The sequence below is a fragment of the Phoenix dactylifera genome, chromosome 4 (assembly GCF_009389715.1).
Source record: "Phoenix dactylifera cultivar Barhee BC4 chromosome 4, palm_55x_up_171113_PBpolish2nd_filt_p, whole genome shotgun sequence".
NCBI classification, from domain to species: domain Eukaryota; kingdom Viridiplantae; phylum Streptophyta; class Magnoliopsida; order Arecales; family Arecaceae; genus Phoenix; species Phoenix dactylifera.
Window position 1 is genome coordinate 10641228 of NC_052395.1, and position 71157 is coordinate 10712384.

The 71157-nt window shown below is 38.8% G+C and overlaps 7 protein-coding genes across 13 annotated transcripts in view; 5 read left to right on the plus strand and 2 right to left on the minus strand.

The window, feature by feature from the left end:
* The window catches only part of LOC113460942 (uncharacterized protein At4g18490), a 13640-nt gene extending 9188 nt beyond the window's left edge, over positions 1 to 4452 (plus strand). For both annotated transcript variants that reach the window (XM_039125521.1, XM_039125522.1), the window contains exon 13: positions 3970 to 4452. In XM_039125521.1, coding sequence (XP_038981449.1) covers positions 3970 to 4098 — 129 coding nt within the window. In that variant the 3' untranslated portion in view covers positions 4099 to 4452. The remainder of the gene's footprint in view (positions 1 to 3969) is intronic.
* A 12964-nt stretch (positions 4453 to 17416) lies between these two features.
* Positions 17417 to 18312, plus strand: LOC108511822 (troponin I-like). 2 transcript variants are annotated; one of them, XM_039125186.1, is made up of 2 exons: positions 17417 to 17839; positions 17984 to 18312. In XM_039125186.1, coding segments are annotated over exons 1-2 (417 nt in total). In that variant the 5' UTR covers positions 17417 to 17423; the 3' UTR covers positions 17985 to 18312. The 2 variants fall into 2 exon arrangements, with proteins under 2 accessions (XP_038981114.1, XP_038981113.1); XM_039125185.1 differs by having other exon boundaries at positions 17417 to 17836.
* A 6723-nt stretch (positions 18313 to 25035) lies between these two features.
* Positions 25036 to 27773, plus strand: LOC103721699 (pentatricopeptide repeat-containing protein At3g58590). The gene has a single exon (XM_008812007.4). It carries the CDS (start codon positions 25333 to 25335, stop codon positions 27526 to 27528), a length of 2196 nt encoding a protein of 731 aa, XP_008810229.3. The 5' UTR covers positions 25036 to 25332; the 3' UTR covers positions 27529 to 27773.
* A 7151-nt stretch (positions 27774 to 34924) lies between these two features.
* On the minus strand, positions 34925 to 43430 carry LOC103721698 (3-deoxy-manno-octulosonate cytidylyltransferase, mitochondrial-like). Of its 2 annotated transcripts, XR_005511469.1 has the most exons (9): positions 43046 to 43430; positions 42332 to 42377; positions 41339 to 41425; positions 41133 to 41257; positions 38908 to 39047; positions 38753 to 38804; positions 38467 to 38577; positions 35509 to 35680; positions 34925 to 35424 (listed from the first exon to the last, which is right to left on the minus strand). XR_005511469.1 is itself a non-coding variant. In XM_039125523.1 (8 exons), the coding sequence occupies exons 1-8, from the start codon at positions 43283 to 43285 to the stop codon at positions 35588 to 35590; spliced, it is 894 nt and encodes a 297-aa protein (XP_038981451.1). In that variant the 5' UTR covers positions 43286 to 43430; the 3' UTR covers positions 35336 to 35587. The 2 variants fall into 2 exon arrangements, 1 of the variants encoding a protein (XP_038981451.1); XM_039125523.1 differs by having other exon boundaries at positions 35336 to 35680.
* A 3895-nt stretch (positions 43431 to 47325) lies between these two features.
* Positions 47326 to 50161, plus strand: LOC103721708 (pentatricopeptide repeat-containing protein At2g33760). Its single transcript, XM_008812018.4, has 2 exons — positions 47326 to 49745; positions 49858 to 50161. Exon 1 carries the CDS (start codon positions 47493 to 47495, stop codon positions 49248 to 49250), a length of 1758 nt encoding a protein of 585 aa, XP_008810240.1. The 5' UTR covers positions 47326 to 47492; the 3' UTR covers positions 49251 to 49745; positions 49858 to 50161.
* A 2639-nt stretch (positions 50162 to 52800) lies between these two features.
* On the plus strand, positions 52801 to 62969 carry LOC103721697 (trithorax group protein osa-like). Of its 3 annotated transcripts, none has more exons than XM_008812004.4 (4): positions 52806 to 53057; positions 53135 to 53547; positions 53797 to 54072; positions 61438 to 62969. In XM_008812004.4, exons 2-4 carry the CDS (start codon positions 53476 to 53478, stop codon positions 62566 to 62568), a joined length of 1479 nt encoding a protein of 492 aa, XP_008810226.2. In that variant the 5' UTR covers positions 52806 to 53057; positions 53135 to 53475; the 3' UTR covers positions 62569 to 62969. The 3 variants fall into 3 exon arrangements, with proteins under 3 accessions (XP_008810225.2, XP_008810226.2, XP_008810227.2); XM_008812005.4 differs by having other exon boundaries at positions 53208 to 53547; XM_008812003.4 differs by lacking the exon at positions 53135 to 53547 and having other exon boundaries at positions 52801 to 53057.
* A 2373-nt stretch (positions 62970 to 65342) lies between these two features.
* Positions 65343 to 71157, minus strand: part of LOC103721707 (terminal nucleotidyltransferase 4B-like) — a 19447-nt gene continuing 13632 nt past the window's right edge. For both annotated transcript variants that reach the window (XM_039125525.1, XM_039125524.1), the window contains exons 10-13: positions 68091 to 68188; positions 67932 to 67980; positions 67791 to 67835; positions 65343 to 66429 (exon numbers count right to left, since the gene is read on the minus strand). In XM_039125525.1, coding sequence (XP_038981453.1) covers positions 65950 to 66429; positions 67791 to 67835; positions 67932 to 67980; positions 68091 to 68188 — 672 coding nt within the window. In that variant the 3' untranslated portion in view covers positions 65343 to 65949. The remainder of the gene's footprint in view (positions 66430 to 67790; positions 67836 to 67931; positions 67981 to 68090; positions 68189 to 71157) is intronic.

A 71157-nucleotide genomic window follows, 5' to 3' on the forward strand; every position in this document is an offset into this window, starting at 1 on the left:
TGATCCAAAGTTACAGAATAGATTCTCAGTAAAATTGAATTCCTGAATAAAATGGCAAAGAGGGAGAATGTAGAGATCTATAAGTGGTCCAGATGAGTGTATCACCCTTGTTGGAGGAAAAAGAAAAAAAAAGGAAGGGAAAAGAGTGCATGCGAGGAGAAATCTATTTTGTATACTGTCTCTCACCCTGAAAAAAAGCTGGAGGTTTAGTTTTTTGGAGAGAGTAATGGCAAGAACTTTCATCAATCTAAGGGGTTTCTCTTGTGGTATTCAGATATGAGCATGACGAGTGCTTTATAGAATAACTAGGAAATATATAATTGGAGATCTCATCCGGAGTAGTGGTCTCATGATCTTTGCATGAACAGTTACGAGGAAGAAGGCCTATGCCAACGATGTTAGACCTCTAACCATGCAAGAGCACCATGGAGGCGTGGACCCCTCTGAATTTATGGTAGAATATAGGAAAGCCATGCAGGGAGTTACTGCACATAGACATCCTCTTTCATGACACAGCAAGTAAGGATTACAGAAAAATCAAGCACCGAAACATAAAACCTGATTTAATGTTTATTTTCTTTAACCACCAATCATCTTGTTGCTTCAATATTTTTTCCTCTCTCATAAAGACTGTATACTCACATTGCTTATGTTTCATAATTCAAGTTCTTATTTTTCAAGATTTTTGGCACAATACTTGAATTTTTAAGAATGTTTTCAATATATCTTAAAGTAGTTTTTGAGATCGCTAATTGTACTAGCAAAATCAAGGAGAGAGTATATCTAAGAGGGACTCAAGCACATGCCTTGCCTATTTAGCTTGGTTCTCAAAATATTTTGTTGCATCTTATTGTAACAAACCTTTGGTGAAATACCATGTTTATGCTTAATAAACAAGATTAGTGGAAAAGTATCGGTGAAATAATGAACATGAGTCTACCACTGCATTAGTAAGGTAGGTGTGGTGGAATCAAGGTTTTTAAAGACCGAGATCTTGGTCATCTTGGCAGGGGCTGATATCGAGATAAATCGAGATCTCGGTTTATCTTGGCCAAGATAATCTGTTTACTAGTGAAATTTGACTTGATTGTCTTTTAAACTGAGGTAGTGCGATATCTTGGGCAATAGATCTCATCATCTTGACTGAGATATCATGAGATTGGCCAAGGCTAGAATTTGACTATTTTTTTTTACTAATATTTATATATAGTGCATATAAAATATGGAATAGTAAATATCACATAACTTTAAAAATTGAAAATAAATTATTAATAAAAGACATTATATAATAATGTAGTACAGAAAATTATAATAACAACTTGTATCAAAATATTGAATATGCAATAAACTATGCAGATACTTAAATGCAGGGTAACTATCCTTGTAAAGTTTAATGGCAAATAAAGATGGCAAATAAAGATGGAAAATATATTAGACATTGAGATACACATATATTACATTATTGATTAATATAAAAATTTAAGTATTCAAACTTATTATAATTTTAAGATAAATTTAAGAATTAGTAGAAATATTATATTCCAAACAAAATCATTTTAGTTCCGGATTACTAGTTTACATCAAAAAATGTTAGAAAAAGTTGCATATTCATTTACTTGAGCATAAATGCCAAAACAAATAAAGAAAAAATATAAATATTATGAATTGTCATTTCATGTATTTGTGTTAGAAAAATTATTTTTATATATAAGTATAAAATATAAATAATTATAAATAATTATATGAGATATTTTATGTTACAAATTATTTTATATTAGAAAATTATTTTATATATAATTATATGACCTATTTTTCATCTTGGTCAAGATATTGAGGTATCAGATTATCTCTGTTATCTCAATTGAGATATCGATTAGAATTAATTAAGAAATAAATAATACTCTACAATATTGTCTAATATGAAGAAAAATATTGTTCGATAATATCGATATCTTTGTTTAACCTTGGCCTACGTTTTTGCTTAGTGGCAAAATTTCTCGCCCAATATATTCATATCATCTCAACTGATATATTGGATTTTATCATTTGTATCAAACTGAGATTTTTGGGAGCGATATTTTTGATATATCATATTGGAACGTGCCTTATACCAAGACAAACCGAGATGTCGGTGGAGATGAAAACTTTTGGTAAAACTAAAATGAAGTTTTTAATGAGTACATTCAGTAAAAGTTAGTGGTTGCACAAATAATAAGCAAAAGCAGAAATAACAGATTGTGATGTTATGGGCATGATCAAAAAGACTGAGTGAGGTGGAGGGTTCAAATTTCTGCAGACTTGTCATTTGAAAGGGATGAAGACCAATAAAAGACCCAGATGGTGTAGGAATATATCTGAAAACATTGTGTTTATAATCTTATTAGTTACTGAAGTTCGGAAGATAAGGACTGGAGAAGGTTTTATAAGGATGATCCCAGATAGATCTGATAAGACTCATTCACTGCTACGTCTAAATGCACCAGGCAGTAAGTTTTGGATGAAGGTCATAAGTCATATCCAGCATATAGCGGTTGGCATTGATACCATATTTTTAATTTTGGTTTTAGTGCTGGTCTATGTTAGCTTGATTAAGCCTTAGGTTGAACAGACACAGTCTATTAGTGGTGGGAGTCGGTTGGTTTACATAACAATATAATAGTAGTTTCCTTTTTTTTTTTGAAGTGGTGTTGGGCTAGGGGCTGAGGTGTCCCAATTAAGTGTTTTCGTGTGAGTTTTAGAGAGGACTGGACTAGTTAATAAGAGAGAGGGGAGGCATGATAGATAGATATACGTACATACTTATATGTATGTATGTATGTACATATGTATATATGTATGTATGTATGTAAAGAAAAATAGCTTGAGAGAGGTTCACGTGAAGCTGTTTTTTGTGGGAAGGTGTCCCTGTTAACTGAAAGAAAGAGAGAGCAGTCTTTTGTTTTATTATGGAAAGTTTTGGTGTCTTAAAAAATAGGGACCCGAGTTTGTTGTTTGTGGCCTTTATATTTTTTTCTCTAAATGAGAAAATAATTTTGTTCTCTCTCCAAATTTATTCTCTCTTCGGTAATTATTCTTCTTGCGAGTTTGTCTCTGTGTTTGGTGCTTGTTCAAGGTGATCCTGATCCAGCCAATTTTATTGCGCAAGTCATTGTGCCATTCTACATATTTGTCGGATGGTGTGTGGTTTTCTCCACATGGTATCAAAGCTAGGTGGGATTTTCTACATCTTCTACCCTCAGTGAACTTTGCTTTCTTTTTTCTTTCGTGTTCTTCTTAGCCACACGTACATCATGGACCATCTCATAATTCTACCTGTCTAATCATGAATTTGCTTGCTTAATCCTGGTTGAATTGGCCAGAATATTTGATTTGATGTAATAGCTAGTATCAATTTGGCCATGTCTAGTTGCAGTCTTCCATTATGTGATCTAATAAGTAGTATTATGTGTGCTTGACAACCAGCTGCCCAGCTGGCTTGCAACTCCACTGAAAGAGGTGATCACTGAAACATTATAAGGCCTTATTAGTCCATCATGTGATGAACTGAAGCTGGAAAAAAATGAAAGTTAATTGAGTCTTGCTGGTTCATTCAAAACTTCCTGGTGTTTGAGAAGATGCATAAAATCGATTATCCCAATCTAGTGCTGATTTTTTAGATTGCTTGGGTGAATCTTTCTAGTCATTGCACAATTGTCAGCCAATCTTACTAGTATGCCTGTTGAACACGAATCTCCGTTCTTCAGTATCTCCGTTCTATTTTCATTTGTATGGATTTTTTCTTGGAGGGAAGCTCTATCAGTTTGATTTCCACATAGCCATGCTATCAAAATATAAGAATTCTGTAACCAATATAAAACTCCTACATGTCAGAAATGTCAAGTCAATCAGATTTTTTCACCCAAATTTTTGCTTACTGATATCTGCCACTGGTTCTTGAAAGTATGGAAGTTCTGATGATAATCTTTTCAGATCTGCAACATGCTCAAAAAGAAGCATGAGGAAGCCAAGGAATTACTAGTTCTTGCAATTGTAAACAACAATGCACTGCTGATGCTGAACCATCCCAAATTTGAGGAGAAGATATCCTTCCATATCTAAAACCTATTTCCTTTTTTTCTTTTCTTTTCTTCTTTTTTTTTTCTTTTTAACCAGATATTAACCTTGTTTACCTTCACTATCGGTACATCCGTGCCCTTCAGAGGTTCGCTAAGAGCCTGCAGTCTAAGGAGTACTGAAAAAAAGGTGATATCCTATTACCACCTATATGAACCAGCAGCTGATCTGCTGTAAGCTCTTTGTACCATTCATGCTAGTACTTGAGCTTTGAAACAAAAATTATGATGGTGAATTGCTGAGTGGAAGGGTGTTTCTACAGCTTAATTTTCTGTGATCATGTGAATGGAACAGTTGATTGAAACTCGATTCATGCGATGAATGAATCTTTTTCCTACAGATTTCAAATGTTCATCTGATTAGTTTTTTGGAGAAGAATCTTGAGATGATGGTTTGATTAGGATAGACACCAATATTGAAGGTAAATTTATTGAAATACTTTTGAATGTGGAATATAATTAAATGTTTTATTCCAAAAAGGAAAAGAAAAAGAAAAGGACAGCTGTTCTATGCATCAGTGTGAATATTTATGTTGTTTTCTGTTCAAAATCTTTCAGAGAGTTTTTGATTTTCAACTGTGACATTCTTCCCTGCATAATATTTGCTTTAGGCCATTTGTTCCACTTTAGTCAAAACGGCCACGTATTGAAGCAGTGCCATTCACGAGTCGAAAGAGAAATAGGACGTCCGCATTTTTGTTATAAATTTCACGTTTACTGGGTCCATATTATTTCTATCGTTTCTCAATGCTACGACATCTAAGTAGCAGTTGGTTTGCTTTTAAGCTGGTTGAAGTAGAATTTTTCCAGTTGTATACTTATTAGCTTGAGCTGTATGCACTACGTCCCATGGTTATTGGACAATATATATATATATATATATATAGCCTGTCAATCTAGCACTGTTGTGCCACATACACCTTGCATCGCTCAAGCGTCCATGTACCATTTGAGCAATCTATTGCGACCTATTCCATTAGCGGGTGATTCGTGCATCTTCTTTGTCCTCATTGATGCCGCCAAGCCCCGGAGATCCACAACTTTATAAGGGATGTAGGACTATTAGCTGGCCTTAGCACTATTTAATTCAGGAGCATGGTTATCTTCCAATACTACCAATACCAACCATAAACGCAGCGAAGTTATTGTGATGCTGGAGACCTTCTTAGCTTAAAACCTTGCCATTAGTTAGCTTATTTTTTTTTTTTTGAGACATTCTGATCGTTAGTTAGGTTTAGGTCGTGTTGAACATAGATGGCATTTAGATGGTCTATACCACAAACACGTAGATATCATAGAGTGCAACATAAATAAAAGGCGTTGGTATTACCTGACTATTTGCTCGAGCTTGATGCTGGCTGTCCTCCATACTATTAGTTTCTCTTCCAAGGCGGCAGTTGCGTTGCTTTTGAGACGACGATGCCTTCAAGAGTCATTTTCCAAAATGGCACAATACTTATTTCTCCATTATTTCATTAAATATATACAAAGAGTCATTTTCCAAGAACGTAAATATTAAATCATAATCAAGCTGTCGAGGACACAGTGAGGTGATAAAAGTATAAAACCTTAGACCTATTATTTTGCCAATTACTTTATTCGAACCATGATAACACTGTACAATGTATGACGCCATGTCCGCCGCGCGCATTTGGCCGTCTCTTGCCCTCAAAAGCCGCCGATGCTTGCCCTGGATCGAATCGAATCCCACTCAATCGACTAGTAGGTAAGTGGGTTCGTCCTACTCCGCATTGGCTGAGCTTCGCACCACTGCGATCTTGAAAAGGCAGGGAAATACTGGATAGGCATGAGCAAGAAGAGCTAAGAAAGCACGGATCAGAGGCTATCATTTGAGTGGAAATGAATGAGCGGGCCATAACGTATCCATACTTGCGTGCCTCTACGGAAATGCTCACAAGAGTAGGCCATGATTTGGCCACCCTTATATATTTAGTCCATCCACCGTGGAGATGATATATGTATAGCCAAATACCAATGACTGTATCCACACTTTAGTCATTTCCTATAGACTACCGAGACAAAAAAAAGGGTTGAAAGGAATGAAGCGATGTGCGATGAGCGATGATAATTAAAGGTCCGAGGTATCCTTTTGGTGCTAGGAGTTTTAGATTAATGGAGGACCATATATACCGTATGTAGGGGCCAGCTTGGAAAGTGGCAAACCCAAACCGTTTGTGAGACCTTTTATTTCCTCCCTTCTTCTGATCACGAGAAGCCAACCCAAACGGCACATTTTGGACTCCACTTGTACTCAGGGCTTAAACTATAGGCTAAGGTCGGTGCTAACATGTATATAAGCTGGATCCGGACGCAAGACCCTTGCACACTTGGTAGTAATAGGCCTACCGGCTAAGGAGAAGAAATGGGGACTTTGAGGTTTTCTGTGTGTCTCATTTTGGTGATCACCTCCATATGGAGTTCCGAATCTCGAGTCCTAAGCCAAAAAGAGCTGACCAACGGGCTCGTGGAAACCAAGGCAGGGAAAACGATGGTGTTCGTGACAGGGCCTATGCGAGGGAAGACAACGCGGGTCGTGAACGAGTCGCAGCGGTCGAGCCCCGGAGGACCGGATCCTCAGCATCACTCTAGGGATCCTTCTAATTAGATTGGATGTTGGCTGAGGCTTTTCGGTATTACGTTTGAGTCCTATCAGATATCCATAATGGAGTAACCTCTTGCTTTGGTTTCACTGCCATCGCTTTGTATCGACTATCAACGATGCAAAGTATAAATAAACTATTTTGTTTCGCTAGCTTGTGTTATTAAAGGGTTTTGGGCCACCCAGCCCTTTGACGGTTGACAAAGTATAATATAATAGCAAGGTCTTAATTTGTGCTTTGGACTTATTATTGTAGAATTCAAAGTTAGTAACCTGGCGTATTTTGTTCTTGAAATAGTAAGCATCGCGACCTCAAATTCATCTCTTGGAAGTTCGTTGGATCTTCCCTTCAGATGCTCTCTTTTTCATTTTGCTTCATACAATTATCATACCATCTCAAACAAAATTAAAAATTCTCAGTTATGGTCTTGCAATACATATTAATAGAACTCCAAATCATACGTGTTTAAATCATCATTAGATTTTCTTGTTGGCCATTTCTATCAAAAGAATTGGCTAGACCTGATGCGGCAAGCTCAAAACTTTATAGGATGATGTCCTGAGCAGTCCAGTACTGTGTTTTAAATGGGTGGTTAGGTTGGAGGATAAATAATGTGGGGCGACTTGGTCGGGTAGTGAGTAGTTAAGATTTATCTACTGGTCTCCAGTATTTTTGGTAGATAAGCTTTTTTATTATAGGTCGGCATGAAATCGTACACGTTAAGTGGGCTACGATCACATAATATATGGTGAGTTATCCATAAAAAAAAATAGTAAAGAATATGGATTGGAACAATTTCAAGTTGAAAGATTATTGCCATGCTGGGGCTAAATTAGGAGCAGTTGCATTGCCCTCTCTCAATGTAAAAGATTTAGCTCCATTCAGGATTGCTTTTGGAGAAGCTAAAAACGCTTCTTGGAGCCCAAAAAGTACTTATGAGTGATATACAGATGTTTGATAAAAAAAAAAACTTGAAACAAGCTTTCTATTCTTTCCATATGCTTAAAAACCTGGCAAAAGCTCCAAATTGAAACTTCTCTTCATAAATGCTTTTTGAAATTCATTGAAAGCTGTCTGTGTGACTAAAATACTCTAAAATTTTATAGTTATTGCATTATTTTTAAAAAATAATATTTATAAAAAAATAAAATATATAAATTATAGATTAACCGTACTTTATACTATGTTATATTAATCATGAAAATAATATTATAATATAAAAATAACAATATCACATCCATATATTATAATAATACAATATTATGTAATAATAATTATAATATATTAAGTAATTATATTATATTATAATATAATATATACTTATACTATACAGTATAATATTATATTATAATATAATATATATGTTATGATATGCTATTACATTATACTAATATTATGACAGCTTAATATAATATATTATCATATAATTGTATTATATTATTATATTACAATATATTATGTTATACTAATATTATGATAATCTATATTATATCATATTATATTGTAACAATCAGACTTCGATAGTATAACAATATTATATTTCTAATTTTATACTGTTATTTTACAATTTTGTACTATCGTAATATTATAGTATTTAAAATAATATAATTTGTAAACTTTATACTTTATAATAACAACTCTCAATGTTACATAAAGTTAAAGAAATTGAAATTAAGCACCAATTTTTTTTATTATCATTTTCTTCACTTTCACAATTTGGTTGCCAAATAGATATTATAGTTTCGTGTGTAGTTACTGAATAGCAAAAGCTTTTTGTTAAAAGTTTTACCTCCAAAAATCTTTACTGACAAAAGTTCTGTTATCAGCAACAACATTTCCCAAAAGGCTTTATAACTCCCTTAGATAAACACTTTAGCTCACTTCCCACCGGGGGAGTCTAATTTTATTTTTTATTTAGACAAAGTGTTGGAAAAACACAATACATCCTCTTTAATAGAATGAAATCGGACAAAATCAAGTTCTGCCAAAATACACTTGGTGATCCAGCAAAAGTCATAATGCGAATGGCCACAATGTCACCCATTTCTTCTCGAGACCTCAAAATTTTTTTTTGTTTTTATCGAAAGGAGAAGAGATCTAAAAAAGTGACACATTGAAATTCCAAGGTTTACTTCAAAGGAAGAGAAGCTTTTTGCTGCCTTCTGCCGGTGCATAAAAGACGACCAATCTCTAGTTAGCTCAATAACCAATCGGAGGACAATTCTCTCAACATAGCCAGAGGGACCACTTTTTGGAGGAGGTTCGGCATTAGTCTGGTACCTCCCAGATGCATCGTATGGCTATTAGGACGTCTTGCATAGCTTATCAGGTATGGATGGCTAGGAACGCTTGGGTATTTGGCGAGCTCAGTCCGTACCTGCAGTTCGTGATCACTATAAGAAAATAAACTTTCAGCGACCACTTTCGGTGACTTAATGAATAGTGGTCGCTGCAAATAAGGCTATTTGCGACCAACATCCTTGTTAGTTACTGAATGATTGTCCTACACCGACTAAATGCATATTTGGTCGTGGAAAATCAAAACCAATTTGGCGGGGTGAAGGTAAAATGTTTGGCGACTAAAGTTTGGTCGCTGAAAATAAGGCCATCTGCGACCAACATTCTTGTTAGTTACTAAATAATTGTCCTACACCGACTAAATGCATATTTGGTCGCGGAAAACAATACCAAGTTGGCAGAAAGTTTGAGTTTTTTAGTGACCAAACTTTTGGTACTGGAAGGTTCCCGTAAAACCAAACGATGTTGTACTAGCCCCTGTAAGATGCTAATTTCTAAGTTCAAAAAAAAAAACTGCTTATTTTCAAACGGTGCCGTTTAACACCTTAATTCACTTAGGCATATCCTCGTCTCTTCGGCTGAATCTCAATCCCACAACTTTTCTTCATACTTAAATTCTTTTTTATTTTTATTATTATAATATAATTTTAAAAGCTCGAGCTCGGTGCTTGACTCCTTGTAAAATAAATATACGGATCGACAGGATACGTGGCATGCGGACGTGGGAACGGAAATCCGCTTAGAAATATATAGAATTCTTGGACATCCTACGGGCAGGATCGAAAATCCGCTTAGAAATAAATTTGCATGCATCCTTGTTAGTTACTGAATGATTGTCCTACACCAACTAAATGCATATTTGATCGCGGAAAATCAAAACCAAGTTGGCGCGAGTCCAGTATTTCGTGCGGGCTGGAGGTAAAATTTTTGGCAACTAAATTTTGGTCCCTAAAGGTTCACCTCCGGCGACTAAAAAAAATTTAGTCGAGAAAAGTATGCATGTGGGGACGTGTGAGAAACCAAACAAATCCTAATTTCCTATTCCTTTATTCGGCTTTAACTCCTTGCCTTCACCCGCACGTCGCCTTCGCCCGTTCGCCCGTTCGCTCATCTCTTCGGCATCGGCGTCCCAAGGTACGTGTGTGTTCTCTGAAATTTGATTTAGCAGAGGCCGGGAGGGAGAGGGAGAGGGAGAGGTGGCCGGGGGTCGTCGGGTTCGCCCGTTCGCTCATCTCTTCAGCATCGGCGTTCTAAGGTACATATGTGTCCTCTGGAATTTGATTTAGCAGAGGCCGGGAGGGAGAGAGAGAGGGAGAGGGAGAAGGAGAGGTGGCCGGGGTCGTCGGGGGTTGTCGGAAAATTTAGAGGCGAGGCGGGAGAAGAAGAAACCCAGGTTGGGTTCTCCTCCTTCGCCGCCTCCGTAGCCACCGCGGAGGGCTTCTCCTCCTTTGCCGCCGCCGCAGCCACCGCGGAGGGCTTCTAACTTTTAATACCTTAATTCACTTATTTTCAAAAAAACTGCTTATTTTCAAACGGTGCCGTTTAACACCTTAATTCACTTAGGCATATCCTCGTCTCTTTGGCTGAATCTCAATCCCACAACTTTTCTTCATACTTAAATTCTTTTTTATTTTTATTATTATAATATAATTTTAAAAGGTCGAGCTCGGTGCTTGACTCCTTGTAAAATAAATATACGGATCGACAGGATACGTGGCATGCGGATGTGGGAACGGAAATCCGCTTAGAAATATATAGAATTCTTGGACATCCTACGGGCAGGATCGAAAATCCGCTTAGAAATAAATTTGCATGCATCCTTGTTAGTTACTGAATGATTGTCCTACACCAACTAAATGCATATTTGATCGCGAAAAATCAAAACCAAGTTGGCGCGAGTCCAGTATTTCGTGCAGGCTGGAGGTAAAATTTTTGGCGACTAAATTTTGGTCCCTAAAGGTTCACCTCCGGCGACTAAAAAAAATTTAGTCGAGAAATTTATGCATGTGGGGACGTGTGAGAAACCAAACAAATCCTAATTTCCTATTCCTTTATTCGGCTTTAACTCCTTGCCTTCACCCGCACGTCGCCTTCGCCCGTTCGCCCGTTCGCTCATCTCTTCGGCATCGGCGTCCCAAGGTACGTATGTGTTCTCTGAAATTTGATTTAGCAGAGGCCGGGAGGGAGAGGGAGAGGTGGTCGGGGGTCGTCGAGTTCGCCCGTTCGCTCATCTCTTCAGCGTCGGTGTTCCAAGGTACATATGTGTCCTCTGGAATTTGATTTAGCAGAGGCCGGGAGGAAGAGAGAGAGGGAGAGGGAGAAGGAGAGGTGGCCGGGGTCGTCGGGGGTTGTCGGAAAATTTAGAGGCGAGGCGGGAGAAGAAGAAACCCAGGAGGGGTTCTCCTCCTTCGCCGCCTTCGTAGCCACTGCGGAGGGCTTCTCCTCCTTTGCCGCCGCCGCAGCCACCGCGGAGGGCTTCTTGTCAGGGCGGCAAGGAGAGAGAGCGAGGAGGCGAAGGGGAGAGAGCGAGGAGGCGAAGGGGATTTAGGGCGAGGGCCTTTTCTTGGGCCAGCAGGGAGAGAGAGCGAGGAAGGATTTGGGGACAGTAGTTTTGTTTTGGGTGGAGAGAAAGAGAGGGGAGGGATTTGGTTGGCTTGATACACGTCTGAAGCCGCTCTTATCTTTCATCCCTTCACTTTTTTGGTTTTGGTCTTGGTTTTCCTTCCCTCGCGTTACTCTTGATCCAGTTGGGCCATCGGGAAGAAAGATAGGGGGATTGGAGATGGACTTCTTAGAGGGTGGAGATTCTTTTAATTTTATCCTCTTTGTTTCTTCTCCTTTCTGTTTGGATTGAATGGTTGCCGTGCTGTGATGTAGCTTGGGTATCGAAAGGGAGATGGGAGATGGGAGATGGTAGGATGGGACTTCTTTTAAACTAATTATTTTTTCATGCTTCTATTCAAGGATTATATTAAACTGAAGAGGCTTCTTGTCTATCTTTGTTAGATTCATGCATCTTTGTTGAAATAGTATACTTGACAGCTATCTATTTTCATATCATTTTTTTAACTATTTTGTACTTATTAAAATTTATTATTATTATAATAATAAAAAAAAAGAAAAGGTCTCATTCACTGAATTTGTCTTAGGCCCCCAAATGTATTAGGCCGCCCCTGGTTTTCTGCTGCAACTTTTTTTTGCAGGATACAAAAATAAATCTATAAACTAATCAATCTAACTTGATGAAGTACTTTGTAGATCAGTCAAAATGGACAAGAGTTGGATGACAATAAAAAATAGAATGAAGAGTAAAGAGTATAAAGAAGGGTGAAGTCTTTTATTGAATTTGCGGTGGCAAATTTAGGCTCAGCAAATGATATTTGGTGTCCTTGTGTCGAGTGCATGAATGACAAAAAATAAAGCATTCAAGTTGTCAAGATTCATTTGATGTCGAAAGGAATCTCGCCTTCTTACAAGACTTGGGTGCAACATGGAGAATCTGTTCACATGCATCAATCTTGTGTTTCAAATGATGCTAACTATGACAATGGTAGAGGTGTTAAGGATAGAATGGCTGGGGATGGCACCGATGATAGGGACGAATTGTATAATATGCTGGAAGCTGTTTACGTGGGCGCTTTCATGAATCACGATATTGACGAATTGCCTAATAACTTGGGGAGGGAGGATGCACAGAATTTTGATAAGTTGTTCGATGATGCTCAACGACCCGTTTATCCTAGTTGCAAAACTTTTACAGTATTATCATTCGTTATTAAGATGCTTCATATTAAGGTGTACAACCAGTGGAGCAATTCCTCTTTTGACATGAACATGAAGGTATACAAGAAAATTCTACCGAAGTGTGATAAGTTTGTTCCATGGACCCTTTATGAAGTCAAGAAATTTTTACGAGATTTGGGTTTGGGATATGTGCTAATTCATGCATGCAAATATGATTGTACTCTTTTTTGGAAGGAGAATGCGAACCTGGAGAAATGCCCTATATGTGATGAGCCTAGATATAAGCTGAATGATAGTAACGGTAAGAAGATCCCTCATAAATTTTGCGGTACTTTCCCCTGATACCGAGATTGAAGCGCTTATTTTTGCCCCGAAAATAGCTGTAGATATGAGATGGCACAAGGAGAAGCAAGTGGATGACGAAACATCAAGACATCGGGCTGATGGGGAGGAATGGAAGAACTTTGATCGGCAACATCCTGAGTTTTCCAAGGATCCGCGGAATGTGAGGTTAGGGCTATCTACTGATGGTTTCAATCCTTTTGGAAATATGAGCACATCATACAGTATGTGGCCCGTTATCGTGATGCCTTATAATCTTCCACCATGGAAGTGTATGAAAGAGTAATTTTGTATGCTGTCATTGCTTATTCCCGGAAAAACGGCTCCTGGTAAAGAAATAGATGTTTACTTGAGGCCATTAATTGATGAGTTGAAAGAGCTTTGGAAGGATGGCGTGCAAACTTATGATGCCTCTAGTGGAAGTACATTTATAATGCGTGCTGCTCTCATGTGGACCATTAATGACTTTCCTGCATATGGTAACATGTCTGGATGGCCAACAAAAGGTTATTTGGCTTGTCCCATTTGTAACAAAGATGCTTCATCAGAACGTTTGAGGAGTAAGATTGGCTATATGGGTGCGAGACGTTTCTTGCCTGAGAACCACATATGGTGAAAGAGCAAGCTTTTTAATGGTAAAAGTAAGGACAGGTCAACGCCATGAGAGTTCACGGGAGAAGAGATCTTGGAGCAAATTAATTCAGGGACATACAAGCCGTTGGGCAAGCATCCAAGCATTAATAAGAAAAGAAAAAGGGGCAAAGATGATGACACGATTTGGGCCAAGAAAAGTATTTTGTTTGATCTCCCTTATTGGAAAACACTCAAGCTGCGTCACAACTTGGATGTCATGCACATAGAAAAAAACATTGTAGAAAATATTGTTGGGACATTACTGGGCGTAGATGGGAAATGCAAGGATACAGAAAAAGCATGCATGGATTTGGCAGATATGGGTATACAGAAGGAGTTACACCTAAAAAAGCGGACGAACGGATCTTATGAGAAGCCTCCAGCATTGTACACATTGTCCCCGCAAGAGAGACAAGTTTTGTGATTTTTTAAAATTGATTAAGTCTCCAGATGGCTATGCGGCAAACATCTCTAGCTGTGTAAGTACTCAAGGTGGTAAATTATCGGATCTGAAAAGTCATGACTATCATATTATTTTGCAACGCCTTCTTCCAGTTGGAATGCGTGGGTACCTCAACAAAGAACTTAATACTGCATTATTTCAGTTAGGCAATTTCTTTGAGCAATTGTGCTCCAAGGCATTAAAAATAGCTGATTTGAAAAAATTAGAGGACCAAATTGTTCTTATTCTTTGCAAGCTTGAGAAGATTTTCTCTCCTGCCTTCTTTGATGTCATGGTTCATCTAGCTATTCACTTGCCTTGCGAGGCTATTCTTGGAGGGCCAGTGCAATATCGATGGATGTATCCAATTGAAAGGTAATTGTTTGCTACCGTATAGTAGGAATAGTAATCATGTATATTATTGTACATGTAAGAAATTTTCTATTAGCTTTGAGCTATTATTTACCGTAGGTTACTCAAAGTTCTAAAAGGATTTGTTGCCAACCGAGCTCACCCCAGAAGGTTCTATCGCTGAGGCTTATATTTCTAAAGAGAGTACAACATTTTGCTCAATATACCTCGATGGAATCGAAACAGTGTTTAACAGAGAAGAAAGAAATGATGACGGTGGTGATCGTGGCACGGGGTTAGCAGTCTTCACTCAAAGTGCCCGACCATTTGGGTTAATTCGAAGGGGACCTGATGTGCCGTTTAATGAACTTGAGATGGCTGAATGGTTTGTCTTATACAATAGTTCTAAAGTGGATCAATATCAAAAGTACGTTTTTTTAACTTGCTTATTAAGGTTCAGCTATTGTATATTTAGTTGTTTTGGTCTTATATGTTACTTATATGTTACGGAATGTCGAATAGGGAACACAAGAACTACATACAAGGTGAGAGTGAAGTTGACATCACAAACAGATAACGTAAAGAATTTCCCAAGTGGTTCAAAGATCGCGTAAGCAAAATTAATTAACATGTAGGCACCTTGAGTTATCCTTGTATTTGAAAGTGAAGTAACATATTATGTCATTTTTTTGTTATAGATGACTCAACTTCGAAACCAGCGATCACCGGAAGCTACTGATGAATTATGGTCATTGGCCAACGGTCCTCGTCCAATAGTCAACATATATTCAAGGTGCTTTTGTAACGGTGTCCGATTCCATACCATCGAACGTGACAACCATCGTAAAAGCCAGAATAGTGGGTTAGTTGTTGAAGGGGACCACGAAGGGCAACCGATTGACTTCTACGGTTACTTGTGCAAAGTTTGGGTGGAGTGCCGTGGTATGGAATGGAGGAGCCTAGCGATGAAGAAGAAGAGATTGATAGAGACAGTGATACATATCTAGATTTAGAGCCATGATATATTTCTCTAATGATCTATCTATGGCAAAGTTGAACATATTTTTATGTTAATGAAAATCGTCCATTTTTATCTTACATGCTTCTGTTTTTATGGAGAGTGTGATGTACTTTTTACTCCATATTTCTTTATGGCTGAATATAATGTATCTGTCTGGTTTTTATTGTGAAAGATGCACAAAGTAGGTAAAAAATTTGTGAAGCCTGGGTGCTTGTCCCAGAAGCTGACAGGATATGAAAGGCAAAGGCAAAAAAGGATTGAAATGAACTCAATGAGATTAGAGGCTCTTGGCATACCGGGCATGTCCAAGGCATTGTTTTGTTCAAATCAGATTGGTAATGAAGGACCGAACAAGATTAGCAATGGCGATGACGATGAAGAGTTTCTGCCATCTGATAATGAAGGACTGAATTCTTCTGGAGATGCTGAACTTGTGCCTGTGATGGCTGCCCAACCTACTCTGCTCCCCACCTTTTTTACCCAGCAAACCCACGAGCTTTCAAGTCCACCTATTATTGCCAACAACGTGGGTGAGAAAACTCATCTTTCTGAATCTTGTTATTACTAAGATATTCTTGGTAAAATGATGGCATTTCAGTGGTTTTGTGTGTTTTTTTTGCGTTCTCTTTGTCTATCACTAGCAGGTTTGTCTTATGGCCTAAAGTATTTAAGTATTTTAGCAGGTTCATCATCAAAGCACGTGCGGGGTAAAACAGTTGGGAAAGAAATTGATAAGCTCATTGCCCAGAATGGCAGAGAAAAGCTCTATGTTCCAGTACTTGATAAGTGGAATGGTTTATGTGGTATTAATGCCCCCAAGGTAGCCAATCTGTTGGGGTGTATATTAGGAGAATGTGTCCAATTAAGGGCATACCGACGTGGCGGCATGTAGACAAGGCTACTCAATCTGCTACCATACAATCTGTCCTTGTAATTATTTATTGCACAATATTTTTTTAGGTACTTGTACTAGTTACATTGATCATACTACATAATGGTTTTACTTATGTTTTTAGGACAAGATCAAAATCTCGGATGATTATCATGGCAATCTAGTAGCTCAGCAAGTTGTCCACAGAAAATGCTACAATATTCACAGAAATTGGAGGCACAATATGAAATTGCATTACAAGCATCTTAAGAATGTCTTACATGTGGACCCTTATAGTCATCCATACGAACATGTGATTCAAGAGAATTGGCGCCACTTAATTGACGATGTGTGGAAAAGCAAAGAACACAAGGTAACTTACATATTTAGTACTTCAGAGTTTATAAGTAAAATATTTGATCATAATGTTTTCTTTAGATTTTTAATTTGTATTTTTTTGAAGGTGAGATCAAAAATGGCAAAAAGAATAGGAAAAAGCTTGAGTACAATCATTGTTCAGAATCTCGGTCATCTGTTGCAACAATGACTATACCGGTAATATGTTTTTGAGTATGTACTGTCTATATTTTTAGTAAACTGCCTGTGAAACAGTCTATGGGATAGTTTTGGCTATTGTAAAATAGACAATTTGCTGCAATTAGATTTTTTATTCTAGTTTACTGCAAGTATATTTTTGAAATCCTTTTATGCAAGTAGATCTGACAGTTATTCTAGTTTTCTTATTATGTAGTGGCTATATGCTAATTTAAATTACACTTTGCAGCTGGAGTTTAATGGTTCTGAAAACTTTGAACTTCCAGAATTCTATAAAAAAACTCATACCAAGAAGAACAAAGAGTGGATTGATCCTATTTGCGCCGTGAAATATGTAGGTATCTAAAATCTCAATAATCATTTAAATCAGTTTCTGCTTTTGCAAGGTTATATACATTTAATTCTATTGTTACCTTTGCATTGACAGTCAAAGATGTTGAGCTTGCGAGAAGAATCTTCTCAATCCGGTGTGCAATTAACATCAGAGGAGATGTCTAGGAAGGCACTTGGAAAAAGGAAGAGATACATTCTTGGATTTGGGGATGGGCTGAAGCCCTCTTCATCTTCTTCCACACCTAGTCGTGTGTCACAAGACCATGTTGAGGAGTTGCAGAAACTTAAAGCTGAGATGGAGGAGATGAAGATGGAGCGTGAGGAGCTGCGGAGGCAATTGGAGCAGGAGAGGAGAGAGCGTGAGGAGGAAAAGAAAGAGCGAGAGGAAGAACAGAAGCAAATTGCACATCTTACAAGTTTGGTGACAGAGTTCTTAAAGAAAAAGACTCAAACGCACAAGTCATCTATCTATCATGATAGGGCCATGTATTCAACTGGTGGTACAAATACTCGTTGGTATGTATTCTCATTTATATTACATAGGTTATTTAGAGATTTGGACCAAATTAAACAAAATGTCATTGTGAACTTATACTTGAATTTGAGTTTATTATTTTTCATATGTGGTTATTAATTGTGTATTCTTTTTGGCTTTCTCAGATACATGGTGGAGTTATGAGCATGTGAAATCTAGTTTCTGGTACATGGATAGCTTTTGTTCAGATGATCATGGTGGAGTTGTCTACAAGCAGAATCCAGTTTTTGGTATAAGAATATTTTTGTCTACATGATGGTTGTTTGGATGAATAGCAAGATCAGATATTTTGGAATTTTTAATTTACATTTTGATGTGTTTGGTGATGATTATCACCTTAACATATGGTATGGATGAAACATTTTGATGTATGGTTAATAAGTATGCTTGACTTTAGACTTATAGATGATGATATTTATAATGAATGATTATGGATTCTCCAACATTGTGTATACTTCTATTTGGATGAGCAAATGTATTGTACAATATGGATACTGGATAGGCTGTGTTGGTTGTACAGGATTTGGAACGAGCCCAAAAATAAATATTAAGCTTATAATTTGAATTGTTAATTAAATATAGGTTAATACTTTCTACCATCAAAAAATGTTTGTTGTAATGCATTCTAATACATTATGCGACCAAACTATTGGTGGGGGAAGATAGATATTCAGTGACCATTTGTTTGGTAGCGGAAGACAAACCTTCCACGACCAACTATTTGGTCGGCGTTGAAATTAGCGACAACAGATTTGGTCGCTGATAATTTTCTTCGGCAAGCAAACGTTGGTCGTTGTTGGTGTACCTTAGGTGACCACACAATATTGGTCGCCAAAACCTTTCAGTGACTAGGATTCGGCGACGAAGGGTATGTTAGTCGCGAAAAAATTTCGGCAACCAAATATGGTTATTCGACGACTAGAATCTTAGTCGCTGAATATGTATTTCTTGTAGTGGATGGAGCGGGCTCAGGTATAGACAACAGAGATTCTCCATGCAGATTTAGATCACAAACCTTGGACAGCTCGGAATACCTGAGGCCCCCACATTGCTTCGACAGCTCTTTATATAATTTTCTTTACCTGGGAGCCCCAACCTCCGAGTTTCCTCAAAGTCAATTTTAACGGCTCGGTCCTAAATGGAGGCAGGAGGAGAGGGGCCGAATTTGTTATCAAAGGCCTGAGTTCTAGTGTGGTGGTAGCGGGGGGGTGTCAGGTCTTCGACACCTCGGTTCCAGGGGCAGAGTTACGGGCGGCTTGGATGGAATTGCGTTATGTGCGGCATGTGCTTCAGGCGAACTCTATCCTCTTGGAGGATGATTCGACCACGGTGATCAGCTGGGTCCGAAAGAACCCGAACAATGATGGAGGAATTTTTCTCCTGCTCCGTGATATTTGGTTGATGGTGAGGGAGGGTATTACATTTCAGGCTATACATGTATATCGTGAAGCTAACAGAGCGGCGGACTGGGTGGCGGCATATGTAGCGAGCTACTCAGGAGGCACCTTATAGGTTGGGGAGGGTGAGATGCCTGGTACACTTCAAGACCTTTTGTTTGCCGATGCTATTAGATGTATTCGTATCCGTAATGTATGAATTGTTCGTTCACAAAAAAAACAAAAAACAAAAAAAAAAAAACAAGAAGAAGAACGAGACCAACATATAGTGATGCGCCATTGGTACCAAGTCACTCTATTTGTACTTAAAACTCTTTGATCCTGCCAGGAATATGAAGCTCTTGTGTGAAATCGTTGTCCAAATATTTTTGGTAAGAGGATAGTGAAGAGAAGATATATTTTTTCATCCTTCTCATTGCATAGAATAAAAGCATCATTTACTTTAAATCCTTCCCTAACGAGGTTCATTGTTGTGCTCAGCTTGTCCTTAAGAGCCAACCACATAAAAATCTTTGATTTCCCCTAGAGCCGCAGCCTTCCACAAGTTTTTTTGCCCATGGGGATCAAAATCCGCATGTTTCCCTTGGAAATGATCATTCAGGAATGTATGCATTTCCAAAGTATTTGACATTTGGTCCCTTCAACCAGATGTTATCCAGACAGTCATTCGGTTGAAGGTTTACTAAAAGGGCCGGTCACCAAAGAGAATTCTCAATCTGCTTCCATAGAGAGATCTTTGGATTCAAGTCTGCTATTACATTGAGAGTAGATGGTAACTCCTGGTTTCCCGCGGTGAAAAAAGAGACATCGTAACGTCCTCCAACCATGGATCCTTTGGAATCATATTTCTCTACTATCACCAGGTAAATCTGATCCTATTCTTGATCCCGTCAAGGAAACAAAAGGTTTTCTTTCAACTTGGTCAACTCGAGTCTCGAATTTAAAAAACTGGGACTTTGAGACTTTTTCGGGTAACTATCATGATCCATATATAAATTTTGGTATATATCACTGGTGGAAAGTAAAGTCCATTCACTTTACTTTCATTTCTTTTATTATGTCCTCTATTTATAACGGTGAGATCATTCTTATTTGAGTCGGATTTTATACTATCAAAAAGAGAAGTTGCAACATCTCTGATATTCTATAGAGATCACTTTCTTTATTCGAAGTTGCAAATAGTAGCATCAATATTTTTTATTTAAACTAAAAAAAAGACAGCTTATAAGAAATGTCGGAGAAGTGGAGAATGATCGGAGCTCCAAATAAAGTTCTAAGTTTTTAAACTTGGCTCATAGTACTATAATGCCGAAGAGCCATGCTCGGAGTTTCTTTAGTCCCGATTCTAATCAGGTCATCTTTATAGCGCGCGGTGCCTCCGCATAGGTTTCAAGGATAGGTCTGCTGAAATATATCAAGATTTTTGTACGACATCATTGTCTCCATTCAACCAATGAAGCACAGCAACCCTTGGAAGCCGCAAGAATTGTACCTCTACTACCTTATCCATATGGATGGTTCACAGTTTATAAATCCGAATGGCTGTGGTTTAGCCCCATTATAGAGCGGGAAACCTTAATTTTCATCTGCATATGTCTCTTTTTTTGAAGGGTAATGGAGGAAGCAAACTGGTTCCCCCAGTTTCACGAAAAGCACAAAATTTACATAGTTTCAGAAAAATAGGCATGGACTATGAAAACTTATAATTCAGTCGGCATCTTAATGGCCAAAATTTCAATTCAACAGATAATCTATTTTGGCAAAAGACCAAGAAGATTCAGCAATACTTTGTGGCTGTCACTGCTTTTTTTCATACACAAACTTCCCCACTGCATGAAGGTATTTAGAGCCTTGTGAAGAACTGTATTGATGGATGAAGCTTTCTGAATAAAAACTCTCGAATTTCTTTCCAACTAGATGTGCCAACAAACGGCCAAAGAGAGCTAGTCCCAACCTTTTCGAAAAAATCCTTTAACCCTCTTTCTTCTCCATGAGATCCATAGATCTCGAATATCCTTTGGCCAACCATTAATTTTGAGCTGTCTTGATGGTAAACCACAAGCTTCTTGCAGAAGAACATTTGACAAGGAGATGCAAGATGGTTTCCGAGTTGGCTCCACATAGAGAACATTCTATACCTCTTCCCCATCCTTTTCTTGCCATCCCTTCACCCATATGTAGCCGGTTTTTGAGTGCCAACCATATGAACACTTGTGAAAAGGCCAAAGAACACCACTACAATTCAGCAATTTATTGAAGGAACTGATTGAATAATTACCATTGTTGGTGAGTTCCCATACCGGCACATCTGTTAATGTAGAGGGTCTGATAGGATGTAGAAGTTGGAGAAGAGTTTTCATGCTGCTTAGACTCCAAAAATGATAATATGCCTTAGAGCTTAATGCACCATCTTTGTTTTTTCCAACTCCACAGAAGAGTTGGTTTGCACCACTCTACCGTAGAGCTCCACAAATAGGGATGACAAAGGGTAGCACCTGTTGCTGGAAATTGGACCCGGGGGCGGCCGTCGGCTGGAGAAGGAGAGCTCCGCTGCCTGGGTGGCGGCGCGTCGGCGGGCGGCGTCCTCCTGGAAACCTGCAAGAAGCCGGTGGCTGGGCTCTCCGGTGCCGGCCCTCCGATGGTTAAGTCAGTCAGGGGTCTGTATGGGGAAAGAAAAAGTGAGACGGAAAATAACCCCCCCTAAGTGGAGGAATTCCCCTTTTATAGGGAGGATCGGGCTACCTGTGACGTGACAGAGCAAATTGGTTGTCGTACAATTGGTCATTAATGCTTGATCATGTAAGTCAATGCTATCATGGTAGGAGATTAGGCCGAAGCCTGTCATCACGGAGTCGCTATCATTTGTAGGCATGCGGATTTGCCGTGAAAGACTCGATGTCCATAGGCGACGGAAACCATACGCTTTAATTATTGAGTAAGCCCAGGGGCCTGCAAGGGCCATGCGTTTTGACTGTTGAGTGAACCGGGTGTCTGCACGACCCTTACACATTAATTGTCTGCACGGCCGTGCTGCGGGTGGACGTAATCTCAGTGTGCAACTTAGGCGTCCTCGGGCTAGTAAGACTGAGTGTCCTCAAGCCGGAGGAGGTCTGCTCAGTTGGCCCCTGCTCGGAGGGGTCTGTCCGGTCGGCCCCTGCTCGGAGCGGCTGGCCCCTGCTCGGAGGGGTCTGCTCGGTCGGCCCCTGCTCGGAGGGGTCTGCTTACCAAAGCGTGGCGACACTTTTTCCCCCCAACAACACCAACCCAGGAGTTTTTCCGGAATCCGATATTCTCGCCATTCCCTAGTTTAAAATAAGTGCAGTTCCAGAAGACCTTCAAGTTCTTACTAATATCTTTCCATATAGGTGATACTTTTTCATAAAAGTTTTCGTCCTTTAACAAACTTCTAAGCCCATTTAGCCAACAGGAATGAGTTAAAAGAAGAGTTGGTTTGCACCGCTCCATCATCTTTATAGATCTTAAAGCGGTCATTGTGATCCAACAGTGGATTGGTACGAGGAAGGTGAATCCATCTTCCGCACAAGAGATCCAACCCAGGTCCCATTGGGAATGCTCACAAGAGTAGGGCATGATTGTTTGGTCCATCCACCATGGAAATGAGATATTTGTATATAGCCGAGCACCAGAGTCAAGTGACTGGATCCACATTTTGGCCATTTCCATAGACCAAGGAGAAAAGGAATGAAATGATGCGCGATGACAACAATGGGTCCGAGGTATCCTTTCGGCGCCAGGAGTTTTAGATTAATGGAGGACCATACGTGTGTGGTGGTTTGCATGGAAAGTGGCAAACCAAAACCCATTTGTGAGACCTTTTATTTCCTCCCTTCAAAAAGCCAACCCATAAAGTAATTGTGCACGCATTTGGACTCCACTTGTGCTTTGGACTTAAAAACTATAGGTATATAAGCTGGAGCCCGGCGCTTGGCAGCAGCAGGCCCACCAGCTAAGAAGAAGAAATGGCGACTTTGAGGTTTTCTGTGTGTCCTTATAAGACCAGTATTACATTTGAGTGCCCTCTTTTCTTTTTTTCCTGATGGAACCGTTGAGTCCTGTGACTCCTGTCAGATATCTTCTATAATGGAGTAACCTCTTGTTTTGTTTTCACTGGCATTGCTTTGTGTTCTCTTATGATGACACCATGGCTGAAGGCAGGCTTGTTCGCTAGCTTTGTGTTTGTGTTATTGAAGGGTTTTGGGCCACCCAACCCATTGGCAATTGAAAGGCATAATATGATCGATATCAAGGCCTTAATCTGCGCTTTAGACTTATTAAGATTAAAAGTTTGCAACTTGGCATTTTTTATTCTTGAAATAGTAAGCATTGCGACCATTAATTCATGTCATTCAACAGAATTAGATTCTTCTCTTGGAAGTTCGTCAGACCTTCCCTTCAGATACTCTCTTTTTCATTTTGCTTCATACAATTTGAAATTCCCTTTTTAGGCCCTTAAATAAGCAATCACTTTATCATACCATCTCAAACAAAATTAAACATTCCAAAATCAATTTGTATTCGGACTCAGTTCTGGTCTTGCAGTGTATATTAATAGAACTCCAAATCATATGTGTTTAAATCATCATTAGATTTTCTTGTTGGCCAGCTGTATCAAAACAATTGGCTTGACCTGGTGTAACAAGCTCAAAACTTTAGGCTAGGATGGTGGCCTGAGCAGCCTGGCTCCATGTTCTAAACAAGCGGTTAGGTCGGTGGATAAATATAGTAGGACGATTTGGTCGGGTAGCAAGTAGTTATGGTTTATCTAATTGACCTCAGTCTCCAATATGTTTGATAGATAAGTTTTGTTATAATAGATCAACATGAGATTGTACAGATAAATGGGCTACGTTCACATAATAGCAAGAGTTAAAAAATTAAAAGCACTAATGTCCTTTATTATCATTTTCTCATAATAAAACTACTTTCTCAGTTTAGTTATCAAACAAATGTTTAAGTTTTATGGCACTTTAAAAATATATTTTTACATAGCAAAAACTTTTTATTAAGTACCCTACCCTGAACTCAAAGTTTTTACCTTTTACTTCAGGTACTAGAAACTCCAAGCTATTTTTAATGTCAAAGAGCTAATGGGCAAAGTAGATATATAACATCATGAGCAGACAGCATGTATCCTAAGAGCAAAGTAGATATATATATATATTCTTCTTCTTCGTTTTCATGACAGGTTCTTAGGTCTAGCATGGCACAGCTCCCTGCAAATCAGTTGGTTTTGACGTTCTTCTAATAATTGTTTTCTTATTTTTCCAGATCAAGAAAAAATTGGCATATTCATCATGTTTCATTCCATATAGGGCCTGATTGGGTGCATGTAAATTGGTGTCTTCATGCAATAGTTATTGTAAGGAGCTCGTTTACATCATTTGGTTTGATGTTGCTCTCTAGACAATTTCTTGTGGACCCTAAGGCCGTTCTCTTTGAAACATATTTGGAATGGGATTCAAGGTTGGAGCACTAATTTACCTCATCACAGATAAATTTAAAACAAAAATAAGAGATAGATATATGCCCACCTTCTATCTTATACTCTTCTCAATTTTTGTGAGGTTACTTCAACCAGAACAAAACCCTATCAGCTTAGTCGAGCAGTGATACCATCCGAGCAAGTGCTCCGTGATACAAAATCAAACATATAATTGAACATAAAGCTAGGACTTCAATGACAGTATTTTATTATGATAGATGTTAATTAAATTTATTATATTTATCTTGCAATATATGATTTCTGTATTATTAAAATTTAATTATTATTATAATCATGTCATGGTGGATAATAATGGATGATAGCAAAAAGATAATGGTGTCATTTTTAGATCTCTTTTCACTCAATAAAAAGATTTTATTTTGTTTATCTGATTTTTTTTTCTCAGGAAAATTTGTGACAATGGAAAGAAATAATTGCCTTCAACTTCACTTCTTCCCAGAAACTCAATTTGTTTGCTTGTTTACTCTTCTCTTCTCTCGGTGTCTCCCAAACAGGGTGTTGACAATAGAAATGATATAGATTCTTAAACCAAAAGACCCTTAAATGCCATTGGATGTCCAAACCACTCCTCCGGGCCATAATATCCCACGACTTCCATTGCTCCTCCCATCATGCCGTCCATTTCGACCCTGAAACCATCTCGGCCGTCCACCGTGCGAAAGCCCTCCACGCCCTCTCCATCTCCTCCGCCTCCAATCCGCCCGTCACCGTCCACCACGCTCTCATCGCTGCCTATGCCGCCGCCGATGACCTCGATTCCGCCCGCCAGGTGTTCGAACGAATGCCCCGCCGGACCTCCGTCTCGTACAACGCCATCATCGCCGCCACCGCACGGCGCGGCTGCGCGGAGGACGCCTGGGCGCTGCTCCCCCGGATGATGGTCGCCGGCGTCCGGCCCACGCGCTTCACTTTCGGCCCCATCCTCTCCTCGCTGTCGCTCGAACACCGTGTCGGGATCCAGCTGCACCCATTGATCCTGAAGTCTGGGTTATTTCACGCCGACCCTTACTCGGGCACGGCTTTGATGGGATTTTTGGCGAGAAATGACAGATTGGACGATGCGGTCAAGCTATTCGAGGAAATGCCTACAAAGACTGTGGTCACTTGGAATTGTATCATCTCTGGATTTTCCGAGCTGGGCTTTGTCCATGATTCAATGTTCCTGTTCCGAGAGCTATTAAAGACAGGAATTGGACCGTCAGAATGTTCTTTTCTTAGCGTTCTGGCTGCATTCCGTTCGTCAGATTGTTTGCACTCCATGGAGCAAATTCACGGGCTTGCAGTCAAAGTCGCAATGGATTCATTCCTCGTGGTTGCGAATGCTCTGCTTCGTGTGTACTCCAGTTGCTCTCGAACGCAAGCTGCCGAACGATACTTCAATGAGTTGGCAATTAGAGATGCGGTTTCTTTTAACACCATGATAACAGCTTTTGCTACAAGTGCGGCGCCAGAGAGGGCTATGGATTTCTTCTTGATGATGCCTTTAGAAGGGCTTTTGCCCAATGAATCCACATTCACTAGCATCCTTAATGCTTGTGCTAGTTTAGACACAATGAAGTATGGAGAGCTCATCCATGCTAAAGCCATCAAGCACAATCTTGCCACCGGTGTTTTCGTCGGAAGTTCACTTGTTGATTTCTATGCCAAGTACATGAGCTTGGACAACGCAAAGAGGGTGTTCGATGGGATTGCGGAGAAGAATGTCGTTTGCTGGAATGCTTTGATCTCAGGATATATGAATGCTGGTTTACCTACCACCTTAGTTCTTCTGAGAGAAATGCTAAGCTCAGGGATTAGACCCAACGAGTTCACGTTCTCATCTGGGCTTAAACAAGCATCTGCTTTGGATCTCCAGGAGCTTCATGCGCTGATAATAAGGATGGGTTATGATAGTAATGAGTATGTTTCAAGTGCTCTTATTGCATCATATGCTTCTCATGCCACTGTTTGTGATGCCTTGGCTCTAGTCTCAGAGTCCTTTGTTGGCCCCATGAATGTCATGGCTGGTGTTTATAACAGAGCTGGTCGATACAAAGAGGCACAGGAGTTATTGTCCAAGCTGCAAGAGCCAGATAACATATCATGGAACATCTTATTGACTGCTTGTGTACGTGGTGGGGATTACTCCAAAGCTTTCCAATTGTTCAAACAAATGCAAATTTCAGGATATCTTTTTGATAACTACACAGCAGTAAGTCTATTGAGCGTCTGTTCGAAGATCAATAGCCTCAATCTTGGTAGTTTGCTTCATGGGCTTATCATTAAGACTAACTCAGGGTGTTCTGACACATTCGTCCATAATGTGTTGCTAGACATGTATGCGAAATGCGGCAGCCTCGAGAGCTGTTTAAGAGTTTTTGAGGAAATGGATGAAAAAAATCTCATCTCTTGGACAGCTCTGATCTCAGCATTGGGATTTCATGGTTGCGCCATTGAGGCACTGGAAAAATTTAAGCAAATGGAATTTGAAGGGTTCGAACCAGACCGGGTTGCCTTCCTCGCAGTCCTTTCAGCCTGCAGTCATGGTGGATTTGTGGAAGAAGGCATGATGTTCTTCGCACAAATGAGGAGTGATTATGGAATTGAACCAGAGATGGATCATTATATTTGTGTGGTGGACCTATTGTGCAAATACGGGCATCTAAAGGAAGCCGAGCGCGTGATCAGCGGCATGCCATTTCAGCCAGATGCAGCCATATGGCGCATCTTCCTCCAAGGTTGCAGGAGGTATGGCAGCATGGTGGCGTAGGACTTTAGAAATAAGAATTTCACTTGGGCATTTTGCCATATAGGAAGCAAAGGATACAGTTTCATTCTCTCTTTTTTTGTTTGTGGCCATGACTTTTATGGCTGTGGCTCCTTAAGCACTATATATATGACTGGTAGGATCTCTTTTTCAGTTGGTCAGGCTGCTAGTTACCCATCTTACTTCCTTGGAATCCTTCTTGAATTCACTAGATGAATTAATTTGTCCACTTCATTCATTACTTACAAGCAAGAATGCTCCAGAATATGTCAAAATTCTAATTAGTTCCAGCTAATTTTATAGGAAATTACCAGATTTTCTTTTTCCCAGCTCTCGCGAACAGTTCAAAAATGCTTGCACCTAAGCTTTAGCACTAATCTCCAGCAGTTCTTTTTGCACTCAGAATGTGGGCAATGTTTGTGATTAGGCTTGGACAGTTTCCCTAACATCTATAAGCCCCAAGTATGTGTCAAAATGGAGGCACATTATTGTTGAATGAAGCCATGATCCTAATGTCACAGATTAGCCGGATGACTTCAAGATTTCACATATTCGCAGATAGGGCTGACAAACAAATTGAGCAGGCTCTCAGTTCGAGAAAAGCTCGAATCAAGCTTGATTCAAGTTAAACAAGTCAAGCTTGAACCAAAAGTTGACCTAGCTCGATCAGGCTCGGCTAAATAAGGATCAAATATTTTTAAAGATAATGTAAGTAAGATTGAGGTTTTAATTAGCATCCTTAGTTTATTCTTTGAATCAATTAAATGTTAATTCATGCTTAAATAAAGCTTGACATCAAGCTTGAACCAAGTCCGATGCAAGCTTGAATTGATTTCAGCTTGATTAGAAATATCAAGTAGATTGATTAGGCTCATCTTTGGCTCGGCAATCAATCTTGATCTTCGAGTTAAGCTCGAAATTATTTTCAAAACAAGCTTGATCAAATCCATGCTTAATCAAGCTTGGCTCAATTATACCCCTATTCGCGGAGAAGGGATTGCCATCGTGGATTGGCTGACAAAGGTATCCATTCAAATACTACCAAGTAGTGGATACAGCATTATCGGTGAAAGATGATGGAATTGGTTGTTATAGACCTTTTACCAGATTGTATAATATAAGTCTTATGGCTCAATTACTAAATTAAAACAAAATAATAATTTAAAAACTTTGTAGTAATGAAGATACTCTTGCCGCTAAACTAGAAATAAAGCATAATGGATAAAAGTCATCAAAAGATCTTGAAACTTTTCAACTTTATTTGATAGTGATACATATGATGGATGATCGCGTAGGGCCAATATATGAATATCCATGCAAGCCATATACTGTTAAGCTTTGTGGCCAGCCAAGCTTCAAATTGGATTGCATAAGTGGCTCAAAGTGGCATTGACATGTCATATATCTAATATCCAATCCCGTTGTGGACTCTTAAAGTCAAGGTGCTTGAAACTTTTAAGGCCATTTCCATTGTAATGGCTCCACCAACTCCTTTTTTTCCTTTTTTATTTAAGAATTTTTATATATCAACCCCTAAAATATTATTTATATATGAATCCTTTAATTCCTAAAACTTGTATATGATCAGTTAATAAAATTATATCCTTTAGATATAATAATCCGTCTATTCTCCTACTTGGTAAAATTATCTGTATATTCTTGTTCATCTTTTAAAAAAGAAATTTGTTTGTCTTTCAAAAAAGATATATAAAAATTAAAAATTTTGAATTATATTGTTATAACTATTATTATAGTTTTCTTGTCTTATAATACATAGGGATTGGTGCAAGATTTGTTGTCGTCTGATAAGTTCATTGATTATGAAATTGCCCGATCAAAATTTATAGACCATGAACTTTTTATTTTGTGCGGGTGCAGAATTTGATGGACCAACCAGCTATGCCAAAATTTATTCTCATATTTAAACAAAATATTAAATATAAAAATGAACATCTTTTGCTAATTTTATTCTCTTAACAACAAACTCCTCTAGCTTACTAACGGTTTTCATATTTTAATCCATCAATATGATTGAAGGTGGGTCCGAGGTACATGCCCAAACAAAATATAGTGACTCAACGTTCACAACGACTTGTCCTCTATAAGAGGACGTATCATCAACCAATACAGGAAGAAAAGGCCTTCATCCACATATTAACCACAGTATATAATTATAATGGTAGATCTTCTTGCCACCATATCCCGTCTCCATTATTTTTTCTTAATCAATCATCATCTTATGACTGCTGTCATTGCTTACTCGGAGATCACTACGTTACTTCGTTGCAATGCCGAGCAAGCTTCGAGACCAAAGGGACAAATTAGACAAAAAGGCACTGGAAAAGTTAAAATTTGCTTATCGTTTACGTCAAAAGAATTTGTTCTTCCTACGAAGAAAATTTTTGCGGCTGTTCTTACTAAATATTCAAGAAAGATACGATTCGAGAGGAAACGAGATGAGTTTAACATAGTATGGAACAAATCCCTTTGGAGGTATCATATATATCGTTCATATGCATGCAAAATTTGTTTGTTCTTGGAGCTGAATATATCCTATAAAGTAACTTTACGGAAGGAAAGGAACGGATCGAAGGGGTCAGTGGATTAGAGATCATACACTTGGACGCTTGTGGTGGCTTCCACTAGTAACTTCCACTGGTTTCTAACTTCAACCAGTGTAGAGAAAAAGATTTTTCAGTCGTGGAATTAATGAGAAAACTTGATAAGGAAAAGAAGCTAGGGAATTATGATCGGTAATTAGGATTAAATAGAGATTCAGATAATTGGAATGATATTGAATGATAAGTTAATCTTAAATTAAATTGGCAATAAGAGCTAGATATAGCCACCAAATGCATTGAAGATTATGGGATGGAAATCACCTTGCTTTCCAAGTCGCAATGGAGATGAACTTGGCCATATAATTAGGGTGAGCAATCTGGGTTTTTCATGACTCTACCTACTCTTGGAGCACAGCATGGGGATCCTAGTGGCAATGACGAAGAACTTGGCCACGCATGGAGTCCAAGTGTTTCACAGCCATTGGACCCAGAATAGTGCTGCAATAAGAACATCCAATTGGAGCTAGTAAATTTAATCCAAGCCAGATAGAGCTTCAACTCATCAATGAAACGTAATTGAGCCATGATAGATTAGTTGAACTTTAACGTAAAAGTAGTCCCAAACGGATATAAAGGATAGGAGGCGCACAAAGAAAGTTATTGGCTGGGTGAGGTTGCTAACGGTATGCTGTGCTGGACAAGTTGGCATGAGGAGATGGTTGCTTCTATTGCACAAACCACCTGAGCTTTTCTAAGATCCACTACCACTCCTTGGCTCTCCATATATAGGTGAGGAATTTGGCATATCGACATGCGCCGAGCTGGTTACTTGTGGAGCTTAGCAATGGCAATCCGCGTTGCACTGATGCTGCTATTGGTTATTTGCAGGGAACCTGTAGATATGCCCGAAGCCCGGTTGCTTCATGAGCATTGGAACGGTAATGACAGTGAAAGCGGCCATGGCCAAGTCGTCAAGCTTTGGGCGCATGAACACATGCGTAGAGCTTTGAAGGGTGGCGACAACAAGAAAGAAGTGCCAGGAGGACCAGACCCTCAGCACCATGGCTAACCACCATCATTACGCTGTCTGTGCGTGCATGCGTACACGCTTGTTTTAAGAAGTAGAGATATGTATCTGCACGCGTGCATGTGTGTGTTTGTGTGTGTGCCTCTGTGTGTGTGTGTGTGAGAGAGAGAGAGAGAGGGTGTGTGGTTGGTTCTTAAATGGTTACTAGGTTATATTTAAATATCGTGCAACTAAAGCTTGTTCTAGCTAGTTTGGTGGCTATGGTGCGAGGAATAGCACTCCTGTGTCATGATTGAAGTCTGTCGGCAATGAGATATATTACTGTTTTTCTTTAACTATGCTTCCTGGACTAGAGTTCTAAATGGACAGCTTAAAGATTTCTTAGCTCGTATCTCGTATGTAGCTGGAAAGATATCCTATCCCAGCTGCGAAATGCCGACAATATTTAGGATATTCGTATTCCCAGCTTTTTGGATGATAATTGTCGGAGAGGCCAGGACTAAAGACTCTCAGGTGTTTTTAGTTGTGAAAGTCCCTTCCAGGCTAGCTTCCACTCAGGGACAAGCCTTATTAGAATAACGTATAGTACGTCAAACTTTTTCACATGGATTGATTGTCTTCAAATATTGTCATCAGGTTTCCTGATAGCAACTGAAAAATAATTCATCTAATTGCCAATGTTACATATCTCATGTCAGCGAGGATGCAATGCCTTGAGGTTGCTCAGCCAGATCCCCATTCATAAGCATGTCCGTGTTATCTGTTTTGATGCAGGGTTTATATGTCTTTGGTGCATATATACCAACTGCAGACCTTGCATGCATGGCACTTCGGATGCGTAGGCTGCGCCAAACTCAGAATTTGGCTATGTTATTGAATTAATCATAATATATCCATATGATTCTCTCCTTTTTTTTTTCTTTTTTTTTTTTTTTTTTTTGTTCAAAACGGCATTTCATATCCAATAAATCAAGATTGAGTACATCCTGCCGAATCAAAAGACAAAAGGCAGTGCAGCAAATGGGGAACGGCTGCTGGGCTAGTCCAGATGACGTCCCCGGAATGACGAGCCACATATGAGGCGACCCAGTCTGCAGCTCGGTTCACCTCACGATATACATGACCAATCTGGATAGCTAACAACTCCTGAACTAGTCTGCGTGTGTCCCGAATCAAAGGGTGACCAAATGATTCTCTCCTTCACCAGCAAGAAGTTCTTATGGAGACACAAATCCCGTATCACTTGGCTTAGGGATGGTGTTTTCAACTCTTAAGTTCTTCCATCAATCAACCATTTCCAGGAGACGAAAAACTGGGCTGGACTGCTGAAGACATGTTATATAGGAGGCATACTTTCGGATGACCCTAAGGAAATCAAAAAAGAAACTGTTCCATTTCTTTAAAGTCAGGTGGATGGAGGGTGCGGGGTCGATAGTAAGCATTGATACTCCCATCCCACTCCGAAGACTTATGAACCAAATGAAGCCGGTGGCTGATGGAGGGATTCAAGAGGCCTGGAGATCATTGTCAAGTGATAAGGCCCCAGGACCTGATGGATCCCTCCTCTCTTTTTTAAGAAGCTTTGTCCTGCGTGTAAGGCAGTCAAGCAATTCTTCGAAACGAGTGCAATGCCTAATGCATGAAAGAATACCTTTGTCGTCCTCATCCCCGAGAAGGACAATCTTACGGAGGCCTCGCAGTATAGACCCATAAGCCTATGGACCACTCTCTATAAGCTAATTGCAAAGATTATGGTGGCAAAACTACAGCCTCTATTGGGTGCATTAATTGGTAAGTTTGGAACAAGGTGCTTTCATTAGGCGTAAGGCATCTCCAACAATACACTCATAGCTAGCATAAGAATTTATGTATGATCTCATGAGAGGCCCCCCATGTAGAGGTATGATGGCAATAAAAATCGACATGGAGCGGGTATAAGATAGGATCAGATGAGATTACTTAATTCACTCTTCGAGGTAGTTTGGCCTCCATGAGGGATGGATTGATTGTGTCAAAGGTGTCATGAAGCCCTCTTTTGCCTCGTTGGTGAATGGCACTCCCATAAAGTATTTCCAATCAATGATGGAGCTTCACCATGGTTGTCTTTTGTCACACTATCTTTTTATTATTTGTGCAAACTCCATGAAGAAGTTAGCTATGGTAGTGCCAACATTATCACATCTCCTGTTTGAAGATGATTGCATACTTGTTGCTTGAGCTTTGATTAGCAATGTTATTATACTTCAAAGAGTGGTTCATGAATATTGTAGAATTTCAGTGCAAAGTGTCAACTTACAAAGGTTGGTAATAAAATTAGTCTGATGATCAAAGCGGCACTAAGGCAGCAAATCAGAAGCTTCTAGGATATAGCAAAGTGTAGCGAAACATGGCAATACTTGGGGATCCCCATCACCAGCAATTAATTAAAGATCTCGAGATTGTAGCAGTTTGGTCCATAGTGTTCAAGGCAGATTACAAGGATGGAAGTGGAGGGTGCTATCAATGATGTGTCAGCTAACTATAGTTAGATCAGTGTTAGGCACTATCCCAAGCCATCTAATGGCGAACTTCGTTCTCCCAAACCTAGCCAGCCTAAAGATTGAACAGATAATGAGAAATTTTTTTATGTGGTTTGACGGATGGAGGAAGAAAGGTTCACTTGATCACTTGGGACTCGAAGTGCCAGCCCATTCCAGAGGGCAGCCTCGAGATTCATGCATTAACAGCCAGTCATGAAGTCAATCTAGCTAATCAAGCTGTAAAATTTCTTTTGGAACCTGGTAACATATGGAGTGCCATGATGAGGACCAATATGGGGATGGAAATGATAGTGACTTCAGGATAGGATCTTTCATTTAGAATACAGTCAAGTCGTATATTGACATTGTCGTCCCTAGTATCAGATGGAGAATTAGCGACAACAGGTCCATTGATGTGCTTCCAGACCCTTGGCTTACTAAGATTCCTCTAGCCCGCATGCCTATGAATATTGATTATGACCGACGGGAGAATTTGAAAGTGGCAAATCTTTTCGTTGAAGCGGGGAGGAGGTGGGATAGGGACGCCATTGCTCAAGCTTTTGGCAGGACAGAAAAGATTCTCTCCTTAGCTATCCCGTTGACTAAGGGTCCAAATAATGTGGGTTGGGGAGTGGTAATGGGCTCAATAATCAAATCAAAAGACCTTCGAAAACTGGTGACCCTCTCACTCCAATGGATAGGGATCTCGCCTGAATATAGAGGATAAGAATTTGCCTAAGGGTAGCTCTTTTGATTTGGAATGTGGCTTGGGATCGGCTTCCATACCGGACAGAGTTGTCTCATAAAGGCATGCAGATCAAAAGAGCCCCCACCCTTTAGTTTCCTCAAGATTAACTTCAATAATAGTATCTTGGATGGTGGTGCAGAGGGAGGAGCAAGGTTCGTGATCCGCAACCAACCGGGGATCATGCCTATTGGCTGCTTGAGGGTACCATATCTAGCCTTTACTGTTACCATGCTCCGGGCCCACAATGTAGTGTTAGAAGGGGGCTCAAAGATGGTGATCAGCTTGCTGCTGGGGGGTGTTGCTTTTCAGAATGATCGGCATCTAGTTTTGGTAGATTTGAGTAGACGGGTATCCACTTTAAGATCCTTCAAGGCAGTTCATATTTGTAAGAAGGCCAATGGTGCTATAGACTGAGTTGCTTCATATGTGACCAACTCTACCATATCAGTTCCGGCACTGCTGCAAGATTTACTGTACTCCGATGTGTTAGGCAGTATTTACAGAAGGGCGGTGTAACTTTGCATCTCACTAAAACAAACAAAAGGAAAACAGAAAAAGCATATATACAAACACCAGCAAAGCAGTGAGTTCAATGTTAAAGAATAGACCGTGTTCCACCCATTCTCCTTGCATTGGGCCTTTCACACTTATTGAAGCAACTTCTCAACCAAAGGAAGCCATCATTGACGTTCAGTGGCAGAGGCAAACAACTCAAGGACCAGATGTTTTGTGTCTCATTATTCGTATCACAAACATCATTGTAAATAACTGGGCTTATAGATGTGTCGTAAAGCTAGTCTGGAAGCTCTCAAAGTTTGCAGAAGCAATTATTCTGATCATGAACCTGAAGCTGCATAATAGCTGAAAGGCATGGAATTTGGTCAGGTCGTTTATCTCAACAACAATATCGTCATCCCCATTGACACCATTTCCTTCATGAACTCAAACAGTAGCATTTCACACGATCCAACAGGGAAATCACCAACGGTTCTGTGTTCTATATTGATTTGGGATTGTTGAAGTCATGGCAAATGTGGCCACACCCTAAAAACTAAATAAACAACATGAGTAGAGAATAAATTACAGAGAACTGAGGATAGCTGACAACTAAATCAAGAATGATGCAACCTGCTTCGGAGAATGCACAAAACAAGGCCTTATTTCAGATGTATGCATCACATTTCTTTCTCCACATATGCTTTCGTTTCTATGCAATGTTCCTCTCTCGCATCAATGCTTCTATTTTTTCAACATCTTCAGGAGTGTCTACACCATGGGCGTCGTGGTCAACCTTGATTACCTGTAACAAAGCAAGAAGAGAGAGACAGGAAAAGACACACCATGTAACATCTCTACAAAAGTAATATGCACAATGACAACAAAAGGTCTTAATTCTGATAACCTGATCCTCATGCACTACCGCCAATGACTTGTGGATACGCATGTTATGGCATACATTATAAACTAGAATTTGTGAAGCAAGGGCTTCCAAACAATGAAAATTTGTTTATGGTGTTCAACACGAAATTGGCTAACACACTACATGCCACTGAACTAGCAAAAAATTGTGTTTTTATTGTGGAGAAAAAATTGTGTTTTTATTGTGGAGAAGAAGTGCCTCGGATAGAAATTTCAGTTTTGATGCACATTTTGGTTTCCTTAACCCTGAAACATTTTGCAGAAACCATTCCATTGATGCCAGCATTGGCCAGTTTGGGTGACTCCAATCAGTATTGTTCTCACTTTTTCCTTTTTGGTTGTAAATATTGTCCGACTCAAACTTTTGGAGGAAAGCAAACTTTAGGAATGGTGCATGTGTGCGCTTGTGTTTTGAGAGAGAGAGAGAGAGAGAGGAGGGGCGGGGGGGGGGGGGGGGGGGGGGGGTGTTACATGGCACAGCTCACAGTTTTTGCAAGTGTGCTAGTACATGAATCTGTTCTCTTAAGAGGGGGGGGGGGTGTTACATGGCACAGCTCACAGTTTTTGCAAGTGTGCTAGTACATGAATCTGTTCTCTTACATTGCTAAGTTGGGGTGGTGTTACATGGCAAAATAAGTCTAACAGTATATTTTTGGGACAAGAGAAGCATATCATACAAGAGGGTAAGTCTTGGCGCAACAGTAAGGTTGCTCTATTATGACTACGGTGCCACGAGTTCGAAACACACGCAGTGGTGGGAGCCTCGTGCATTGGGTTAGGAAGCAAACCATACAACTGACAAGGGAAGTCTCATCTTGAGTACTTATAATAGATTTTCAAGAGGTCACAGGTAACTTCAGATGAAGAGTCAGCTTTTGATACAATGGGGTAATCAGAGGGTCAGTTCCATCATCCACCAGAATAGGTAACAAATCATAAAATCAGTGGCACCAGAAGTTCTGGAACTATATGCTAAATAACAATGAAATGATGACAACAACAACTATAATAATAAACTCTTAAGAGGGACTGTTAAAATCACACAAGCATGCAATCACACACTAACACCACACGCATCTATGCTAAACTCCTTGAAACACACCTAAAATAAGAATTTGGAAGAACTGCATGACACTTACCCTTCTGTGCTCTCTCTATTAACATTCTTGATCTTGTCAAGATAATAAATCAAATTACATCATCATTACATATTTTTGGTTGTGTTCACTATTCAATTGAAATATGAAAAGATATATAATATTTTTCATTTTCAAAAAGTTAACATTCAACAAAAAATTCATCATAAAATAGTTTTGATGAGGAAAAAATACATTCCGTGAAAAATCTCGTCTTGCTTTTTTTTCCGTTCTATTATATGCCTATTTCCCAGTCATTTTTAACAACGTAACTTTAAGCAGCTCTGAAGGCCTAAAGCTGATTCTTCAGAGATACATCACATTTTGCATCCAGTTGACAAGACAGCGATAATGGAGATCTAAAACCTTGTTACAGCATGTGCATGAATAAGGCCTCATTTAGGTGAGCTTTTGGAGGGCCAAAAAGCACTTTCTGGCCCTCCAAAAGCACTTTTGGGATAAAAAAAAGGTGTTTGATAAAAATTTCGGAAAGCTGTTTTAGCTTTTTCAGAAAGCTAAAAATAGCTTTTTTGGAGAAGCTCAATATTAGAGCTTTCCGAAAAAGCTATTTTGAGCTTTGTCGAAAAATTATTTTTTTGACCAAAATACCCATAATAAAATATAACAATTACATACTTTGTTCCTTTATAAACCTAAATATCTGCTAGAGCTCTAACAAAGAATCCTAGCCGTGGATCAGACTCTCTTCCGTACAAGAAAAAGTATTCTTATTTTCTATTATTGTATTATACTATAAATATAATATTATATTACATTATATCATAATACATTAATATATTATGTTAAATAATTTAATATTATATTAAATTATTATGCTATAGTATACAATATTATATTACTATATTATAATAATATTATATTACATTACAGTAATATTATACTATATCATATATTTATGTATTAATATATGTTATATTTTATTATGCTATATTGTATAATACTATGCAATGTCCTTTATGGTAATTTTGTCATACAAAAGTACTTTCTCAGTTTGTTTACCAAACACATGTTAAAGTGCCACAGCACTTTAAAAATGCAGTTACCATACAGCAAACAGCTTTTTATAAAAGTTCTACTTCCAACGGGTCTATTTTCAAGAGTTCTACTGCCAACAGCTCCCCCAAACAGGTTGTTAGGATGCATACAATGAGATAATAATAAAACAAAAGAATCTCATAAAACAAAAAAAAAAAGTTCAATCTAGAATGTAATATCATTTTCAACTAACTGGCACAAGATTTGAAACTTGAGTAGGCCTAAGATTTGCATGAAGAGTGTTGTTAAAACTTGCAACAGGACTGTTTCAATTAAATAACAATAGACCAATAGAGGGGCCCAAAGAAGGCAAAATATGGAGATCGTATGTCACATTGAACCCGGCAGCAAGTCTATACGTTATGCACAAAACAGGGGTTCCAGAAAACAAACTCAACTTAGCAATATCAAAGACAACAAATGCCCTTTGCATTAATTCTAAAATGAAATTTCAATCTAGATATTATGGCATTACCTTCATCTTATATCCATTTTCAAGAACTTTAAGTTGTTCAAGATCTTCTTCTAGTTGCAGTGGAGTGGATGGAAGCTGCGGATAGATCCTTAAAAACTTTGAATCGAAGCTCTGGCCAGACACAAGAACACTAATATTAGCAAATTCTACATGAAATCAATTTCTTACTTGTATGGACGTGCAATAAAATAAACTCTTATTTAAAAAAATCTAACCATAAACACTATCAGACAAGCATCATGATGCAAATTTGATGACATATAAAATCCTGGAGTAGAATACAAACCTGAATGCCCAAATGAAGTAGATAGGGAAACTGCAGATTGACTTTTCCTGACCTGAAATATATGCAAACAAATGTAAAGTAGAAATGCATGGATCAGGATATACCCAATATATCTCATGACAGAACATTTAAACAGAGATACACGAATAGCTCACTTGTTATATGGGATCAAACCCCTTGAGAAGTAGATTGCATAACCACGATTATCCACGACACACTTTACCCTGTTTGGGTCAAGTCCATCTTCATGTTTCAAGGATGTGACTGCAGTACTGAAAACTGCATCAGGAGCTCCCTGCTTTCACAAATTACTAAGTTAAATAATGAACAAAAAAATATATTTTTTAACAAAAAAATGGGAGTAATGCGTATTGTTCCTAGTCTAAAATAGATAGAATTTCTCAGTGTGATGGTGCAGCAGGTAAATGAATCCTTTCTTTTTGTCATTTAATTGAAACTTGGAAGATGATAGCTACAGGGTGCTACCACAAGAATGACATTAACAAAAATAAAGTGATGATATTAAGCATCACTTGTTTTTGTCTGCTGGAAAGGAAACATCGTCATATAACTGAGAGATAATACCTCTGTTTTTGTTACCCTTTTAGAACATGTACTTAAGTTAGCTTGACAACATTTGAACTAAAAACACCTAACTGCAAGAATAGATTGATTCGTCTATATTGGAATGCTCTCTTAAACTGAATCGCATAAAGTTTACAATCTAGTAATACTAAAAGCAGGTTGTACATGTTTAATATACACCATGGTTCAACAGGAACTAATTACTGTGAATGTGAGGATAATCAACCACCTAGTCAAGAGGACAGACAATAAACTCTCAGATTTCTTACAATCAGGAAGACCACTCACAAACAAGTAGCTTTCCTGTAATAGAAAAAAAAATTTGGAAATAACATACAGAAAGGAAAATTGACACCTGGAACTTGAAGAAATTATCATAAATAACAAACTTGCTCTACACTGAGAACGAGAATAATGCTTACTATCACAACTGTCATATCTGGCATAATTCTTTGTTGACCAAAGATATACACATTATGCCATTTACCAACCTTTTAATTTCCAATTGCCAATTACCAGTCGTCTCCCATTTGTTTGATATTTCTTCTTTTCATTCTTTCTCTCCTTTTTTTAAGTTTGCAGAAATTTATTTTCCTTTTGAGGAGAAATAATGGCTAAAAATGATAGCCCAAGCCTAGGTAGGATGACAAGCCCTATCTTTTATTGGTGTTAATGCATAATAAGATTGACAAAAATCAAAAGTGTAAAAGGCAAAAGAAAAGCTTACACATGACTTTTGAAATAAACTTTTGCAGTTTAAGAGAAACCAAATGTAGCTTTAAACTAATTAGCTAACTGAAAACAGGACAACATATTCAAGGAAGAAACAGAATCTAATAATAAAAGATAATGAATATCTGTTCATAGCAGTAGCTGCTACAATGATTCAGAATTCAGTCAGTTTCCATCAAATTTGTGATTTCATATTATGTCCTTCGTTTCAATAAAGAAGGCATGATCCAAGACACAAGCTGTAATTCATATAAGCATGTGAGTGACAGGAGAGAGAGAGATAAAACAGGAACAGCAAAAGAGGGAGCCCCAAGTGCAAAAGTTAGCACCCAGACCAGATAAACAAAATGCAACAGCAAACCCAGTCCTATCAACCAAACAAAAAGTAAAGTTAATCCATGGAAGATTTGGTAATCATGGTAATGTGCACATTGTAAAGATAGCTCTCTTTTTTTTTCTTTTTCTTTTTTTTGTTCTAGAGAAATAGCTCAAATTTACTAATGCCTAACTTCATTAAAAAAACAAAAGATGGAGAAACCCTGGTTCACTTAAAGGAACACTTAACTGCAGTTGCAGGTACCTTTTATGTATTGGTTTAAAGGTGGTAGTTCACCTTTTTTTCCATTCTGTTTTCAAGGTTGGTTTTAGAATTAGCTTCTCAAAATTTTTGGAAAGCTCGAATAGCTCTCCTACATTATGAATTTCAAAATCATGATATTATGCAATCATTTTGTTACTACAAGAAAAATCAGGATGCTTTAATTTAATTGCATGCACATATGTATGTATGTATATGTATGCTAGAAGAATAACTTCAGAAGAAGTTTCTACATCATGCAAGCTGTTAACATTTTATACAGGCAACGTATTCCTGTCCCGGTGTGTTTTCTAAAAATAGACAAATCTGTAAATATCGTCGACATGGTTAGCATAGGCAGCACAGAAGAAGTTCTGCTCCTCTAATATTCTGCAGTATAATGGCATCCAAAAATTCAGAAATACCTAACACAACATATACAAAAATACAGAGAAGAAATTCGGCTATAAATGTGCAAGTAACCACCTGCAAAGCTCTAACGATGCCATCTATTATATCCGGTTCAATAAGGGGCTCATCTCCTTGGATATTGACAACAATATCATAATTTTTTGCGAGCTTTAGAAGTGCTTCATTGCAGCGTTCAGTTCCTGAAGATAAAACAAAGCTTATGATAATATATGAGTAACTTTACTTATTTGAATAAACAGTACAAGAAAATAAGAGGTTACCATTTTTGCATGATTCTGATGTCATTATCACATCAGCTCCAAATCCTCTACAACATTCTGCAATCCTCTCATCATCCGTTGCCACAACTAGTGTCAAAGAGAGAAAAATTACTTGGGGTAAAAGTAAACAAAGTAAAGCATCGAACTGAAAGCGATGTTCAAATGTTGCATTAGCAAAATTCCAACCACAAGACTCTGAAATAGAGCAATGTGTCTTTCTAGCAATTGTTATGCTGCATAGCTCAAGAGAGACAGCTTAGCTCATCAGTAGATAGCCTAGGCTTTTTCCTAGTTACTCATGCCATGATTAGCATGGGCGATGGCACAGAAAATAAATTTTGTATCCTTAAATACTGATTAATCACTTTGTATGTAAATTATTGTTTGCCAAACTAGATAGTGTTTTTATTAGATTCATGTATTTGTCAATTTATATCCTTGGTTCTTTAACGATAGTACGTTTCCTCATCTCTTTAATCTCCACTTATTTTTATCTACGAGGTTAAGTTTGAACACTGCTATGTTCATAATCCCAAGTTTCACATGTCTTCTGGTTACAAATGTCAAATGTCTGACGACATCAAACGAAACCTTCTTTTCTCTTCCTTGTTAAGCAAAAGGAGTTCGCTCATGACTTTCTTTCTATACCTCAAGACAAATGGTTTTGACTATTATGGTTTAGACTTCACATAAGTATTATTTTCCTCAAAGGGCTTTTCTATTATGTTACCAACTCGTAGTAAGTTCTTCTTTCCTTTTAATCAAATTATAATGCCATTTATTAGTAAATAATGATACTAATCTTCTGAGCTATGGTATCGGTACATATGGATTAAAAATATAAACTTGGTTATCATCTGTTAAGTGGTCCATCCAACGGCTAAATCTAGTTGTCCAAAAAGGTCCTTACGACATACAAACTGCACCTTGTAGAGTATTATACTATTATCGGCATCATACAAGAAAATAGTACTTACAAGTATTCAAACTTACCAACATGGTCCAAAGTAGAAGCCAACTTTGCTCTCTCCCATGTTCTCTGTAAAGCCATTACATAAGAGTCAGTGGAACAGAACGGTAACAACTCATTCAGTAGATACTATCAGAAAGATACACATGAAGGTGAAGGCACAAATTATAAATCTCCAACAAGGCACTAGAGTATTATTGTAGTTGCAGAATCTCCGACAATTCCATGAATCATGATGGCACAAAGATGCACAGATCCGTCAATTATTAGAGATCAGTTGAATCCAATTATTCCAAAACCCTCACGCTACTATATCAAATTCATAGAACACCAATTCTGAATAATAAACATAAATCATTTACATATTATTTTTCCATGTTGGCGTTTTTCTTTGCACGATTAGTTCATGAGTAGGAAAGTATTAACTCTGTTTGCAGTAAACTAATCAAATTATTCACATTATTGCAATGAAACATCAGCAAAGACGAGGACTTAAGAAGCTCGCTCCATTAACTCGAATTCCAACACAAAAATTAAGAGTGATTCCACCTAAGATATTTGTAGCTCAATTTCCCTACTTAGGGCATGCAGACAACACGCCTGTTCTCTTTTTTTAACACAGTAAAATCTAGAAAGCAAACATCGAACAACCAAAAACTCTCATTAATCTCAGTAAAAAAAAAAAAACGAGAACTTTAACCAAACCACCGCATCAAACCCTAGAATAGATCTCGGACCTGGATCATGGGCTTCCCAAGGATCTGGACCAGGGGTTTCCCCTCGAACCGCGAGGAAGAGAACCGGGCGGGGATGATCCCCACCACCCGGCTCCGGCCCTTCCTGAACCACTTGAAATATAACCCCGCGTGGGCGCCCGCCGCCACCGCTACCGCCGCGACGGCGACCAGCGCGTGGATAACCCAGGCCCGACCGCTCGTCGCCGACGACGACTCCGACGAGGGGGAGCAAATCGCCATCTATCACTCCACCCTTCTGCTAGAAAAAGATTCTAATTTTGAGAAAGAGAAACGCCACGGTAGGCAAGGGACAAATAATAGAAGAGATCGGTGGAGAAAATGTCCCCGGATCAGACATCACATCGAAGCTTGACGCCGTCTCCAAGTGTCGGTACTCCACCGTTATGTTCGCCTGCTATAATTATCTTTAGGATGGAAACTCGATTTTTTTACTATATAATATTACAAGGTGCAAATAATTGAGCTAAAATAAATGAGCAGCGATCCTCCCCCGCCGCCGAGGATTAAATTGGTAAGATCTAACCACAGATCTCTTACGGAATGACCGGTGATTGGATTGAATTCCTTTTACGTGTCTATTTATATCTATCAATTACAGCATGCTTCAAGTCTATTTTTTTTTACCTTTCCTTTTGTTTATTAAGTTCGGATCTATTTAATCATTGAAATATATTACTATTATTGATATATATCTAGGATGTAAAGAACTGAATCGCTCCTTCAAACCTGGACTGATGGATCTGAGCTCATAATGAATATATTACTATTTTTAATGTAATATCAGATGACTTGTATCAAAGATATTGGCTTCGGCTATCAATTTAAAATTTCGTTATCTTCAGACCACAAGTGCGAGATATGCGCCGGGACCTCAGCTTCAGCTCATGCATGGGTGTACAAGATCTAATTAGTAGATGGACCAGCTTCCAGTTCAATAATCACTTGGCACATTATTCTTTATATTTAAGCAATTCAAGATGAAATGAGAGGTGCCTGGTATCTACATACATGTACCGCAGTATTTGGACTGATCCACTGAATCTGGTCCATATAATAATTGCTTGTGTACAAGAGAAAGTTGTCCCTATAGCTTGGGGCAAATAGAAATATTTATTCTGATTTACAACAAAAAAAGCCACCTAATACTTGCCACCGGGTAGTGTTTTCTCCTATTTAATTGGTTAAGACAGCAACATGCTTGGATAGAAATTTAGGGATGACACTCAGAGTGGATCGGGTCAAATGCGATGCAAATCATATCAAAAATTTATGAATTTAAATTTAACTTATTTATTAAATAGTTTAAAATTTTAAATTTGTATCCGATCTTTTATTTAACAGGTAAGTTGATCCGATCCATATAATTTATTTATTAAATAGGTTAAACAGATTATACTGATTTTTAACGAGTTAAATGGATTTAAACAGATTAAATAGATTCAATGGGTTGGCTTACATATTTTAAAAAATAAGTTAAACCGGATAAGCAGATTGAATTATGACATGATTCAATTATTAAACAGATCAAAATGGATTAAATGAATCAAAGGTTTAAACCTGAACCAAACCTATTTAATAAATAAGTTGAGACTGATTAATTTATTTACGATCCAAATCTATTTATGTCAATCACAAACCTAGTTAAAGCGGATTGTTTGTGGTCTGGATTGATAAGTCAGGTCATAAATTGTCACCTTGGAGAGGATCATGGGACTATAAATTTTCTTGGCCTGGCTGCTTAAACTTAATGCTTTTATGCTCATGGACATGTGTGAGCTGCCTCCATTGGTAAAAGAAAGAAAGAAAGAAAGAAAGAAATGGTGGGGCTTGGAAACTTCTGATCTTCGACTTCTTGTTCTCTGAGTGACTTCACTTGAAAAGTTCATTGGCCTTGACATGTCCCCTCATAATGCTACATTCGGTGGCTAAAGGATTTAGTCAAACAGAAACACTAAAAAGGTTAACATAGCTCATGTGTGGTTGTTTTAGTGGTCCCTTATGCGTTGCTAGCCAATGGAGTCAAGGACATGAGAAAGTGATCTGTTTTTTTCCTATTGATTTATTGATTACCCTGATGTATCAAAGATCTGTCATGGGTGGGATTTGGCAACCATTGCTGTTTGGATAAATGGTTGTGGTGGGCACAGATAAGCTTCAAATACTACTAGGCTCGACTAGGCCTATATTTATAAATAATCAAAAATAACTTTGGAGTGGGTCAGCCAAATCTCGTAGGAAGAAAAAAAAATTTAGATTTTTTTTTTTTACTGGTTGTACTGGCCCGACCCATAAATCCAAACCAAGCACTATCTAACCAAAGCTATTATGGATATTTATGATTATAGGTCTAGCCCAGCTTGTAATCAATTATATGATTTTACTGGTTGTACTAGCCTAACCTATAAATTTCATAGAATTTTCAGTCCAATCATCCAAATAGGCTCTTAATTGATGAGAAATGCATCTAATTTCATGCATGCATGTTTTCTATAATACCCATAGCTTGTAAATTTTTGAAGGATACAATTTGTAAGCACCCATATCGGATATATAGATTCCAGTTCCACCTTCATCATAATTAGTATTCTTAATAGCTTAACCTATTAGTTTTAAAAAATGATATTAATACATAATAAAAACCGATAATCTTGACGAATAATAGTTGTTGTATCAAATAGGACAAGCTCATGCTTACTAGTTGGAGTTAATAAAAAAAGGAAAGAAAAAACTAAAAATAATCATCGTTGAAAGGCGACGACCATCTCATCTCATCCCTAGAGCTTGGGCAATAGGATTGTTGTTAATTGGAGTTAGATAGGTAAAATTAGAAGTTTAGAACGCGAACAAAGAAGCCTTAGCTTATGGAAGGCCTTCACTAATTTTGGAGCCGAGAGCAAGGGAAACGAGTCCGTTTTGAAATCAGACACTGCACCAGGACCGAATCTTGACATGCATGCACGCACCACAAAGGACAAAAAAAATAAGTTCAAATCAACAGTACCACCAGCCCGTACAGAACTTAACCCCAAGAATAATTTTGGGATTAAAAAGGAGAATTAAGAGGGGCTCAGCTGCTGGTTGATTCTATTCTGACCTCTGAAAAAGTTAGCGTTGAGGGCTATCCACAACTTATTCAGATATCTCAGTTATCTCGCTAGACAATATCTTTACAGTGGGATAGCTTTGGTGCATGTTTATGGGTTATACTATTCAAAAGTTCTTTCCACAAAACTAGAATATAGAAGCTAGATTTTTTAGCTTCCCAAGGGAACACTTTTTTTCCTTATAGAAGTACTTTTCATGTATCGTTATCAAGTACTTAAAGATTTTTCTATGATTATGTATTAAACCTCTTCTTATCCCTATTGCTAAACAACCCAGATAAAACTATGTTTATTTATAACAAACACAATAGGTTAAAGTTTTGTCACATTACAATAGAGAAGCCCTTACCAATGATGTTGGTGGGGATTGTTGAGGGTTTAGCCCGTGTTGTTTCTTAAAAGGTTCCTCTCTAGGGTTTTTTTTCCATGTTAGCAAGTTTCAGGCATTGAGATTTTCTTCTCTCTTTCTCTCTGCATAGGGCATCAAAGTGCACTAGCATTGTACAGGGTTGTGTAGAACAGTAGATGTAGAGGACTCTGATAATGATTGGAGGCTTGGAGTAGGTGGAGCCAAAGTGTATCAATAACTTCTACGATCAACAACAACGATGCCATCGAAAATAGAGCAGGTGGAGGATTCAAGTGGACTTGAGTGAACTTTAAACACCAAATCAAGGGATTCGAAAACTTTGTTCTCCAATAGTCTGGACTCTAAATTTTTTTTTGGTCTTACCTTTCATGATAGACCATGGTTGAGTAATGTAAATTATTATTGAGTAATGCTGATTAACTTAACCCATGCTTATATTTTTTTTTTTGCTAAACTAGATGTATCAAACAATATAGGTATGGATATAGCTAAAAAAATCGAAAACACCATCCAACTTATTCTCTTCAACCCAAACAGTATCCCCAGAGTGAACTGAAGCTTATGGCTCACAAAGAAGATAACAAGCTGACAGAAGAGATTTGTTACAAACAAACGTAATTTTATTTGGATCAATTTGCAGATAGGAGTAAGAAAGATATTAATAAGTGATTTTAGCAAAATCTTAGATATATATAAAAAAGTTCTACATAAAATTGTGGATCCACCAAGCTTAATCAGAAAATAAGAAGCTTCTCGGCAAGGTTGAAGTCGTTACATTTTTTTTTTAAAAAAAAAGAAAAATCCAAAAAATTTCCAAGCCCCGAGCCCTTTCGGTGGCCTGCCGAAATTGCATGCTGGGAGGTCTCAACGGCTTTGAACTCCCGCCAATATCACCCGTGCAAGCTGCTGAAAATGCCGATTTGAGTCTCTTGAAGCTCATGGCTCCTCTCCAATGGAACCAACCCCCCAGGAACCATCCTCCTCCCACTCCCCAACCTACCAAGCTCTCCTCCGAGCTGGCCCCCGCCTCCGCCCCCTCCACCAAGTCCACGCCCGCATTCTCGTCTCGGGCCTCCACCGCTCCCGCTCCCTCCTCACCAAACTTCTCACCCTCGCCTGCACCGCCGGTGCCATCGACTATACCCGCCGCCTCCTATACTCCGTCCCCAACCCCGACTCCTTCCTCTTCGGCTCCCTCATCCGGGCTGCCTCCAAATCCCACCTCTCCTCCGACGCCGTCTTCTTCTACCACCGCATGCTCTTCGCCCGGCTGAAGCCCTCCAACTACACCTTCACCTCCGTCGTCAAAGCCTGTGCCGACCTCTCGGCATCGAAGATCGGTAGAATCATCCATTCTCATGTTCTTGCTAATGGCTTTGGCTTGGATTGTTTCGTTCAGACTGCATTGGTGGTCTTCTATGCAAAATGTGGCGACTTGGGCACTGCTCGGCAGTTGTTTGATAGAATTCCCGACAGAAGTGTTGTTGCATGGAATGCCATGATAGCGGGGTATGAGCAGAATGGTCTTGCTGAGGAAGCTATCAAGTTGTTTCACAGGATGCCGGCGGAAGGGGTTGAGCCTGATTCGGCCACGTTGGTTAGCTTGTTGTCTGCCTGCTCCCATGTGTGCGCATTGAGTTTAGGTCAATGGGTGGATAAGTTTATCGTTGACAAAGGTTTGGATGTCAATGTGGTTCTGGGCACTTCTCTCATAAACATGTATGCTAGATGTGGGCATGTGAAGAAGGCCCGTGAGGTATTTGATGGGCTCCAAGAACGGAATGTCGTTGCTTGGACTGCCATGATTTCGGGGTATGGGATGCATGGCTATGGGAATCAAGCAGTCAAGCTCTTTCGTCGCATGAAAACTGAAGGCCCATCGCCGAACGATGTTACCTTTGTTGCAGTTCTATCTGCTTGTGCTCATGCTGGACTGGTTAGTGAAGGCCATGAAGTTTTTAAGTCCATGAAGCAGGACTATGGTTTGGCCCCTCGGGTGGAACACCATGTCTGCATGGTTGATATGTTTGGAAGGGCTGGGCTTCTTGATGAAGCAGTCAGATTCATCAGGGACAGGATACCAGGAGAAACGGGGCCAGAAGTTTGGACGGCGATGCTTGGGGCCTGCAAGATGCACAAGGATTTTGACCTTGGAGTGGAGGTGGCCAAGCAGCTTCTTGCTATCGAACCGGAGAACCCTGCTCATTATGTGTTGCTGTCTAATCTATATGCATTGGCTGGTAGGATGGACCAGGTTGAGAAAATTAGACAGGTGATGATTCACAGAGGTTTGAAGAAGAACACTGGGTATAGCTCGATAGAGATCAATCGCGTAACCCATATCTTTCGCAATGGAGATACATCTCATCCACAGACCATGGAAATTCACCATTATTTGGAGGAATTGATTTATAGGATCAGGGAAGCAGGATATGTACCAGAAACCGACTCGGTGCTTCATGAATTGGAGGAGGAGGAGAGGGAGTTTGCACTTAGATTTCACAGTGAGAAGCTGGCAGTAGCATTCGGGCTCATGAGTACCGGTAACAAGACATTGATTAGAATTGTGAAGAACCTTCGGATATGTGGTGATTGCCATTTGGCTATTAAGTTCATGTCAGTTGTTGCTGATAGAGAAATAATAGTTAGAGACAAGCATCGGTTCCATCATTTTAAAAAGGGCCTCTGTTCTTGCCAAGATTATTGGTGATACCCTCCCTAAACGGGTCAATCATAATATTTTGGATATTAGTAACCTTCCAATGAAGATGAGCATAGGATGACTCTGCGTAGCTGGTAACCCATGGATAGGACAGTCAATGTGAGTCGAGTTTTTAACAACAAGCTGGGCATATACAAAGGTCAATCACAAGTGTTATGTCCTCATTATTTGGCCATTACTTTGGAGTTGATGCTCGTGGTTCAGTCATCCATTCGACAATATGAGCTATCTTCTTGCTTCAAAACAGCAATTTTTTAGGTCTACAGCAGTTCCTGAGGTTTTCTACCGGGTCACAGTCTGTTCCAAGTGATTTCAGCTACTGAAAAAAAAAGCAAGAGATTAATAAATTATTCAGATAATTGCATTGATTTGTTATTAACGAGGTCTTTTTCTTAACAGTCTGTTCGCTCTGTTTAGTTATCTTAATTTTCTGTTCCTATGGCTTCGTCTATCCTGGAGCCAAGCTGCTTTGGGCACCAAATGGTCTAGCTCCAGCTTCTTTTTTTTTCTTCTCCTCCTCCTCTTTTTCCAGAGAGTTAATCCCTCAATTTCTCTGAGAGGTACATTTTTCTTTCCATTCTTTATGTTTTCCCAGGAAAATGGAGTTTCTATCTGTTTTGGTTGACTTCCTGGAGCTATGAAGTGGATGAGTGTGAACATTGTACAATATATTCAAGACGGCCGATAAATTATAGGAAAGGGAAAAGAAAAGCATACAAAATGCTTACTCAAAAAAAAAAAGAGAAGAGACTATGTCAATGAATTGTGGTTGATGACAAGTGTCTTCGAATGTCAAGAAGGATCTGATTGGAAGGGTCAGTTGGCATGAAATCTTTCAATGTGAATTCTAGTATCAATGTATCATGAACCAAAGAAATGAAAGGGGTTCTTATCTGTTAGTGTTGATTTGCAAACCAACAAATTTAAATATCACTAATCATTTTATTTCTCACCTAATATTCATTTTGTTCGTGTTGTGGTTCAGGTTTTTCAGGATACTTGGATTCTACTGCATCATTCCCTTAGACCTATTTGCTCTGTCCAAAGTCATGATCTAGTAGCTCATATTTGTTGAGAAAAAAGATTATGTCGGTCCATGCTAGATTTGATGCATGATCATACCGATGTTGTTTAAAACATTGCACACTATGCATGGGCCAGCCTCGCAGCAGAATTTGTAACTTTTTTTGCCTTGCTTTGTCGACTTTCGCAGTTTTTTCCTTTCGAAAAAACTTTCATTTTTTCCTCATCTTTTCCCGGATATCATTTTGACTTGCAAAATGAATTTTCAAGAAGCTCTGTAATTGTGATTTCTCTTTACTCTTTTCCTCCCTCATTTTCTCCACATGCAAATGCCTCATGAATCCTCTCCCCACCATTTCAACTAATAAGAATTGGACAATTAACTGATGTTCCCCTTGTCTGACTTCATGCTCATTTTGCCTGTGATCTTTCTGATGCTAAGAATGACAATGTCTGCATTCTGGGAAAACTTTTCCATTTCATGTAAATATGTTTGGTGGAAAAAAATGGCCATTATGATTTTTAGTTAAGATTGGTGCGTATGCCCATTTTCCTAAGGTGAAACAAATAAACAAAACAATACTCCAAGATTCAAACACTCATCATATGATATGTAATTATTCCTTGGCATATGCTCCATAATATGATCTCTCCTGATGTATCAGAACTGTTAAATTGTATTAGTGATGTTCACACCAATGTTTTCTCAAGTCATGTTCACACCAATGTTCACAAGTGATGTTCACACCAATGTTTTCCCTCTGATGAAACATAATATCTCGCACGAGGAAAACATTTCATCGTAATGCGATGATGGCTGTGGATGCGCCACGAATTTGTGGGGCACAATCAAATAGTATCCATGAATCATGTAGCTTCAATTACTCATACACTGGATAAGATTTCGACCCAATAGTACCTGTGGATCCCACTCTGCACCCAATCCACCGGCATGGGGTCATGCAAAGATGTGCCACAAATTTATTTCGAATTCTTTTTCTTCCATGTGCATGGAGGAAAGTATTCCTGAAAGAAAGGAGGCCTTTTAAAATTATTTTTTTCCTATAATTTTTTGCAAGTTAAATTTTTATTGGTTCAACATGTAAAATAATAGAAGTTAATTTACATCTCATATGATGCTCGAATTGTTGAAGTGAATAAGATAAGTGTAGATTGTGGGATGAATATTATTCAATATTCAATTCAACCCGGCCAAAAAAAAAAGAATACTGCAACGCTCAAATTTAAATGGACAAAAAATTTTAAAATAGACTGCATAACTAATATAAACCAAACTCACGAACTGGTGCCACTTCGCATGATGCTTGAAATGTTAAAATAAAATAAAAATATAGGTACATTTTTATTTTAACATTCGAAACAAACATCTCCTCATCCGCAAAGTCTAATTAGGCTGTATGTGGCATATTCTAAATGGATCTAGCTCAAAAAAGTTATTTTCTTTTACAACTTATTACTTAATATGATAAAAGGTTATCACTTTACCATTTCTCTACTTATTCATTTGAAGCATAAAAATGTTATTAATTTTTTTCATATTTTTTTATAGATTGAAATAATCACAAGATGAATGTTCCAATCGGAATGATAATAAGTGCTAAAGTTCAAAAGAGAAAAAATCAAAATCTTCTGTATCAAATCAAAAAAAGGATTGGACGTCTCCACGTAACACATATTCATTTACCCCACTACAAACATTCAACTATTATGTCAAGCAAATTATCTTTTCTCTTGGCACTGCTCTTTTTATTAATAAGATGCTGAAAGTAAAATGGCAGATAGTTACAAAATACATTTCACTTATAGAATATTTTTTTCATTCTATTTTTTAAATTTTTATTATTCTTCTATCACATAAAATTATATTTCAGTTTTCATTTTCTCTCTATGCATCATTCGGGTACTATTTTTTAACTAAATTAAACAAAAGATTAGGTGTTGTAGCAGTATTTTATGTTAGTTGAAATCCCCCAAGTAGGCATTCTAAAAGAAACCTCTACTTGGGCCAATGGGAAAGAAAGCAGTGGGGAGAAAAAGCTGGGGAAATTGTGGACTCCCTCTCCCATAATTTGGGCTCGAGTGCTTGACAAAACAAAATAACTCTCCACCTTGCCCTATACCAACTGGTAATCGGTTAACCGCAATGAGACCTGCGGTGCAGCAGACCAGGTACTATTTAATTGTTTATCGTACGAACGTTAAAGCTCCAATATTCTCATCCTTATCCCCACCGACCACCGCCTAAAAAAGTCCCCAAAAAAAATCTTTTCTCACGTGCCTGACGTCAGTTACCTCTCCAGAACCTTTTATCTTAGCCACAAGAACCAATAGAATTTACCCAACCGAGTCTTTACCATTCCCACCTAATTTGTCTTATTCATGGGTCTCGCCCGAAGGAAATTTCTTGGAAGCCATATCTTAACCCCCCCAGCCGTTTGTTTTCACGCGCCGGGAGTCTCCGTCACGTTTTCTTTTTATAAAAATACAAAATTTAGCAGCGATAGCTATCGGGAGGCCGTTCTTGTCTCCTTCGTCGCCAAGAAAGAGGAGAGAGAGAGAGGGGCGAGAGAGACTCCAAAACCCTAACCCTAGATATCGATCTCTGCGGTCATGGCGTCCGGTGGGTCTTCCGGTAGATCTGGATCGGGCTCCCGTTCGTACGATTTCGGATCCGATGATGTTCTCTGCTCTTACGACGACTACGCCGCGCAGGATAACTCCAATGGAAAGCGATCGGATCCCTCGGGAAAGGTATCTTTTTTTTTTTCGTTCTCTTCTCGTCTGCCATCTTTGAGAATAGGTTGATTTTCGTTTCTTTGATTCAATAGTTGCTGCCTTGCGTGTAATTGCTTCTGAATTCTGAACTTTGAGGCGTCTGGCGTTGGATTGGAATTGGAACAGAAAGTTTGGATCTAGACTGGAAATGGGCGATGATGTTGAGTTGATTTCTTGATCTTTTTGCTGTGGTCTAAAAGATTCCATTGGATGCATAGGAAAAGAACCGTCTTGTTGGATTATGATAAGAAGCTATCTTGTGGATTTCGTGGAATCAGGGTTCTCCCGGTTTCTTCTGTCTTCCAAATACAATAGCCTCTGAAATTTTTAATATTGGTTTATTTTCTTGGCGAGAGTTGTCTTCCTGGCATGCCTTTGGTTGTGAAAACTGTTTATGTGGACTCAGTGTCGAAATAATGAATTGGTCCCTTTTTCTCATTTTAGTGAAGATTCTATCACGTGCCAGGTTTGTAAGATTTGCATCTTTTTTATATACAGAAATCAAATAGTCAACCAAGATTTTCTGCTAATTTTACTCTGTTAGTTAACTACTTAACCGACTCCTCTATTTTTTTTTTCGTTTAAAATGAATGGTGTTCTTTTAACATATTAAGTTATTATCTAGATAAGGATCTGCTTATTAGACACTAAATTACATTGAAATGCATGATTTTTTTGATTGTTTGTGAAATAATTGACTTATTCCATTAAGCAGGATTTTCATGAGAGCAGAATGGGAAGACCATTGGTTAATATTTATGAGCAAGAGGACTATTCCAAAGAGAAGGTGATATGTGCTGTTGAAAAGTGTATGAAGAAATATGCTGACAATCTACTCCGTTATCTTGAGGGAATTAGCGGACGACTGTCTCAGCTGGAGTTATATTGCTACAAGATTGAGCGCTCGATAGGGGAATTTCGATCAGATATTATTCGGGATCAGAGTGAAGGAGAACTGAAGTTCAAGTCTATTGAGAAGCATCTCCAAGAAGTAAGTTTACGTTTGATCTGAAAATTATTGTTCTCCTGAGTTTTAGATAGTTCTTTCTGCATGGATCGTTCTCCACCTGTTTATGTGGTTATTGGCTTATTGAATAAACAAGTTTTTGTCATGCATCAACTAGACAGTTGTTAACCCTGCAAAAGGATCATTTTACAAGCCTTATAAGGCAATTACAAGTCTGCCTTGCATGACCATAGTTCTTTTCTATATTTGTTTTCTGACTTAAAGACTAGAGAACATTAAAAAGACTAGAGAACATTAAAAATACTTGCTAACAGATATCCATTTATGGTTGGATTGACCTTTATCACCATTTTGTCTTGAAAATTGGACAATTTGTCATTATGCTGGCTGCATCAACAAAGATTTTGATGTTGGGCCTTTGGTGATCTAGTGATCCTCCACATTTATATATTGCCAAGTATATCTACTAATATAGCCGTCGTAAGAAGTTCAGCTGGGATTCGTTTCATGCTTCTTCCTGCCTATTGCACAAATTTATTCAAAGTAAATATTTGTTCTTGCTATGTCATCTGAACCTGATATAACCACAATTATAAATGATTGGCATCAACTAAAAGCTTGAATATCTTTGTCGTCTTCATTAGAATATTAAATTGTTCATTTGATGATAGTTTTTATCTTCAGTAAGGACGCTGCTAAAACCATTACTTCTAAATTACGCAAGTTTCTTTTTTCTAATATTCATCATATCACTGTTCGTCATCTTAGTTGTTATACTAATGGAAGTCATTCTCTGAGAAATCTAACCGTATCTTGTAACTTTGTCTTTTTTATGTGCTTTTAGTCTCCCAAGTTCTTAGTTTGTACATTTGTGTCATGACCTTTGTTTCTATCATGGTAAATATCATTTTTTTTAAAGTCAGTGTAGCACCATGTTTTCTAAGTATTTTTTATTATTTTTCCCAATTCTTTACCTGGTGTTAATTTATAGCTTTTTTAAACTTGATTACTTGTCAAGGTCATTGCAATCAGGGTGTTTTTTTTTTGTTATCTTAAATTGTAGATGCTTGAATTTAAGTCTAGACATTCAAATTGCACGAAATGTCATACTTAGCTGGGAGACAAACATAGGATAAGTGACAGACAGCTTCTTGAGGCATCACGAGTGTCCTTGTTGAGGACAAAGATGACCCATTTAAAGAGAATATTCCATGTAATAGAGGAGAGCTTGGCAATGTGATTGCATGATATAAATATTAAGTTGCAAGAAATTATTTGAAGACACAATTATTGTTGATACAATAGCACGAATGGTGAAATAGGATGGATAAAGTTAATTCAAGAATCAAGATAGATGGTCAACCTTGTTGATTTAGTAATGGATTACCTACTGTGTGCCATGTGCAGATGCTTATGCTCTTAGCTTACACGTTTCATGTTATTGCTTAATATGCAACCTTTTCTTGGAAAGGTTACCGATATGTCTGTGTGCTCTTTATACTTTTCCTTCCATTTTAATCTATTATGTTTTATGTCTACTTCTTTCATGCGTCTTTTTTTTCCTTGATAATTATTGCATCGTACCTTTTTGTTCTTTTTCGGACTCATAGCAGGCAGATATGTGCTATTGACATCTTATTGACCATATTCAATATGCTTGTCGTTATTAGGTTGTTTGAGCTTGCAATTATTTAATTTTGACCTTTTAACTTTGTATTATATTTTTCACAAACATAATTTCTAGTAAATATAGATAGGTACTTTGTCATGAATGGGTAGGGGTGCAAAATGGGTCGGGTCGGGTCACTCACCCGACCCAGTTTCTTGTTCGGGTCCTTATTTTGGACACAACCCAACCCAGTTGAAGATCGGGTTGGGTCGGGTTCAGGCTTACAAGACCCAACGGGTCATTCGGGTCGAGTCAGATCCATGTATAACCCAGACCCGACCCAAAAAATTTAGGTTCGGGTCGGGTCATGTTCGGGTCGAGTCCGGGTCCGGGTCGGATCCCCAAATACCCTAACACAAACCAAATCAACCTGAAAAGATCACATTTTTTACAACCTTTCTTGAATTTAAGAAATTAATTTAGTGAAAGTTCGTCTCATGGAAGAGGCAAAAAGGAACAGTAACTTCTATTTAACTAGCAAATTCCAGATGCAAGGATTAGTTCCAAAAGAAATATGCAGTAAGCAGGAAGCTTGGGATAAAGACCAATGGCTGAGTTCTCTCAAAGAAAAAGACCAATGGCTTCAACCCGATCCCAAAACCTCCACGCCTGAGCCAAAAATCCTGAGAAAACCAAGAGAAGGCTGAAACCTTTCACTCACTTGCTTGTTGCTCAGCCGCTAGTGTTTCTTCTCCGCGGACAGAGAAGGCGAGCCCGACATTGTCCCCAACGCATCACCTTGCTCGCCCCTCTCCAATCCAAAAACACAGAGCAAAGCTAGACGGGGAAAGAACAACCCCAAAAAATAGGAGAAAAAAGCCACACCTCTCTCACGATTTCAATCCTCTCTCACTTCCAATGGGAGGCATTAATAAGGGCGAGACCCAACTCCCCCAAAAATCGAAGAGAGAAAAATGTCAGCTTTGACCCCCCACCTCTCTCTCTCTCTCTCTCCCACTTTTGCTTTCATGGAAAGCTTCGATCCTTCAACTTCCTTGCTGGCAAGATGGGTTTCTTCTTCTCCCGCCCCTCCTCCAAATCTCCCGACTACCCCCGACGACCTGCACCTCTCCCTCTCCCTCTCCCTCAAGTCCGACCTTGTTGCCCTTTTACAAGACAAGCCCCCCTTGTTTTAACCTCTTCTCGGCCTATGCTAAAAATATTTCTTGGTTGGACACCGAAGAGACTCACGGGCTCACAAAAGGGGGAGATTGGTCCGGAAAGAAGGGACATCTGGATAGGGTCTTCTCTAGATCTAGGGTTCCTTCGCCGCAGCCGAAAATGGTCTTCTCTTCTCCAGATCTAGGGGACTTGGAAGCGAAGAAGGGACTTATATCTTATGGGCTATGGCTAGCGGGCTGAGAGCCTATGGGCCTGAGGAGTCACGAGACTCGGAGCACTTTTTTCTTGCGGGCTGCGGGTCTAAAAGGGTAATTCGAATTTGGGTCGGGTCTTTTGGTAAACGATCCAAAATTGATCCCAAAAAAAAGGGTCGGGTCGGGTCCGGATCGGGTCGAGATTGAGCTAGTTGTAAATTTTTGTAACAGTGTGTTGTAATTTTTGCTAGACTGTATGTGGGACCTATTGCTTAATGTTAAGGTTGGAGTATATTGCATTTTGTAATTGGGATGCAACATATCCATCTTGTTGCTAGTTGTCATGAAGAGATGGAGCGCTTATTAACCAAAATAAAAAAAAGGTTGAGCAAAAAAAGGGTTTATTTCTTGGTTGGAACTTCATTATGTTAATCTATATTGCTAACATTCCATCTGCAATCTTGAGGAAGAGGAGATTTACTTTTTGTTTCATATAGTGGTCTTTCTTTGTTAAAATACTCAGTTTATCTTAACAGAAAGAGGTCCAATAACTCTCTTTGACCTAGAGGTACTTTAGATAGTCTAGAAAACTCTTTATGATCCAAAAAGATCAGAGGACTTTTGTTGATAGAATTTTACTTAGTTCTACTTAATTTTCTCATCATAATAACCAACACGTTAATGCTGCCTTTTATATGAGCTGCTGCATATGCTTGATGTGGGTCCAAACTTTGTGTCCCAATGCTTTTATCCTGAATAAGTGGTCAATTTGCTGTTTTACGACTGGTAATTGAATGATATTATGAATAGCCAAAATTATGTACTTATCAGGTTTGGGTCTTTGTTGGCTTGGAATTAAGTATTAGGTTTCTTTATCTCCAGATAACCCATTTTATTGGTCATCGTAAGTGTTACCGATTCAAGGAGTTGGGATTAGATTGTCTCCAGATAATCCATTTTAATTTTTATTTTTTAGAATCCGAGCCCTTCAACGATGTCAGATCTGCTTGAATATTAGTCCACCCAAGGGAAGTGGCACCAAGCCATTGTGAAGTTCTGGACAATTTTTTATATAAATTTGTCGACCTTTTTATATTACTTAATATTTGTCAAACAAACAGTATTCACAGAAAGAACTTGTTAGATTTCCTTGAATGTGTTACTTCACGAGTACTTATTGTTGAGTTCCATGGATTTCCACCTAGAAAGATGATTGAATGGTGGGTCATTGTATGGGACTGTTCTTCGCTAAGAAATATGAGAAGGTTTATCTTTAATTCCTCTTGTTGCATGGTGGGAGACATGGAATGTAAGAACTGCGAGCTTTTTGAGAAGTCCGGTCTGAGTGAGGATACGACTCGAGGCTTCATTATCTTGAATAGCTTCTCAAGGATTGAAAATTTTGTCTTGTAGCGCCTTGGACTGCGGTGTAGTAGTAATAGCTTGTTTCCTAGCACTCTTTCATGTGGTGAAGTTATTCCTTTTTTAGCAGTTATTATTACTTTGCTAGAGCAGCGAATCGAGAGTCTCTCGCTATGTCCCCATTCCTTTCCTTTCTTATATTATATGGTCGATCTTCTTTAATCCAAAGCTGGTGCAAGCGATTTTATCAAAGATTAAGGTACTGATGTTGGTGTGCATTCCGATCTCCAACCTGTACAATATTGTTGCGGCACCCACAGACATGCCAGCATGCCTGTAGACCGATTGGATTGCCACAGAACGTGTCAGCCAGCATTTAGTTACGTAAAGTGGGTCAGAGCAGGAAACATCTTGAGTACAGCTATCGGAGACTCCGGTTTCCCTTAACAAATATAAAAAAAATATGGAAACGCTTAGGACGCAAGTGAAGGGGCAGGTTTTGGGTAGGTTCCTGTTACAATGGACTGGCATGTATCTACAGTGCCAGCACCTCAAACCTTTATTTTGATTTCAAATTTATACTATGTGTTTATATTAGATGCCAACAATTTTCTTCATATGAAAGTCTCTTTTTTCATGAGACTATTTTCTGGCTTCCTTTTTTTGTGGGAAATCAGGGGCAAGTCCCTAAAAGTTATTACAAATGTTCAAAGCCAAAATAGTATTTCACCACTCCTTTTTGTGACATGGTATGGTTGTTGTTGTTGTTGTTATAAATACAGACACCTGTGGTCAACTGAGAAAGACTTTTAGGGCAAGGTTACACGAGATCTTCCTACAATTGTTATTTACTTTATTGTTTTCTAGATACACAAGAAAGACTTTGTATTAATGTCAGGAGCGCAAGGTTATTTTTATACAATGCAACAAGCACTTGACCGTTGGGCTTGATTTGGATTTCTTAGAATATTTAGGCAGCTGAAATATTCTCCAAACGGACTTGGACAGCTAAGGGGATAGGGGGCCATATCATCTTTTGCCCTCGCCATGTTGAAGCTTTATAGTGAAAGAAATTGCTTCCTTTTCCTAGGATGAAATTTGTGCTAAGATGGAAGTTTGATATCGGTAGGCAGTGATGTGTATATTCTAGTATATCGCAGGCTCCTTTGCTTGCATGATGCATCCAAATTCGCAAGCCTAGATAGATCTTGTTATTTTAATCTCCTTACCTCACCTATGATGTTTACATAATCTGCCACCATTAAACCTGTAGAGTATGTATTAGCATATCGACTTACAAATGTATAATTAAGCTTGAAAAGATGATCATTAGATATTTTGAAATCTAAGGTATCATTGTTGATATGTATCATAATTTAGAAGGACCTAGTGTGTTATGAAACTACTTTTGATCACCTCAAAACTGCTTTTGTTTTCAAATATTCAAGTCCTTCTAGTGATTTATGGATATACACTGCATGTCCCTTAAATGTTTGTCGCAGGGTTTTGATTGCAAGCAACATGTTTACCTTGGCATCTTCAAGTCATGTTTAATTGCTTATTTAATTGGGTTAAATTGTTTAAACTTGCATTAGTTATCAATCGTTTGTGTGCATGAGTTGTGCACATATAGGGAACATTAATGAATAATGAGCTGAAAGATAGTCAGAGCAAATAATTTCACTGTATACTGCATACTTCTATAGATACATGAAGCACGATATAATGTAAATCTAAATTTTCCACCTTCCTTGGTAGCCTATTGTATCATCATAAGTCAAAAGCTCTATTATCAATGATAAACAGCATTGTCATGACTCATTATACCGCATACGTGTGTGCTTCTCACTACCCACAAGGTCTTGTGTTTACAATTTACAAATAACCTATGAGTAGACTCGTATTGAGGCCATAATGTCGCGAAAGATTCACTATCTTTATACATGTTCTAACAAATTTAAGTTTGCAATAGGGAGAGGTCATATTTGCCAAGATAACTTCGAGGTAAGGTAATTGAAGAGGTGTAAATATAAAACTATTTCTTACCATGGTTTAGCTGAAATTTGATAACCATGAGATAGAAAAGCATAATCAGTTTTCAAATTATGTTGATTTTATATATAAGAAAGAGAGAAATTGAGACCTATATAATGGACTTGGAATGGAAGGGCTTCTGTAGTTGTTTGTTTATTGTGCTTGCTGAGATGCATGAGAAAATTATAAAGAGACTGGGCCAAAATGTGTTGTAATCGGTGTTTGGGAAAACAGGGGTCAAGCGCATCCAATATTCCTTTAGAGAGGAGAATAATGAAGTAGATGTATGGTTAAATAAAAAAGGATATGTTTGAACCGTATTCACTTCAGGGGTTGCAAGAGTTGCATGGTGCAGACCAGCTGTGGTAGTATGAACATGTATAATGTATCAACTTCATAGTCATGTAATTGTAGTGGTTAGAATCTGTCTTGGGAAGAGAAAATTCTATGACCAATTAGATCAAAATCATGTGAAATGCAATTATTTTTCAAACTTATTTGGTTCCTATAATTTGAATGAATTTTAGGAAAGATTGGAGATGACCTTGAACAGTTGGCATGAAGCTTGATTGTGGTCAATGCAGATCCAAAATAGTGGTACATTTTTGTCTGTCCAATAATTTAGATCCAATTATACTCCTAACTCAGATCTCTATTACTGTATGACACATTAATCACTCTGTGCAGTTACCACTAGATGTTTCCCCTTGATTGTTATGTGCTTAGTCAGTTTAGTTCTCATAACAGAAGTTTGGACATGCTGGCCTGTTCTTACTTCAGGAAGGTGCAACTCCCCTCCACTTTTGAAAAAGAAAACCAAGAAAATAAAGTGTCCTGTTTGCCTCAGTAGTTTGTTCTAAGTTGGATCTTTGAGCTCCATATCAATGACAACCATCTTTATTCGAAGGGCGCAACTATTGTTTCTTCTTCAAATTTTTTGATTCTTTTCTGCATGATAGTTTTAGAGGGATGTTGATTAACCGCCTAAACTTTTTGTACGTGACAAAGGTCCACAGGTCTGTACAAATTCTGAGGGACAAACAAGAACTGGTTGAAGCTCAGAAAGAGCTGGCCAAACTTCAACTTGTGCAGAAAGAGTCTACACAGAAGAATGAAGAGGCTGTTGTTCCATCATCATCTGAGACCAAACGGCATGATGACAAGCCAAATGTGGCAAGCCACCAGTTGGCTCTTGCTCTGCCTCACCAGGCAGTCAGTCAATCATCAGCATCGCTACCCATGCAGCAGCCAGCACCTGTGCAGCAAGATCGCTCTATGTTGAACCAAGCGCACACATACTACTCACAGCATCAACCTTTGCCTCAAGAACAAAGCCAACCGTTACAAGCTGAGCTACAATATGTGCAACAGAGGCCCCAAATTCAGGATATTCCAGTCCAGGCACCACAGCAGCAGCCTCAGATTGCAAGTCAGACTCCACAGCCATACCCTCAGTACCAGCAGCAATGGCCTCAGCAGCCTCAGCAGTTTTCACAACAGGTGGTGCGGCCGCAGCAACCTGCTCCGCAGGCTCCAATCAGAACTCAAGCTCCACCACCGTCTTACCCTCCTTACCCCCCACAACCTGTCAATCGTGTTCCTGAATCATACCCTGGCAGCATGGTCGTGCAGGTTCCTTACTCCACAATTTCTCAGCCTGGTGGGAGTCGTCCTGAAGCTGTGTCATTTGGTTATGGAGAACCAAGCAGCACAGTCTCACCACCAATGCCTCAGCATAGTTTACAACGGCAGCCACAGCCTCCAACTAGCCAGAGCTCTTTTGGACCATCGCCGAGCAAGGGTGGCTATGTGGGTCCTGCACCTTACACACCACCATTGAATGTTCAGAGTTACAGCACAACATACAACTATCCTCCAAGCAATGTTTCAGCTGCCCAGAATCAGCAACTGCCACCTGGTAATGTTGTTGGGGTCCATCATCCTGGCCCACAGCTGATGCGCAGTCACCCATATGGAGAAATGATTGAGAAAGCTGTCAGCATGGGATATGCAAGGGATCATGTTGCAAGTGTGATCCAGAGGGTGGGGGAAAGTGGTCAGCCCATGGACTTCAATTCCTTGCTTGATATGCTCAATGGCCGAGTTACTGGTGGATCCACGCGAGTATGGTCGGGCTAGCACGGTGGCTTTATGCAGAAATGGAGAGGTATCAATATATCCTAAAGGAGGTGCTTTTTTAATGCTTCCTTCTAGTTATCATGTGTTACAAAAATAATCGTTATCGTTAAGTGCATGGTGGTTGTAAATACGAGTGGATGCTCGTATGAGCGTTCTTGCGGTTCTTGCGATTCCTGCGGTCACATGAATGGTGGTGGTGCCAACGGAATCACTATATAAATTGATGGTGAATGTGTTGCTGGGACGTATTATGCAAAATTAGAAATTAGCCTTCATCTTTTGTTGAGCATGATCTCAGTTGTTATAAATGGCTACAGCATGGATATTTTTGTTTTTGTAGTCTCCTAGAACCAATTAAATTTTAGGGGATTCTCTCCATTTCCTTTCCGGCTATATCCAAATATGCTCTTCCCAGACAAAACAGCTGCCTTGTTCCATATTGCATTCCTTCAATTTTTGTTGTTGTGATGGGGCTAGTATTCAATCTTTGTGCTACTCAGTGACAGTGATTCAGACATTTGGTGTCAACCAGGCTGGATCGTCTTTTATTAACTTGGATAAGCAGTGCTATCATGACGCGGATCTCAAACAACAAAAATTTACACACTGAGCTGTAAATTTACTGCGTCTACTCTCTAACAGCAGACTATGGGATCGGGCAATGGCTGTCAGCGAGCCATTCCTTTTTTTTTGTTTTGTTTTTCTTGAGAAGCATCATTTAGCAGTTTGATGTGTGAAATTTGTATTCGGTTATCTCTGCCAGGTTTAATGACTTGAGTACATTTGCCTTCCTGAGTTTCAAGGTACATGAAGAAATTTAAAGCAGAATATTAATCGACCCAACATCTGAAAGTACGTCGTGGCAGTACTATTTGGTGACATTTAGCATCCAGATGCATACAGATATACTGAAAGCCTGAAGCATTCAGGTTGAGCAGAAACTTCAGGGTGCAGACGAAGCATCCATTCTTTGTCTGTGACGTTAGAAGTGCGTGCAAATTGTGAAGCGTCTGTAAAAGTTTAGCGGGGGCAATCAACTGGTGCCAAGGGACTGGCGATCCACAACTGCCATGTGGGCATTCAGATGAATGTGAATCAGCAATGAAGCATCCTCCAAGTTATTGAAAATACTGATCGACCGACAACCACATCTAGAAGCCACGTGAAGCATTTGTTTCTCTCTCCATAGAGTTAGATATGATTATAGAAAATAAATGATACATGCATGCATATATATATATATATATATATATATATATATATATATATATATTGTATGCATATATAAACTTGACCTGGAAGTAAGTTGAGTAAGAGTCAGCTCAAAAACTCTGGCAAGCATCCAATAAGTCTTACACATCAAGGCTCAACTATATACATATGTAAGTACATCTATGATTTGTTATGAAAAATACAATCAATGCAACCACAAAAAAGCCTACAATCAATACGTTAATTTAACAATTAAAATGAAAAAAAAAAAGATATATCAATGACTATATGCTATGCTATCAATTACCATTTACGTATTGCCATTGAGTGCTAGGAGGGAGAGGCCAGCAGAACCATCTAAATGCGTGATTGGAATAGGGAATAATGGGGTTACCGGGGTAAATGAGAGAACTGAGAACAATGATAGGTGCGGAATAGAAGCCCCAAGTCTTCCTATTCTATTTGTATTGTTTAATTTTTGCACTAAATATATCAAACAATAACTTGAGTAGGATGAAAAGTTGGGAAAAAATAGCATTGAAATGGACTGCAGCTAGTGTCCAAATTCGGTTGAGCTAAATGATCCCGACCGAATTTCAAGTAACTGGTTAGGTTAGCTCAGTCAACACTGATCCAAGCCTTTAGATTTTACACAAACCAAGCCTTCTACTTGAAAACAGCCAAGTAATGATGCAAAACACTATAACTGTGGTCAGCTGGAATGTGAACATTTCCAATCATACCAAAAACAAATTTTGGAACGAAGATAACAGCAAAGAATCTGATATATCATTATGGGTAGAGGTGGGCATTGGGCCCGGCACGGCCCGGCACGAAGCGGGCTACAGTAACGGGCCGTGCTAGGCATGGCTCATAAAAGGGGGCCGGGCTGGGTTAAGGATTTTTGGCCCGTGGACTGAGCCCGGCCCGGCCCATAAAGGCCTGTGCTGGCACGATTCGTGGGCCAAGTATGGCACGCGGGCCAGAAATCCTTAAACCAAAATACCCCTCAAACTAGCCATTTTATGGCTGTTGAAAGAGGCAAAATGGGTAAAAAGCCACAAATAGCCGTTATGGGCCACCCATAACGGCTATTTTTTTTTGGACAGACGGGCCGTGCCTGGCACGGCCCCTCTTGTGCATGGCACGGCCCGTGCCAGGCCCAGCATGGCCCGCCACCCCATGGGCCTAGGGTCGTGTCGGGCTTAGCCTTTAGGTTAAGCGGGCCGTGCCAGACACGACCCGTTTAGTAACAGACCGGGCCAGGCACGGCCCGTTTGGTCTGTGGCCTGGTGGGCCTGGGCCGGGCCGGGCCCGGCACAGCCCGATGCCCATCTCTAATTATGGGTTTTCCCTGCCTGCTGAAAAAGCAGTGAGCTGATATTATTGGAGCCCCGGCCCGGCCCCATGCCCATCTCTAATTATGGGTTTTCCCTACCTGCTGAAAAAGCAGTGAGCTGATATTATTGGAGCCTATTCCCTTGTCCACAATCCCTACCAAGCCCATGAAGAGAGGTCATAATACATTCACATTGTGCTAGAGAAACGTCCTCATTTTTCGCTGCCAGAAACAAAGTAATAGCATATTATATGCTCATGTATGTTTTTACACATAAAAGGGGAAAAAAACTATTTGATGAAACACCACCTTTCACACTCTACTATCTAAAATATCCCATCATCATCAATTACCTCTGCTGGCTGAAAAAGTAGCGAGCTGATTTTGAGCCAATCATTTTCCGCATTATATTATGCTGTCAAGAAAATAAACAGAGGTCAAAAGTATAATCGCTGTGATAAAGAAATACCTTTTTCCCTTCGCCAAAAATAAAGCATTATCATATCAAATGCTCATGTCTTTATTTACAAATTAAAAAAAAATTTGATAAAACATTCTATCCATGAAATTAAATGGTAGCAGCCAAAAAACCATGATACAGAATGCCACTGCTGCTCCCCACAAGCAAAGATGGCTCTTTGATTGGTACCATTTGATTAGCACATGCAAACTTCACCTGTTATAGTTGGCCTTGTTGTCTATATTATCACTTTCACAACCAAGTCTTATCAGTAGCTCAGTATTTGATTTCACTGTCTACTGGGTCACCGCTTGCAACCTTGCTAGATGGAATTAACAAACATGTTGCACTGAAGCATAGCTGCAAGTAATCAGTGACTTCGCCTTGAGTGATGATGGAAGCTACTAGTAGATTCATCCCCATCTCGAGATCCTTTCCACTGCTTTCTCAAACCTCTTGCGCTCCTAACACCATTTTCTTCATTCATACCCCCCCAAACTTCCAGCTTTTGACTTTTACTGGATCTTTGTTTTGCTTTTGAGGCCCTCCTCCTAGAAGACAATATACAATCATCATCAGCAAGTACTCTCCCCCTTGGCAGTGGTTCATCATCCACCAATTGCCAGTTATATATTACATCACTCCCATTCTCAAACTGCTGGGTCACTGGTTCACCTGCCCCTGGAAGCAAGTTATTGAAAGCAAGTTCTCCATTATCTCCACCCTTCCGCTCTAGAAGCACTGGGTCTGGTCTAATTATGGTCCCTAGAATGCTCCTGTTCAGGCCCAAGCCTATGATGGCTTTTGTATCTGTCAGTAAAGAGTAAGCCATTGCAAAGGCTGACCTCACCTGCAGCAATGAATGTAACAAAAAGACATAAATTCCCACTTAAAGCCCGCCGCCACTGGCATAAGGTCCAAAACCATACCACATTACACTCAAGCACATGCAAACATAGATGAACACGCATGCATGCACATACAGGGAGAGATGGAGAGAATGCAAGGAATCAGCTGACATGTCAACTCCAAAGTAGCAGTTAAAACCCAAAAAAGGGGGGAGAGAGAGAGAGAGAGAGACAGAGAGAATGGAGTTGGAGAGAATGTAAGGAATCAACTGACAGGTCAACTCTAAAGTAGCTACTTGAAACCCAAAAGGAGGGAGAGAGATAGAGATAGAGAGAGAGAGAGACTATGGAGTTGAACAGAATGTAAGGAGTCAAGTGACAGGTCAATTGAACTCCAAAAGTAGCTATTTAAAACCCAAAAGTAGATTAAAGATGTCCGAACCATGAGACAATTTCCACAGTACAACAATTACAGTTATTATGATCACTAAATTGCTTTCATTATGGCATCCCAAATTTAGTTCTTAAAATAAGGTGAACTGAAAACTCTCTTTGCAGACATTTACTAATAGACATGCATAATCCAGCATGAGATAGCTAAGGTTATCAAGCCATGGTTTGACAGTTCTGAAACACAACTTGGGCAGCAGAATGATCTGTCCATGTATCAGCAGGCATGCACATGCATGCATGTGCACAGAGCACACAGGAAAACACAGATGGCACATGGCATATACATGCAGCTGCACATGCACAGAGATGTATGCCCATCCACATAAACATTATGTGTACATTGTTTTGGCCAAATATTGACCAAAAGTTAGTTAATTCTGGTTACCAAGAAAAACAGTAAAAAAAAAAAAGGAAGTGTATTCTGGTAAAAAAGAAGTCTGGTTAGCCCAAACAATGCAACCACCTAAATAGTCTGTCATTTTGTTCAAAAAACCTAAATAGTCCATTATTGGTTTAAACTTAAAGAATACCTCTTTTTAGTTTATATAAAACATCATAGCATATATTGTTTAGACTGGGAAGAACACAATTGAGCATCGAACATGGGTGTCAAACAATGACAGATCAAATGGACTTCTAAAGTTAAAAAAGATGCAACACTTAGATTGCACTAACAAAGCAAAACATGAACCAGGGCAGGAAAATGAACCTCAACATTATACAAACCAATAAACTTCCACTTGCTCAGATGAAAAGCAACACAGTGGTTTAAAAGCATGATCCTCAACATAGGCAGGTCCTTAGCATAAAGCACAAGGCAATAACAGTAATGCACCGAAAGAGTAGGTGCTACCTTTGTACACAAGAAACAACTATAAGAGAAACATGATTGAATCAAAAAATAGATTACCTTAAAATAGTTATAAGAATTCCTCCCAATGTCATTGTCTGGAGCCTAGTTCATTCAAAATGTCATCCAAAACAAGTTCTACATTTAATACTAGCTTTTGGAGATTGAATAAAACAAAAATCTGAGCAGCAAACAGCACACCTGTGGATCCTCGATGGATAGAAGATATGGTCGTTCAGCATTCATAAATCTATAAATAGCATGAAAGAGAAAAATATGATAAAGTGCTCTATTCTTATAATAACAGGAAATTAATTGACATGAACAGCCTTTCTACAAAGTCTGCAGATGCCATCATACCCTTTATCACTCTTCAAGAAAAAAGTGCCTACTGAATTGCAAGAAACACCAACATCCCAAGTGTTCAATTTGCGACCATAAAAATCAAAGAAGTTCACCTGTTATGGCAAAACCAGCATGGATATGAGAAACATGAAACAATTAAAGAAATGAAAATAATTTGTCCAAAACTATTACGCCCAACATTACATTCTTATCTACAATTGATCTGATCGGGGAGAAGGAAGGATTTCTTTCGACCCACTAAACTCGAATCTCTCGAATCAAATAATAAACATTAAGAATTTTAGAAAGTGAGGCACTAAGCCCTTTACTTTCATTAGTTTTTCATGATCCCCAAATGTACATACCATGGTTGGAAAGTAAAAGTCTATGTTTTCACTCCCTTTGGTTAAGGTTCTTGTGGGTAGAAAGTAGAATCTATGCTTTCTGCTTTTGCTCCCCCTATTCCATTCTCCAAAACCATGGCATAAGCCCTCTATTTTAAGTAGTAAGGTCCTCCTTACGTATGCCGGATTCTTCTTGCAGCTAAAAAATGTGAAGTTACAAGTACTCTACTATTCTATAGAGGTCTACTCTCTTTATTTAAGTCAAATTCTTCTTCTAGTTAAAAGAAGATGAAAATTTTCCTCTTTTTATGCTAATGAAGTTCACTTCAAATCAGATTGAATTCCACTCCTAATTAAAAGAAGATACAGATTAGAAATAAAACAAAAATGTATTCCAATTATATGGCTTCACTAAACCGAGCGGTTTTTGCCAAATGGTATTCATGACAATAGATTGGAATCCCAAGGATCAAATCCTGGAAGACAAGTTAGCCTTGATTATTTCGTGGAATAGGACACACATCATATGCCATGTCTTGATATTCGGGCTTTTTTCCCCACGCGCTGCGTTGTTGGCCAGTTCGGTACCGATTTTGAACCGGTATCGAACTGGAACCGTACTGGTCCGAGAGACAACCGGTATCGGTACGGCATACCTTGGGACAAAGGGATACCCCACCATCCCACCAGCAGTGTTACCTGAACATGGGACATGGGTGTCAAGTGCCCAAGGATCCCAAAGAATCCGTAAAAAATCTAGATACGCAAACATAGCTTTACAATCTAATATATATAATTAACTTAAAATTATTTTAGTTGTTATATTATTTATGTTGGCTTCAAAAAAAACAAGCTTTACGTGAGCAACAGTTTTGGGTTGTAATTCTATTTGAGCCAATGTTATTATACTAATTTGGTGGTAGGTCCAATACAAACAACAACCCAATATGAGTTAACCCTTATTAGCCCTCGGCACCTAACCCATCCCATCCCATCCCATTATGAAATATCACCGCCCTAGGCCCTCTCTCTAGCATGAATCGCATTCATCCCGAACTCTATGACATTAGCAAGGACCACCCTCTCTTTCATTTGTTTTTCTCTACTACGAGTCCCATTAATCCCCCAAATCTAGGGCATCCAAGGGGATCATCCTGTCTCTTTCTATTGCCAGAGTCCCATGATCCCCAAAGTCTAGAGCATCAAGAGAAGGATAGGCTGTTCCTCTTTATCATTTGCCATAGCATTAGAAGGTCGTGAAAGTAAATAAGCAGGAATGCTCTAGTTCCCTCTTCTTTTTTTGTTTTTTCCTGTTCATTGACAAGAGTGGGAGTGAGAGATGGTGGGAGTCCTTAATCATGCAAACGAAGGAAAGAGACATGTCTACGGCATGTGACATGCATGTCGTATCATGTCCAAGTTGATTTTGGCCATGTCCAGGTAACACTGACCACCAGGACTTAAATCCCTAATTGGAACATTCAAAAAACAACAACAGGCATCACACGGTTGGCTTCTGTTTCTTTGAGCAACATGGAGTTATTTATAGAAACCTCTTTTTCTGAGTGGGGGCTTGCAAGGTAGAGGGGGTCAAAGCTTTCTGAAGCATGTCTTTTTGATAACTTAAGAAAGGGAAGATGCCTACTTATAAGCATAAACCCCAGGCACTATTACTTTGGCTGCATTAATATTACATATTAGAAGAGACACTTGTGCCATAGCAATAGAATTGATATTCATCATAAAATCCAGCGAATTGCATATAAGAATGTGTATGTGCATAGTCCATTCACATATTTAGAATGTGCATTTGTGTGGGATGGGAGGGAAGACTTGGCAAGGAGCGCTAAAGAGGAGAACTCGGAGGAAAAAAAGAAGGATAAAGTTGAAATAGAAACCACTATGTAAGAAAAAGGCATTATAAATTACCTGGTGTTCGAACAGACAAAATATGCATCCTCTACTCTAGGCTACTATGAGTTGTTTAACAATGATATTTGGAGAATCCAAAAAAATGCTGATTATTCTAAACACTTGTAGTTTTAGCAAATTAAAATATGCATACAAAGATGGGGGGAAAAAGAATCCAAGACATGTTATTGTGAAGCCCCAACAAAAGTTAACTTGAAGCTTTAAAATTCAACATAAAACAAAAGAAAGTATACATAAACATATAAAAGGAAAAATCTACTAAACAAGAATACACGCATGTATATTTTATATATATATATATATATATATATATATATATATATATATATATATATATATCGGTCAACCAGATATGAAGCCAGATTCGGTCAGGTGAAATTGGGAGACAAGTATCCAAAAGCAAGGATTTAAGTCGTTGAATGCAATCTACCGCCTCTATAATGCTTACAAACCAAAAATCATGGAGACCCCTTGCCGATGCATCAAGTGGTTACAAATAGACAATGTATCATGGTTACAAATTGCCTTATCCTATAAAGCAACTTACTAACTCCGTTTAGTAATATTTTGATAAAATGAATATGACATAATATGCACTGTGCTAAAACAATAAAAGCTTAAACTTAGTTACATGAATCACGAGCAGGTGTAGGAGGGAGTACGAGCGCACAGAAGCAGAAGCAGATCTCTAAAAGAAAAAACTGAAGTATATGCTGATGCAAGTTTCCAGGGAGTCTAAATCCAGTAATATGTTACCAAAGGTAGAAGTTTCCTACCACTGCAAGCATGAAGAAATGGATACAATG

Excerpts from the sequence above, each read along its gene's own strand:
- LOC108511822 (XM_039125185.1), top strand. The coding sequence starts at position 17,424 with ATGTTGAGCTTGCGAGAAGAATCTTCTCAATCCGGTGTGCAATTAACA.
- LOC103721699 (XM_008812007.4), top strand. The coding sequence starts at position 25,333 with ATGTCCAAACCACTCCTCCGGGCCATAATATCCCACGACTTCCATTGC.
- LOC103721698 (XM_039125523.1), bottom strand. The coding sequence starts at position 43,285 with ATGGCGATTTGCTCCCCCTCGTCGGAGTCGTCGTCGGCGACGAGCGGT. Across the intron at positions 41,426-42,331 it reads TTCTACTTTGGACCATGTTG|TTGTGGCAACGGATGATGAG; the intron begins GTAAGTTTGAAT and ends CTTTGACACTAG. Across the intron at positions 38,805-38,907 it reads GGTTTGATCCCATATAACAA|GTCAGGAAAAGTCAATCTGC; the intron begins GTGAGCTATTCG and ends CATATATTTCAG.
- LOC103721708 (XM_008812018.4), top strand. The coding sequence starts at position 47,493 with ATGGAACCAACCCCCCAGGAACCATCCTCCTCCCACTCCCCAACCTAC.
- LOC103721697 (XM_008812003.4), top strand. The coding sequence starts at position 52,917 with ATGGCGTCCGGTGGGTCTTCCGGTAGATCTGGATCGGGCTCCCGTTCG. Across the intron at positions 53,058-53,796 it reads GATCGGATCCCTCGGGAAAG|GATTTTCATGAGAGCAGAAT; the intron begins GTATCTTTTTTT and ends TCCATTAAGCAG. Across the intron at positions 54,073-61,437 it reads TTGAGAAGCATCTCCAAGAA|GTCCACAGGTCTGTACAAAT; the intron begins GTAAGTTTACGT and ends TACGTGACAAAG.